At 42.0% G+C, this 72,089-nt stretch overlaps 1 protein-coding gene across 2 annotated transcripts; it reads left to right on the top strand.

The window, feature by feature from the left end:
• The first annotated feature begins 40,111 nt into the window (after nt 1-40,111).
• LOC110529973 (polycomb complex protein BMI-1-B) lies at nt 40,112-57,012 on the top strand. 2 transcript variants are annotated; one of them, XM_021612672.2, is made up of 10 exons: nt 40,112-40,409; nt 54,239-54,370; nt 54,507-54,603; nt 54,809-54,864; nt 54,960-55,010; nt 55,139-55,247; nt 55,363-55,405; nt 55,529-55,627; nt 55,881-55,961; nt 56,298-57,012. In XM_021612672.2, the coding sequence occupies exons 1-10, from the start codon at nt 40,400-40,402 to the stop codon at nt 56,622-56,624; spliced, it is 1,005 nt and encodes a 334-aa protein (XP_021468347.1). In that variant the 5' UTR covers nt 40,112-40,399; the 3' UTR covers nt 56,625-57,012. The 2 variants fall into 2 exon arrangements, with proteins under 2 accessions (XP_021468347.1, XP_021468348.1); XM_021612673.2 differs by lacking the exon at nt 40,112-40,409 and adding an exon at nt 50,378-50,725.
• The last annotated feature ends 15,077 nt before the right edge of the window (nt 57,013-72,089 follow it).

The raw sequence follows: 72,089 nt of genomic DNA, 5'->3' as shown, positions 1-72,089 counted from the left end.
GCCCCCCTTTCGGAAAAGCTGACCACGACTCCATTTTGTTGATCCCTGCCTACAGACAGAAACTAAAACAAGAGGCTCCCACGCTGAGGTCTGTCCAACGCTGGTCCGACCAAGCTGACTCCACACTCCAAGACTGCTTCCATCACGTGGACTGGGAGATGTTTCGTATTGCGTCAGATAACAACATTGACGAATACGCTGATTCGGTGTGCGAGTTCATTAGAACGTGCGTTGAAGATGTCGTTCCCATAGCAACGATTAAAACATTCCCTAACCAGAAACCGTGGATTGATGGCAGCATTCGTGTGAAACTGAAAGCGCGAACCACTGCTTTTAATCAGGGCAAGGTGTCTGGTAACATGACCGAATACAAACAGTGCAGCTATTCCCTCCGCAAGGCTATCAAACAAGCTAAGCGCCAGTACAGAGACAAAGTAGAATCTCAATTCAACGGCTCAGACACAAGAGGCATGTGGCAGGGTCTACAGTCAATCACGGACTACAGGAAGAAACCCAGCCCAGTCACGGACCAGGATGTCTTGCTCCCAGGCAGACTAAATAACTTTTTTGCCCGCTTTGAGGACAATACAGTGCCACTGACACGGCCTGCAACGAAAACATGCGGTCTCTCCTTCACTGCAGCCGAGGTGAGTAAGACATTTAAACGTGTTAACCCTCGCAAGGCTGCAGGCCCAGATGGCATCCCCAGCCGCGCCCTCAGAGCATGCGCAGACCAGCTGGCCGGTGTGTTTACGGACATATTCAATCAATCCCTATACCAGTCTGCTGTTCCCACATGCTTCAAGAGGGCCACCATTGTTCCTGTTCCCAAGAAAGCTAAGGTAACTGAGCTAAATGACTACCGCCCCGTAGCACTCACATCCGTCATCATGAAGTGCTTTGAGAGACTAGTCAAGGACCATATCACCTCCACCCTACCTGACACCCTAGACCCACTCCAATTTGCTTACCGCCCAAATAGGTCCACAGACGATGCAATCTCAACCACACTGCACACTGCCCTAACCCATCTGGACAAGAGGAATACCTATGTGAGAATGCTGTTCATCGACTACAGCTCGGCATTCAACACCATAGTACCCTCCAAGCTCGTCATCAAGCTCGAGACCCTGGGTCTCGACCCCGCCCTGTGCAACTGGGTACTGGACTTCCTGACGGGCCGCCCCCAGGTGGTGAGGGTAGGCAACAACATCTCCTCCCCGCTGATCCTCAACACTGGGGCCCCACAAGGTTGCGTTCTGAGCCCTCTCCTGTACTCCCTGTTCACCCACGACTGCGTGGCCACGCACGCCTCCAACTCAATCATCAAGTTTGCGGACGACACAACAGTGGTAGGCTTGATTACCAACAACGATGAGACGGCCTACAGGGAGGAGGTGAGGGCCCTCGGAGTGTGGTGTCAGGAAAACAACCTCACACTCAACGTCAACAAAACTAAGGAGATGATTGTGGACTTCAGGAAACAGCAGAGGGAACACCCCCCTATCCACATCGATGGAACAGTAGTGGAGAGGGTAGCAAGTTTTAAGTTCCTCGGCATACACATCACAGACAAACTGAATTGGTCCACTCACACAGACAGCATCGTGAAGAAGGCGCAGCAGCGCCTCTTCAACCTCAGGAGGCTGAAGAAATTCGGCTTGTCACCAAAAGCACTCACAAACTTCTACAGATGCACAATCGAGAGCATCCTGGCGGGCTGTATCACCGCCTGGTATGGCAACTGCACCGCCCTCAACCGTAAGGCTCTCCAGAGGGTAGTGAGGTCTGCACAACGCATCACCGGGGGCAAACTACCTGCCCTCCAGGACACCTACACCACCCGATGTCACAGGAAGGCCATAAAGATCATCAAGGACATCAACCACCCGAGCCACTGCCTGTTCACCCCGCTATCATCCAGAAGGCGAGGTCAGTACAGGTGCATCAAAGCTGGGACCGAGAGACTGAAAAACAGCTTCTATCTCAAGGCCATCAGACTGTTAAACAGCCACCACTAACACTGAGTGGCTGCTGCCAACACACTGACACTGACTCAACTCCAGCCACTTTAATAATGGGAATTGATGGGAAATGATGTAAATATATCACTAGCCACTTTAAACAATGCTACCTTATATAAATGTTACTTACCCTACATTATTCATCTCATATGCATACGTATATACTGTACTCTATATCATCGACGGTATCCTTATGTAATACATGTATCACTAGCCACTTTATACTATACTATGCCACTTTGTTTACATACTCATCTCATTTGTACATACTGTACCCGATACCATCTACTGTATCTTGCCTATGCTGCTCTGTACCATCACTCATTCATATATCCTTATGTACATATTCTTTATCCCCTTACACTGTGTACAAGACAGTAGTTTTGGAATTGTTAGTTAGATTACTTGTTATTACTGCATTGTCGGAACTAGAAGCACAAGCATTTCGCTACACTCGCATTAACATCTGCTAACCATGTGTATGTGACAAATAAAATTTGATTTGATTTGAATTTGATTTGATTTGATATTGCAGCATAGATACTGGAGACTGAGACAGGGGGAGGTCGGGGGACACTGTGGCCCCGTCCGACGATACCCCGGACAGGGCCGACCAGGCAGGATATAAGCTCACCCACTTTGCCAAAGCACAGCCGCCACACCACTAGAGGGATATCACGAGCCCGAGGGGGCATAAAACTGGACAGGAAGATCACGTCTGTGACTCAAACCACTCAAGTGACGCACCCCTCTTAGGGTCGGCATGGAAGAGCACTAGTAAGCCAGTGACTCAGCCCCTGTAATAGGGTCAGAGGCAGAGAATCCCAGTGGAGAGAGGGGAGCCGCCCAGGCAGAGACAGCAGGGGCAGTTCGTCGCTCCAGTGCCTTGCCCTTCAATTTCGCACCCCTAGGCCAATATATAGCGAAAACAATGGACAATCCACAGAGACTAACAGATATATGTCCAACAGATAAATCTAAACTAGGTAATAACTTGTCCGTGTAGAGCAATTAGGGTTTCTAATCTCTCCAAAAGAATGCCGTGATCGATGCTGTCAAAAACAACACTAAGGTCTAGGAGCACGAGGACAGATGCAGAGCCTTGGTCTGACGCCATTAAAATGTAATTTACCACATTCACGAGTGCAGTCTCAGATTTAAAAACTTGAGTGTCTCCATTGATCCTAGGTCCTGGCAGTTCTGAGTAGACCCAGAACAACTGAGCTTTGGAGAAATACGCAGATTCAAAGTCGTAATTTGCTTTCTAATGATCATGATCTTTTCATCGAAGAAGTTCATGAATTTATCACTGCTGTAATGAAAGCTATCCTCTCTTGTTGAATGCTGCTTTTTAGTTAGCTTTGCGACAGTATAAAAAAAAAATATTCTCCTCAATTAAGTTGGAAAAATAGGGTGATCGAACAGCAGTGAGGGCTCTTCGATATTGCACGGCACTGTCTTTCCAAAAGGGAGTCTGGAAGGGCATCTAGGAATATTTGGGTTGTTCGAGAATTTATAGCACGGCTTTTGATGATCATTGGTTGGGGTCTGAGCAGATTATTTGTTGCGTTTGCAACGTAATAAAATGGTGGCCCGATAGTCCAGGATTATGAGAAAAAATATTTAGATCTACAATATTTATTCCACGGGACAAAACTAGATCTAGGGTATGACTGTGGCAATGAATAGGTCCAGAGACATGTTGGACAAAACCCACTGAGTCGATGATGGCTCAGAAAGCCTTTTGGAGTGGACTTTTCCATGTGAATATTAAAGTCACCAAAAATTTGAATATTATCTGCCATGACTACAAGGTCCGATAGGAATTCAGGGAACTCAGTGAGGAACGCTGTATACGGCCCAGGAGGTCTGTAAATAGTAGTTTTATGAAGTGGGTAGCCAACATGAGAAGATCACAAGTAGCCTGCATAGATTTCATGACTAGAAGCTCAAAAGACAACTGCAGTCTTTGTTTTGTTTAAATTGAAATTTGCTGTCATAAATGTTAGCAACACCTCCGACTTTGCGGGATGTGCAGAGGATATGGTCACTAGTGTAACTAGAATGAGAGGCCTCATTTAACACAATAAATTCATCAGGCTTGAGCCATGTTTCAGTCAGGCCAATCACATCAAGATTATGATCAGAGATCAGTTAATTGACTATGACTGCCTTGGAAGTAAGGGATCTAACATTAAGTAATCGTATTTTGAGATGTGCGATATCACAATCTCTTTCAATAATGTCAGGAATGGAGGAGGTCTTTATTCCAGTGAGAGGCGAACACCGTTTGCTAATGCGAAACCATGTTTTGTTTTACTCAACCTAGATCGAGGCACAGACACAGTCTCAATGTGGATAGCTGGGCGGACTACACTGACTGTACTAGTGGCATACTCCACTAAGCTGGCAGGTTGGCTAACAGCCTGTTGCCTGGCCTGCACCCTATCTCATTGTGGAGCTAAAGCCCTGTGTATGTTGATAGATAAGATGAGAGCACCCCTCCAGCTAGGGTGGAGTCTGTCACTCCTCAGCAGGCCAGATGTGGTCCTGTTTGTGGGTGAGTCCGAGAAAGAGGGCAAATTATCAACAAATTATATATTTTGGGAGGGGCGGAAAACAGTTGTCAACCAGTGATTGAGTTATGAGAGTCTAACTGGGAGGGGGCCAGGGACAGTTACACGATGCCGGCATATCTTTCTAGCTGATTTACATGCTGAAGCTATGTTGTGCTTGGTGGCCTTTGACTGTAGGTGCCGACGTTGATAACAATATCACTATACCCTCTACACTCGCCAATTTTAGCCTTAGCCAGCACCATCTTCAGATTAGCCTTTACGTCGGTAGCCCTGCCCCCTGGTAAACAGTGTATGATTGCTGGATGATTATTTTTAAGTCTAATATTGCGGGTAATGGAGTGGCCAATGACTAGGGTTTTCAATTTGTTAGAGCTAATGGTGGGAGGCTTCGGTGGCTTAGAACCTGTAACAGGTGGTGTAGAACATAACAAGATTCAACAAGTGAGACATAAACTGAACAAGTTCCACAGACATGTGACTAACAGAAATGAAATAATGTGTCCCTGAACAAAGGGGTGGGGGTCTAAATCAAAAGTAACAGTCAGTATCTGGTATGGCCACCTGCTGCACGAAGTACTGCAGTGCATCTCCTCATAGACTGCACCAATGGCATTGAGGAGTAAACCACATCAGTCATTGGCTTCATCAATAGGTGCATCGATGACGTCGTCCCCACAGTGACCGTACGTCCATGCCCCAACCAGAAACCATGGATTACAGGCAGCATACGCACTGAGCTAAAGGCTAGAGCTACCGTTTTCAACGAGTAGGACTCTAACCCGGATGCTTATAAGAAATTCCGCTATGCCCTCCAATGAACCACCAAACAGGCAAAGCATCAATACAGGACTAAGATCAAATCGTACTACACCGGCTCTGACACTCTTCGGATGTGGCAGGGCTTGCAAACCATTACAGACTACAAAGGGAAGCACAGCCAACAGCTGCCCAGAGACACAAGCCTTCCAGACGAGCTAAACTACTTCTATGCTCGCTTCGAGGCAAATAACACTGAAACATGCATGAGAGCACCAGCTGTTCTGGAATACTGTGATCACGCTTTCCAGAGCCGATGTGAGCAAGACCTTTAAACAGGTCAACATTCATAAGGCTGCGGGCCAGACGGACAACCAGGATGTGTACTGCGAGCATGCGCTGACCAACTGGCAAGTGTCTTCACTGACATTTTCAACCTCTCCCTTTCCGAGTCTGTAATACCAACATGTTTTAAGCAGACCACCATAGTCCCTGTGCCCAAGAACACGACTACCGCCCCGTAGCACTCCCGTCTGTAGCCCTTAAGTGCTTTTATAGGCTGGTCTTGGCTCACATCAACACCATCATCCCAGAAACCCTAGACCCACTCCAATTTGCATACCATCCCAACAGATCCACAGATGATGCAATGTCCATTGCACTCGACACTGCCCTATCCCACCTGGACAACAGGAACACCTATGTGAGAATGCTATTCATTGACTACAGCTCAGCGTTCAACACCATGGTGCCCTCAAAGCTCATCAATATGCTAAGGACCCTGGGACTAAACACCCCCCTCTGCAACCTTACAGTGAAACATGACAACATGATAAGATCACAAGAGACTCACCCCTAAATATTTATTTGCATTTTCTTCCACATGCATGCCTGAACTGGATCAATCGTTGTTCGGACAAAGTTGTGTACTTTTTACAAAATTGAAAGAAAAGTGTAGATACATGTGTTCTCCTATGAGAGTTGTGTACGTTTCTCTGATTAGAGATCTGTACCCTATGAATCTCTGTTAAGGCTGTTGATTTTAGTTAGGCAGATCCCACTAATATCTGAGAGGTTCTCCTGTTGCCATTCACTAATGCACAGGACTGTTTAAAGTTGAAGAGGGCAACTACACTGTTCAAAAAAATAAAGGGAACACTTAAACAACACAATGTAACTCCAAGTCAATCAAACTTCTGTGAAATCAAACTGTCCACTTAGGAAGCAACACTAATTGACACATGCTGTTGTGTAAATGGAATAGACAACAGGTGGAAATTATAGGCAATTAGCAAGACACCCCCAATTAAGGAGTGGTTCTGCGGGTGATAACCACAGACCACTTCTCAGTTCCTATGCTTCCTGGCTAATGTTTTGGTCACTTTTGAATGCTGGCAGTGCTTTCACTCTAGTGGTAGCATGAGACGGAGTCTACAACCCACACAAGTGGCTCAGGTAGTGCAGCTCATCCAGGATGGCACATTAATTCGAGCTGTGGCAAGAAGGTTTGCTGTGTCTGTCAGCGTAGTGTCCAGAGCATGGAGGCGCTACCAGTAGACAGGCCAGTACATCAGGAGACGTGGAGGAGGCCGTAGGAGGGCAACAACCCAGCAGCAGGACCGCTACCTGCGCCTTTGTGCAAGGAGGAGCACTGCCAGAGCCCTGCAAAATGACCTCCAGCAGGCCACAAATGTGCATGTGTCTGCTCAAACGTTCAGAAAGACTCCATGAGGGTGGTATGAGGGCCCGACGTCCACAGGTGGGGGTTGTGCTTACAGCCCAACACCGTGCAGGACGTTTGGCATTTGCCAGAGAACACCAAGATTGGCAAATTTGCCACTGGCGCCCTGTGCTCTTCACAGATGAAAGCAGGTTCACACTGAGCACATGTGACAGACGTGACGTTCTGCTGCCTGCAACATCCTCCAGCATGACCGGTTTGGCGGTGGGTCAGTCATGGTGTGGGGTGGCATTTCTTTGGGGGGCCGCACAGCCCTCCATGTGCTCGCCAGAGGTAGCCTGACTGCCATTAGGTACCGAGATGAGATCCTCAGACCCCTTGTGAGACCATATGCTGGTGCGGTTGGCCCTGGGTTCCTCCTAATGCAAGACAATGCTAGACCTCATGTGGCTGGAGTGCGTCAGCAGTTCCTGCAAGAGGAAGGCATTGATGCTATGGACTGGCCCACCCGTTCCCCAGACCTGAATCCAATTGAGCACATCTGGGACATCATGTCTCGCTCCATCCACCAACGCCACGTTGCACCACAGACTGTCCAGGAGTTGGCGAATGCTTTAGTCCAGGTCTGGGAGGAGATCCCTCAGGAGACCATCCGCCACCTCATCAGGAACATGCCCAGGCGTTGTAGGGAGGTCATACAGGCACGTGGAGACCACACACACTACTGAGCCTCCTTTTGACTTGTTTTAAGGACATTACATCAAAGTTGGATCAGCCTGTAGTGTGGTTTTACACTTTAATTTTGACTGTGACTCCAAATCCAGACCTCCATGGGTTGATAAATTTGATTTCCATTGATAATTTTTGTGTGATTTTGTTGTCAGAACATTCAACTATGTAAAGAAAAAAGTATTTAATAAGAATATTTCATTCATTCAGATCTAGGATGTGTTATTTTAGTGTTCCCTTTATTTTTTTGAGCAGTGTATATAAACGGTGGGTTCGGAATGTATGTGTACATATGCATGTGTAACTGTGTCTGTGAGTGAGAAAGAAAGCAAGAGCGTAGGATTAATTGGTAAGATTTTAACTCCCAAGGGAAGACTCAATAGCACAAGGGGAGAAAGAAGAACACAACCATTATTATCCATACGTGGTCATACTGTCATACTAATTTAATAAAACACCTGGAAATAAACTTGAGGTAAAAAGTTATTATTCCCAATTCTGTGAGATCCTGCTGTGTTGAGTTATATGACTCCTGTGGGAAATGATTTGTCTTGTCAAGTCCTACCAGTGTGTTCTCTGTGCTCTAGTTTTTGCTTTTTCTAGTCTTCCAAGTTCTGACCTTTCTGCCTGTCCTGACCCTGATCCTGCCTGCCTGACTGATTTGGATTACGACTCTTTGCCTGCCTTGACCTACCGATTGCCTGCCCCTTGTACTGTAATAATCTCTGAGACTCGTACTATCCGCCTCGTGTCTGCATCTGGGTCTTAGCCTGAGCCGTGATAAAAATTAAAAAAATGATGGAGGGTGTAGGAGGACAGGACAATGGAAACTAGGTTTATCAAGTATTGGCTGTTATTGGGACAGGTCTCTCACAGGTATAAAATAACCCTCCAGTTCCTGGGTTGGTGTGCTTTCTTTGTTTTAACGGTGTCCCATTACACTGTTTTAAACAACTTAATTTTAATTTACATGAGGCATTACACTTTCCAAGGTACATTTTTGAGTTAACATTTATTCTACACCACTAATAACATTATAACATTGATAAAGTAAGATCCCTTTACTAATAGAATAAACGTGCAGGGTAAAGTGTGAAGTAAAGTAACCTTTAGAAGGTGCAATATGCAGAAATCGCTCTGCCATTTCTTGGTTGCAAAAATTCTATTAGTTTGCCTAATTTCAGATTATGTGACAAAACAAGCAATGTACAGTATAGTGTAGAGCCCTCAAGATCATCTCTGGACCTCAAAGCCAGTTCCACTGCATATTTCCATTTTTCCCCTCTAATGAGGGACTGATTTAGACCTGGGATATCAGGTGGGTGCAATTAATTATCAGGTAGAACAGAAAAACAGCCGTTTCTGGACCTCGTAGAGCAAGTGTTCAATACCGTTGGAGTAGAGAATCACTGTACCATCTAAACCGCTGTGAAATATATTTTCAATATTCCCAAAAATATTGCATGTTTAACTCTTCTTATACTTGCTTTCAATGACAGCTCTATAACTCACATTTCTATGTGAATTTGGTCGGGTCGCCCAAATAGTTACATATTGCCGCTTTATCTTCTCATAGTTGGTTTGAATAACTTGATAATGTCATCGGAAAATACTTCTCTTCCATCTACAAAACATAGAAACCCGATGCTTGCACATGGTGCGGTGGTGCTGGAGATGATGATGTTAAAAAACACTGATGTTGAAAAAAGGTGTAGTGCCCCTTTAACACAGCTTTTGCTGACTTGTAAATAATATCACCCCAGTAATGGCATGATAATACTGAAGCACCAATGTTCACTACCAATTAGCCAACATGATAACTAACAGTGCTTGGCAAAGTTGATTTAATTTCACCTTGAATTATCTTCAGCGTGGTCTTGAGTGCCCCTCTGCTATTTCACTGATGTAAACATGGCAACATTTATATGGTGAACACATTGATATCAATCAGTCATGAAGGTCTTGTTCACAGATCTGAACTGAATGTTCATGAATTCTTTTAGGCTACTTAATGTCAGCACTTGATTGCATTTTCATGGAAATAACGACATACTCTGTGAGATGTCAAATGTCTTAAAAGCTATGGTTATATGCATGCCATCAGAGTTGTACAATGTTTTTTCCAAAGTTTAATGTCAGGAGTGCACTCCCATTTCAAAAGGGGGATGTGGTAACCACACTAGAACAAACACTTACCAAAGCCATGGCTTATGGGGAAACTCTCAAAAATCTTTGTTTGCCTTCCCATACAAGAACCAGCAATCACAACCTGGTCAAAGGATGTGTACGTTTAGTGGCATTAGTCATTTATACTTTTTTCATAGTTTGTATTGCTTCAAGAGTCTTGGGGAAATACTACACTGACAGTGGGTTATTGTGAGAGTGTTTAGCTAACATCAACAATGCCCAACATGGGTTTTACCCAGCTCGTTGTATATCTTCCTGTGCATTTTATGCTCTAAAATGCACATCCTGTTATGTGAGCTGTTATGTGGACCCTAAAATGCAATTTGTCACACCAACTAAACCATTCCACTTATTCATAAGGCTGCACAGAGATATACTAGGGAATGAAATTACAGGTAGTTAAAGTCTGTGTCTAAGTGTTAGAGTATACATGTTGGCTGAGTTCATTGGGGGTCATGGATTCAGTACATAAAATCCTGTATTATACTAAATCAAATATAAGGCTTGGTTCGTGACAACTACTATATTATGAGCTTTGCTGTTGTCTTGAGCTGGAGCTTTCAGCTCTCATCCCACTGAAGGGCAAAGCAAGGACCAAAACCTGAAGCAAATACAATACTAAACCCTCCAACTCTCATGACATGTAGTAATGGCAACATCATTCTAAATACATAAGCAGTAACTACATGTTTTTGTATGTGTCTCTTTTTTGTTTTGTTTCGTAGCCCCAGAGATGGTGAGACATGTAAATTGCATGCATTCTGCCTCAGCCGGGACCCAGCTTTCTTCTTTAGGACACCTGGTTCCTCATACAGTGCCATCAGAAAGTATTCACATCTGTTGACTTTTTCCACATTTTGTTGTGTTACAGCCTGAACTTAAAATTGATTACATTTACTTATTTCTTTCACTGGCCTACACACAATACCCCATAATGTCAAAGTGGGATGATGTTTTAGACATTTTTACAAATGAATTAGAAATGAAAAGTTTAAATGCCTTGAGTCAATAAGTATTCAACCCCCTTGTTATACAGTGCCTTGCGAAAGTATTCGGCCCCCTTGAACTTTGCGACCTTTTGACACATTTCAGGCTTCAAACATAAAGATATAAAACTGTATTTATTTGTGGAGAATCAACAACAAGTGGGACACAATCATGAAGTGGAACGACATTTATTGGATATTTCAAACTTTTTTAACAAATCAAAAACTGAAAAATTGGGCGTGCAAAATTATTCAGCCCCTTTACTTTCAGTGCAGCAAACTCTCTCCAGAAGTTCAGTGAGGATCTCTGAATGATCCAATGTTGACCTAAATGACTAATGATGATAAATACAATCCACCTGTGTGTAATCAAGTCTCCGTATAAATGCACCTGCACTGTGATAGTCTCAGAGGTCCGTCAAAAGCGCAGAGAGCATCATGAAGAACAAGGAACACACCAGGCAGGTCCGAGATACTGTTGTGAAGAAGTTTAAAGCCGGATTTGGATACAAAAAGATTTCCCAAGCTTTAAACATCCCAAGGAGCACTGTGCAAGCGATAATATTGAAATGGAAGGAGTATCAGACCACTGCAAATCTACCAAGACCTGGCCGTCCCTCTAAACTTTCAGCTCATACAAGGAGAAGACTGATCAGAGATGCAGCCAAGAGGCCCATGATCACTCTGGATGAACTGCAGAGATCTACAGCTGAGGTGGGAGACTCTGTCCATAGGACAACAATCAGTCGTATATTGCACAAATCTGGTCTTTATGGAAGAGTGGCAAGAAGAAAGCCATTTCTTAAAGATATCCATAAAAAGTGTCGTTTAAAGTTTGCCACAAGCCACCTGGGAGACACACCAAACATGTGGAATAAGGTGCTCTGGTCAGATGAAACCAAAATTGAACTTTTTGGCAACAATGCAAAACGTTATGTTTGGCGTAAAAGCAACACAGCTGAACACACCATCCCCACTGTCAAACATGGTGGTGGCAGCATCATGGTTTGGGCCTGCTTTTCTTCAGCAGGGACAGGGAAGATGGTTAAAATTGATGGGAAGATGGATGGAGCCAAATACAGGACCATTCTGGAAGAAAACCTGATGGAGTCTGCAAAAGACCTGAGACTGGTACGGAGATTTGTCTTCCAACAAGACAATGATCCAAAACATTAAGCAAAATCTACAATGGAATGGTTCAAAAATAAACATATCCAGGTGTTAGAATGGCCAAGTCAAAGTCCAGACCTGAATCCAATCGAGAATCTGTGGAAAGAACTGAAAACTGCTGTTCACAAATGCTCTCCATCCAACCTCACTGAGCTCGAGCTGTTTTGCAAGGAGGAATGGGAAAAAAATTCAGTCTCTCGATGTGCAAAACTGATAGAGACATACCCCAAGTGACTTACAGCTGTAGTCGCAGCAAAAGGTGGCGCTACAAAGTATTAACTTAAGGGGGCTGAATAATTTTGCACGCCCAATTTTTCCGTTTTTGATTTATTAAAAAAGTTTGAAATATCCAATAAATGTCGTTCCACTTCATGATTGTGTCCCACTTGTTGTTGATTCTTCACAAAAAAATACAGTTTTATATCTTTATGTTTGAAGCCTGAAATGTGGCAAAAGGTCGCAAAGTTCAAGGGGGTCGAATACTTTCGCAAGGCACTGTATTTTTTAACAATCATGGTACCAATAATTGCTTCAAATACACCACATGTATTAGTAATACATCTTTGAATCAAATATAAAAATAAAATAAATCGCACACAGAAGAAGTTATGAGGGAAATTTAGTTGCTAATGGCAGCCTGCAGTGCCCCGGTCTGCCTTTTTAAAAATATTTTTTTATTTTTTATTTAACCTTTATTTCACTAGGCAAGTTAGTTAAAGAATAAATTCTTACTTACAATGACGGCCTACCAAAAGGCTTCCTGCAGGGACGGGGGCTGGGATTAAAAAAAAAAAATGAAACAAAAAACATAGGAAAGAACACACATCACTCCAAGAGAGACAACACTACATAAAGAGAGACCTAAGACAATAACATAGTATGGCAGCAACACATGACAACACAGCATGGTAGCAACACAACATGACAACAACATGGTAGCAACACAACATGGCAACAGCACAACATGGTAGCAGCACAAAACAAAGGGCAAGAAGGTAAAGACAACAATACATCACGCAAAGCAGCCACAACTGTCAGTAAGAATGTCCATGTTTGAGTCTTTGAATGAAGAGATTGAGATAAAACTGTCCAGTTTGAGTGATTGTTGCAGCTCGGTCCAGTTGCTAGCTGCAGCGAACTGAAAAGACGAGCGACCCAGGGATGTGTGTGCTTTGGGGACCTTTTAACAGAATGTGAAAGGCAGAGCGGGTGTTGTGTGTGGAGGATGAGGGCTGCAGTAAATATCTCAGATAGGGGGGAGTGAGGCCTAAGAGGGTTTTATAAATAAGCAACAACCAGTGGGTCTTGCGATGGGTATACAGAGATGGCTAGTTTACAGAGTAGTATAGAGTGCAGTGAGGTGTCCTATAAGGAGCATTGGTGGCAAATCTGATGGCTGAATGGTAAAGAACATCTAGCCGCTTGAGAGCACCCTTACCTTCCAATCTATAAATTACGTCTCCATAATCTAGCATGGGTAGGATGGTAATCTGAATCAAATCAAACTTTTATTTGTCACATGCACCGAATACAAGTATAGACCTTACCATGAAATGCTTACTTACAAGCCCATAACTAACAGTGAAATTCAAGAAGAGTTTACCAAATATTTACCAAATAAACTAGTCAAAGTCAAAAATGTTTTTACAAAAGTATCACAATAACGAGGCTATATACAGGGGGTACCGGTACCGAGTCAATGTGGCGGGAGTATAGGTTATTCGGAATTTCGACATGTAGGTAGGGGTGAAGGGACTATTCACAGAATCAGGGTTAGTTTGGCAGCTGGGTTGAAAAAGGAGCGATTATGATAGAGGACACAAAGTCTAGATTTAACTTTAGCCTACAGCTTTGATATGTGCTGAGAGAAAGACAGTGTACTGTCTAGCCATACTCCCAAGTACTTGTATGAGGTGACTACCTCCAGCTCTAAACCCTCAGAGGTAGTAATCACACCTGTGGGGAGTGGGGTATTCTTCTTACTAAACCACATTACCTTTGTTTTAGAGGTGTTCAGAACAAGGTTAAGGGAAGAGAAAGCTTGTTGGACAGTAAGAAAGCTTTGTTGTAGAGCGTTTAACACAAAATCCGTTTAACACAAAAACAAAAAAAATGCGTTATTTTGTCCCCTGTCCAGATGCTGTTCCTGTCCTGTTTCATGTCCGTTGTCTATAAATTTTTTACATTTATTTTTAATTTCACTTTTATTTAACCAGGTAGGCTAGTTGAGAACAAGTCTCATTTGCAACTGCGACCTGGCCAAGATAAAGCCTAGCAATTCGACACATACAACAACACAGAGTTACACATGGAATAAACAAAACATACAGTCAATGATACAGTAGAACAAAAGAAAACAAAAAGTCTATATACAGTGAGTGCAAATAAGGTAAGTTAAGGAAATAAATAGGCCATGGAGGCAAAGTAATTACAATATAGCAATTAAACACTGGAATGGTAGATTGAAAGAAGATGAATGTGCAGGTAGAGATACTGGGGTGCAAAGGAACAAAATAAATAAATACCAGTATGGGGATGAGGTAGGTAGATAGATGGGCTGTTTACAGATGGGCTATGCACAGGTGCAGTGATCTGTAAGCTGCTCTGACAGCTGGTGATTAAAGCTAGTGAGGGAGATTTGAGTCCCCAGCTTCAGAGATTTTTGCAATTCGTTCCAGTCATGGGCCGCAGAGAACTGGAAGGAAAGACGACCAAAGGAGGAATTGGCTTTGGGGGTGACCAGTGAGATATATCTGCTTGAGCGCGTACTACGAGTGGGTGCTTCTATGGTGACCAGTGAGCTGAGAGAAGGCGGGGCTTTACCTAGCAGAGACTTGTAGATAACCTGTAGCTAGTGGATTTGGCGATGAGTATGAAGCGAGGGCCAACCAACGAGAGCGTACAGGTCGCCATGGTGGGTAGTGTATGGGGCTTTGGTGACAAAACAGATGGCACTGTGATAGAGTGTTGGAGGCTATTTTATAGATGACATCGCCGAAGTCGAGGATCGGTAGGATGGTCAGTTTTACGAGGGTATGTTTGGCAGCATGAGTGATGGATGCTTTGTTGCGATATAGGAAGCCGATTCTAGATTTAATTTTGGATTGGAGATGCTTAATGTGAGTCTGGAAGGAGAGTTTACAGTCTAACCAGACACCTGGGTATTTGTAGTTGTCCATGTATTCTAAGTCAGAGCCGTCCAGAGTAGTGATGCTGGACGGGCGGGCAGGTGCGGGCAGTGATCGATTGAATAGCATGCATTTAGTTTTATTTGCGTTTAAGAGCAGTTGGAGGCCACGGAAGGAGAGTTGTATGGCATTGAAGCTCATCTGAAGGTTAGTTAACACAGTGTCCAAGGAGGGGCCAGAAGTATACAGAATGGTGTCGTCTGCGTAGAGGTGGATCAGACAATCACCAGCAGCAAGAGCAACATCATTGATGTACACAGAAAAGAGAGTCGGCCCGAGAATTGAACCCTGTGGCACACCCATAGAGACTGTCAGAGGACCGGACAACAGTCCCTCCGATTAGACACACTGAACTCTATCAGAGAAGTAGTTGGTAAACCAGGCGAGGCAATCATTTGAGAAACCAAGGCTGTCGAGTCTGCCAATAAGAATATTGTGATTGACAGATTCGAAAGCTTTGGCCAGGTCGATGAATATGGCTGCACAGTAATGTCTCTTATCGATGGCGGTTATGATGTCGTTTAGAACCTTGAATGTGGCTGAGGTGCACCCAGGGAGAACAGAATTCATCCTATTTCTTTAGACTTGAGAAATTTCACTCTAAAAATAACACTATCCATAAGTTAAACATTGATGGTGTTATTACAGATGACCAAAAATTAATCGCTAAATACTGCAGCAATTTTTACAGAAAATTGTATAGCTCTACGTACTGTCAGGAATCCACAGATATGTTTTTTAACTCACTGAATAATGTTCACTCTACCAGTGATATAGAATCTAAACAGTGTGATGAACCCATCAAAGTTGAAGAGATTATAGAGTCTATCAAACATCTAAAGAACAATAAATCACCAGGTGTTGATGGAATTACATCAGAATTTTACAAATTATTTTCTGAACAAGTAGCTCCCTTCCTATTTGGAGTCTTTTTAGAGAGTATTAAAAACAATGTTCTCCCTCCTACAATGAGTCAGGGGTTAATAACACTGATACCTAAACCCCAAAAATAAGTGCTGCTCATCGATAACTGGCGTCCAATTTGTCTTCTTAATAATGACTATAAGATATTAGCCTCACTACTTGCAAAAATAATTAAAGAAGTCCTGGATGCAATCATTGAAACACAGTCTGGCTTCATGAGGAACAGACATATTTCTAACAATGTCAGACTAGTATTAGACGTACTTGACTACTCAGACCTAATAACTGAGGATAGCTTCATATTATTTTTAGATTTTTATAAAGCATTTGACACAGTAGAGCATCAGTTTCTCTTCCACTCCCTTGAGAGACTTGGCTTTGGGGATTTTTTCTGTAAGGCTATTAAGACTCTCTATGCAAATGGTAACAGCTCTATCAAATTGAAATATGGCACCTCACCCAGATTTGAATTAAAGAGAGGAATTAGGCAAGGTTGTCCTATCTCTCCGTACCTGTTTTTATTAATCACCCAACTTCTTGCAAATTCTTTAAATATTAGTCCTGTACAAGGTATTTCCATAGCTGGTAAAGAAATTATTATAAGCCAGCTGGCTGACGATACTACACTTTTTCTGAAAGAAGTTAACCAAATTCCCATATCGATCAATGTGATACAATCCTTTTCCAAAGCGTCTGGTCTATATCTTAACATTAAGAAATGTGAACTCATGGCTGTCAAAGATTGTGTGACACCTTCATATTATGGTATTCCAGTAAAATAAGAACTTACATATTTAGGCATAACCATTACAAAGGATCAGAAGTCTAGAGGCTTACTAAATTTTAACCCTCTTATTAAAAAAACCCAGAAGAAACTAAATCAATGGCTACAGAGGGACCTATCTTTAAAAGGTAGAGTCCTAATAACCAAGGCTGAAGGTATCTCTAGACTAACATATGGTGCGCTATCTTTATATCTTGACCGTAAAATAAGCAAGGAGATAGACCAGATGCTTTTCAACTTTCTTTGGAGAAACCGTACCCATTACATTAGGAAAACTGTTGTAATGAACACTTATGAGAATGGAGGACTGAATTTTCTGGATTTTACTACTTTAAATAATACTTTTAAGATCAATTGGATAAAACAATTCCTAAGAAGACCCACTTCTATCTGGAATTTTATTCCTCATCATGTCTTCTCTACTTTTGGTGGCCTTAACTTCATGTTGTTTTGCAATTATAATATTGACAAAGTTCCAGTGAAACTTTCTGCTTTTCATCGGCAGGTTTTCTTGTCATGGTCCTTAATTTAGAAACACAATTTTTCTCCACACAGATATTATATATGGAATAATATTGTATAAAAATACCTCTCTGTTTTTAGAATATTGGTTCCGAAATAATATCCTATTGGTGAGCCAACTGGTAAATGCAGAGGGTCTTTTACTCAGTTATAAAAAATTATTATCACTTTACAAGGTCCCTATAACACCTAAAGATGTTGCAATTGTTTAGATGCCATTCCCTCAGGTGTTGCTATGTTATTCAGGAACGTGTCAAGACCTGACCCTCAGAGCCTAACTTCTGTTGACACTGTTGACTCATCAGTAGGAAAGATTTGTTTCTCTTTTGGTCCATTCAACAACAGAGCGATACGATCCTTGTTTCAGCAGGATGTTGTATCTATACCTTATGTCATGCCTTATTGGAATGGATTTATTGATAATATCTGTTGGAAAAAAGTTTGGATGTTGCCACACACATACCTACTTGTTAACAAAATGAAGGAAGTTTCCTTTAAAATTATTCATAAATATTATCCTGCCAACCACTATATGAAGAAGTTTAAGGAAAACATCAACTCAAATTGCTCCTTTTGTAATGACCACCCAGAAACAGTTGTGCATCTTTTTTGGCATTGTATGCATGTAAGAAAACTGTGGAAAGACATCAGTAGGTTTATAATTGAACACATTTATGAAGATTTTACACTATTGTGGAGAGATGTACTGTTTGGATTCTTTACATACAATAGAAATAAGCGGAATTATTTTAATGTAATTAATTTCATTATTGTTTTGGCCAAATTTCATATACACAAATGTAAATTTACAAACAGAAACCACATTTTCGTACCCTACAAAAAGAAATTGAACTGTATTTTAAGACAGTTAAATGCTCTACTAACAAAAAAGCTGTTAGAATTGTAAGTATATGCATGTCCCTTAAGGTCCTTGTGTAATTGTAATGTGATATTGAACCCCCTCGCTCGATTGTCTATTGTTTGTAATCTATGTATGCTTGTGTTCCCTCATGTGCTTTATGTATTGATTTGAAATTAATAAGAAATAAAAAATTTTAAAAAAAGGTGCACCCATGACCAGCTCTGAAACCAGATTGCATAGCAGAGAAGGTATGGTGGGATTCGAAATGGTCAGTAATCTGTTTGTTAAACTGGCTTTCGAAGACCTTAGAAAGACAGGGTAGGATAGATATAGGTCTGTAGCAGTTTGGGTCTAGAGTGTCACCCCCTTTGAAGAGGGGGATGACCGCGGCAGCTTTCCAATCTTTGGGAATCTCAGACAATACGAAAGAGAGGTTGAACAGGCTAGTAATAGGGGTTGCAACAATTTCGGCAGATATTTTTAGAAAGAGAGGGTCCAGATTGTCTAGCCCGGCTGATTTGTAGGGGTCCAGATTTTGCAGCTCTTTCAGAACATCAGCTATCTGGATTTGGGTAAAGGAGAAATGGTGGGGGCTTTGGCGGGTTGCTGTGGAGGGTGCCGGGCAGTTGACCGGGGTAGGGGTAGCCAAGTGGAAAGCATGGCCAGCCGTAGAGAAATGCTTATTGAAATTCTCAATTATAGTGGATTTATCGGTGGTGACAGTGTTTCCTACCCTCAGAGCAGTGGGCAGCTGGGATGAGGTGCTCTTATTCTTCATGGACTTTACAGTGTCCCAGAACTTTTTTGAGTTAGTACTACAGGAAGCAAATTTTTGTTTGAAAAAGCTTGCCTTAGCTTTTTTAACTGCCTGTGTATATTTGTTCCTAACTTCCCTGAAAGTTGCATATCACGGGGGATATTCGATGCTAATGCAGAACGCCACAGGATGTTTTTGTGCTGGTCAAGGGAAGACAGGTCTGGAGTGAACCAAGGACTATATCTGTTCCTAGTTCTACATTTTTTGAGAGGGGCATGCTTATTTAAGATGGTGAGGAAGGCACTTTTAAAGAATAGCCAGGAATCATCTACTGACGGGATGAGGTCAATGTCATTCCAGGATACCCCGGCCAGGTCGATTAGAAAGGCCTGCTCGCAGAAGTGTTTTAGGGAGCGTTTAATAGTGATGAGGGGTGGGCGTTTGACTGCAGACCCATTACGGATGCAGGCAATGAGGCAGTGATCGCTGAGATTTTGATTTGAAATAGCAAATGTGCTCCCTGTACATGCTTCCTGTCTCCAGCGTTGATCCTCACAGAATGCTGACACCAATTTGAAGCATCAGGGAGGCCTGGTTTTTTGTTGGTGACTTCGGGTCCGGGTGCCGTTGTCGATAGAACCGGGGGTGCCTCAGCTAGCTTGTCAGGTTTCCACACTCTAGCTTGTCCAGTGCCCATGCCTCGGGCCGGCCCGTCAGGCTCACCCAGGTGGGATGCCGGGTACTGTCAAGCCTGCTCCCGCTCTCCCTCTCTGGCACCAGACTGCCTATCATTACGCACACCTGTCCCCTTCATTACGTGCACCTGCGCCTCATTGAACCCACCTGAACTCCATCACATTGGTGATGATAGGGGCAGCAACTTTAAAGAAGAAAGGGTCTAAACCATCTGACCCAGATGTTTTTTAGGGGGCAAGTTTAAGGAGCTCCTGTAGCACCTCGGACTCAGTGACCGTCTGCAGGGATAAACTTTGTAGCGGGGCAGGGGAAAAAGAAGGAGGAGCATCAGGACTTGTCGCATTAGAAGGTGTGGGAGATAAGCAAATATTGGATGGGCAAGGAGGCATGGCTGAGTCAAATAGGAATCCTGACTTAATGAAGTGGTGATTAAAGAGCTCAGTCATGTGCTTCTTGTCAGTAACAACCACATCATCAACATTAAGTGACATGGGCAGCTGTGAGGAGGAGGGTTTATTCTCCAGGTCTTTAACCGTTTTCCAGAACTTGGGGTTAGAGAGAGAGAGAGAGAACTGCTCCTTAAAGTAACTAACTGTGGCCTTCCGGATAGCCTGAGTGCACTTATTTCTCATTTGCCTGAACGAGAGCCAGTCAGCCTGAGTATGTGTGCACCGAGCCTTTTGCAAAATGCAATTCTTGAGGTGTAGTAACTCTGCAAGATCACAGTCGAACCAGGGGCTGAACCTGTTTTTAATTCTCATTTTCTTTATGGAGGAGTGTTTGTTAACAATAAAAAAGGTCCAAGTGTCTTCAACAGAGGGGATCAAGCTGATTCTATACCAATTTACCGAGGCCAGGTCATGAAGGAACGCTTGCCCATTAAAGTTTTTTAGCAAGCGTCTGTGACAAATCAGAACAGGTGGTTTCACTGAGCAGCCATTATGAACACAGGCTGTATAACAGTGATCACTAAGGTCGTTACAGAAAACACCAGACTGATACCTATCAGGATTATTTGTGAGGATAACACAAGAGAGTAGCCTTTTCTGGGTGTTTGGAGTCATACCTTGTGGGATTGGTAATAATCTGAGAAAGATTTAGGGAGTCCCATTGCTTTAGGACTTGGTTAGGTGGTTTAAGCATGTCTCAGTTTAGGTCACCTAGCAGGACAAATTCAGACTTAGTGTAAGGGGCCAGGAGAGAGCTTAGGGCAGGTAGGGTACAGGCCAGTGCTGATGGAGGACGATAACACCCAGCAACAGTCAACAAAGAGCTATTTGAAAGTTTAATGCTTAAAACCAGCAAATCAAATTGTTTGGGGACATACTTGGTGGAGACAACCGATCACTGAAGGTGATCCTTAAGAAAGATTGCCACTCCCCCACCTTTGGAAGATCTGTCTTGCCTAAAAAGGTTATAACCAGAAAGGTTAACATCCGTATTCGAAACACTCTTCCTTAACCACGTCCTGGAGTAGCTGAAACTGCACATGTTATGTCTCCATGAGACGCCATCTTAACTGACTTAATTTGGCTTTAATGCGCTGTTGAGTCTTCATATAGGAATTAATGATGTCACCTGATCAATGACTTTGTCCATTCATACATACTGTACAGTCATTGGTCTGACTCCAAACCCCCACTACTGAATAGGACAAGAGCCCGTGGAGGCTGCTGAAGGGAGGACGGCTCATAATAATGGCTGGAACGGAGCAAATGGAATACCATTCCACCCCTTTCGCTCCAGCCATTACCACAAGCCCGTTCTCCCCAATAAAGGTGACATCAAACTCCTGGGATAGGAGCATTAATCGTGAGTGCGCCGCTTACAAAAAAGAGCCACCCAACTAAATCCAGCAAAGTGGACTCTCTTATCACCAGAAACTCCCATCAAACCACACAATCATTAGAAAAATTGCTCAACAGACCACAACACAACACTTTTGTGACATAGTACTTCTGTATATTTTTTTTCCAGTAGTTCTGAAAGTAGTCACTATGTCACATATGTGCAGATATGTGTACCACGTTATTGCACTCTCTCTCTCTCTTGCTCTGGTTTGTGTGAATCTTGCTAGCTGTCACTCAAATGACGAGGGGTTGAAGCTCATTGGTTGAAACTCAAATTGCTAGGGGGCTGGCCCATGTGGGGGAACATTTTGGGAAAATGGCGCAGCACAGCTTCCAGAAAACAGTCGCTTTCAAACTAGGGATTTCGTGGCTAATTGAGGTAAATCAGCAATTCTGCTCATAGATTATGCATGTATGAACCACACATTGACACATCAAACCCAAAGGTTTAAAAAATACTGACTAGTCGCCAAAGTTCCGGATTATTTATTTAACTTTGCAATAATATTACATTTTGTAACACAGCTAACATCCAATGAATACAAACCCAAAATGCATTGAATAAAGAATATTAACTCCATGGCGGCAGCTTATTAACAATTGGTGCCTCGTACTGCAGGGCCAGGTGCACCGGCAGTCATAAAACACCAAAAGTGGGTTTGCGCTCTGGAGTGATGCTGATTAAGGCCCTCATTGGGACATGTAAATCTAATGTGTTCAGAATTTCACAGTGAAGGGTCAGGTCTGTCAGCCTTTTCTGGCTCCAAGTCTTTAGATGGTGAAAGGTGTAGAACGTCCTCTCTGAGGACATGACAGAGGCACAGTTTGATTAGGGTTTCTACTTCTCGGAAGAGACCTCTCGTTTGTGGGTGTTCTGTCTCTAACTCAACCCATTGGTTTCTGGGACCAATCAGAATGGTTAGAATGTATTTGCGTTCTAGAAATCACCTGGGAGGTACTCAGATCCAGACTCATTGCAGAGAAACTAATGTTTGTGGGTGTTTGGCCAGAGCAAGGAGTTTGGGTAGCCAGGCAAGAGAGCGCACTGAGGTTCTGCTCACGCTGAGGCGCGTTGTCTGTGGGCATCTTGAGGTCGATTTGGGTAGCACATGCTTTCACCTTGGTCATAACTGGAATCATTGTTAATTAATATTTTAATTAAGTCATTTTTTATTGTTACTTATTTTATCATCTTTGTTTTATCGATGTTACATGTAACTGCTAAAATAATGGAAACACTTGATTAAATGAGGGATAGAAAGTATATTGAAAGCACGTGATTCCTGCAGGTGTGGTTCCTGAGTTAATTAAGCAATGAACATCCCATCATGCTTAGGGTCATTTATAAACAAAGAAATGCTGGGCAGGACATTATTTTGGCTACCATGGCTATTCCCACAAAGGATGACATTGCCCCCATCCACAGGGCACTAGTGGTCATGGAATTTATTGTGGAAGAATGGTGTCACATCCCTCCAATAGAGTTCCAGACACTTGTAGAAACTATGCCAAGGTGCATTGAAGCTGTTCTGGATCCTGGTGGACCAACACCTTATTAAAGGCATGCTCCGGCGACTACTAGGTATTTTGATTGTGCCCATATTTGTCGAAAGTGGTGGACAATCAAAAGACGCATTGCAATCGGATTGTGATTAGATGTTCCTAACCACCTCTGGAGGTAGTCGAAGATGCAACATGTATGGATATCCTTGAAGTGTAAACGAATCCTGACAACGAAAATGTATACATTAGGCCAACAACGCAGTTGTCCCACCATCTCAAAAAAATCACACTGGCTCGTTGAGGTAGTACTAATGCACAAGGATACCTCTACAATTCCTCCAGAATGAAGATCATGGTCTTAATTAGAAACCAAGTGCCTACTGGCACTGTGGTGTGATGCCACAGTCCAATCAAAATTAGATCACGCATTTAGAAATAAATGTATTTTTGAAGAGCTATCGTCTCGAATGAGAGAAAACGTCCAAAGCCAGCACAAAATCAAATGTTACGAGTGTACTGATATATGTAGGACATGTGACACCCTGGAAACTTTGAGGGAAAAAAACACTTTATATCGTTGTTGTCTCGATGGCTATGCATATTCATGACATGAGGCTAGTATAGCATCTCTCTCCATTGAATACAGGTGGTTAACAACAACAGGAGGATATATTAAATAATATTAATTTGTACGGCTGTGGACAGGTCGAGGATATTGGGACAGTTGCCTATTACGCCCAGCCTTAAATCGTTGGATAACAAATACAGTGTCACGATCGTCGTATTGAGTAGACCAAAGCGCAGCATGGTGTGAATACATGATTTAATGACAAGACGGAAAAAACACAAAGTACACTAAAACAAACCAGACGACCGTGACTGCTAAAGAAACACTGTGCTAACAAGCAACATAACATAGACAATAACCCACAAACCCAAACTGGAAAATGGCAACCTAAATAGGTTCCCCAATCAGAGACAACGATAAACAGCTGCCTCTGATTGGGAACCAATCCAGGCCACCATAGACCTACAACATGCCTAGACTAGACCCACACACCTAGACATACAAAACCATAGATGAGACAAAACACACATACCACCCTCGTCACACCCTGACCTAACCAAAATATATAAAGAAAACAAAGAATAGTCAGGTCAGGGCGTGACATATAGGCTGTAATCAAATCAAATTGATTTATAAAGCCCTTCTTACATCAGCTGATATCTCAAAGTGCTGTACAGAAACCCAGCCTAAAACCCCCAAACAGCAAGAAATGCAGGTGCAGAAGCACAGTAATGATGTGTAACACCATTGACTACAAAAGTGTGCTGTTTTCTGTCGATTTATACAGCTTGTGTCGTAAGTAAGGTCCAAGGCAGGTTGAATTATTTTGCCTACAGGGAGGGACCAGGGAATCTGTTCACAATACGGACACCTTGAGCAGATAAAAGACACATTTTATTACCATGTGTAGACGCAAAAAATCTCGATCCGATAGTGATCGAATCATGTTGATCGGATGACGACAAGGTGTAACCACGGCTTATGAGCAGAAATCCCTAGTTTGAAAGCGACAGTTTTTCTGGAAGATGTGCTGCGCCATTTCCCCTACATTTTCACCCCATGTGGGCTAGCCCCCTAGCAATTCCAGTTTTAGCCCCTAGACAGTTGAGTGACAGCTAGCAAGGTGTACACACAGCAGAGTGAATGAGAGAGCAATGGCAAGTTGCACATACCTGCACATATGTGACTTAGTCCACACATTTTTGAGGACCACTTTTGGCTTGTGAGCTCTACTTTTATAACTACTGGCTAAAAAGTATAAAAATGCTGGAGAATTCCTTTATTTTGGCAGTTACCTGTATGTCTTGCATGTGGTTTGCCTTTGAGTTGTCTATGTGTGTCATTAATTTAATTTAATTGTATTTTAATACAAACCTTAGCTCTCATCTCCTCCTTGACGCGACCATCTCTCAGTGCCCTGATCCATTCCCTCAGAACATTGGCATATTCGAGTGCTAGATGCAGCAGGCCCAGAGTTTTCATCCATTGGGACTTCTGTGATGGCAGGTTTTTTTGGTTGGCTAGTACCAAACTTTAAGAAATCCTAAATGATTTTCTGTGACATTTAGATTTAGATTGACCTTGATCTATTAAATGCTAACAGCTAGCCTACAGGAACGAATGAACTGGAAACGTTCAGTCTTGCGGTAGTGCATTGTCAAAGATTGGTTGTAGCCTACAGTTTGAAGATAAAACATTTTTTGTAACAGTATTTTTATTGGAATTTCACAATTTTCACCCAGATTAAGAGATACAACAACAGAGACAAAGCACACCAAAAAAACAATACCTACGTATATATATATATATATATATATATATATATATATATATATATATATATATATATATATATATATGCGTAGGTATGTGTAAGTGAGTGTACATACATACATACATACATACATACATACACACACATACATACACACATGCACATACACATATATACGCGTACACACATACATACGCACACATACATACATACCACCCACACCCATACATACGTACACCATTTCCCTCTTTCCGCTTGGTGCTTCTCTCACCCCATCCCCATCATTGCGTCTCTCAATACATACACTTTAAACAAACATTTTAAACAAACAGAAATTAAACAAAAGAGCTCAGTTTAAACCAAGAAGTTAGGTTCCACACATGGAACGTACAGTGTAGTTCTGAAATACATAGATCCCCGCCATTCTAAGAGAATCCTTGCAGCATAATAGCTGATGCCTCAGGTTCTAGGTAATTTAGATAAGGTACCCATACTTTGTAGAACTGGTCTGTTTTAGAATGCAATGTACATGTCAGATATTCCAGAGGCACCCATTCAAATAGTATCTTATGCCAATCTTTAATAGAAGGAACCTTATCACTAATCCACTGTAAAAGGATGTTTTTCCTCGCTGCGAAGGTAAGGATGTTGTAAAGCCTCCGTTTACCCACAGAAGTAACATGCCTACTAGGGAGACCTAACAGTAAAGAAACTGGGTCCAATTCTAGATCAACCCCTAGGATCTTTTCAATTTCTTGCAGAACACCAGACCAGTATCTTTGTATGTTGGTGCATGACCATAAACAATGTGTTAGGGTGCCTGTATCAGTTTTGCATTTAAGACACTGAGGGGAAGACGAAGTGGGGCTAAAAGCATGTCTGCGATTTGGGGGTATATACAATCTGTGTATTATTCTTAATTGGATTGCTCTAGTACGATTACATATAGATATTGTTTTTGCATATCTCCAAATGTCCTCCCACATCTCTTCGTCAATAGTAACAGACAATTCTTTCTCCCACACTTGTTTCACCCTCTGTGTGTTGACAGCAGAAAAGGACCTTAAAGTATCATAAAACAGACTTACAGACATTTTCCTTTGTGGGAAAAAAAAGCATTATTTCGATGACAGACACATCAGGGTTACCAATTAAGGTGGTGCTCTTCAGAATATAATGTCTTACTTGTAGGAAGCGGAAAAAGTCCTGCTTTGGGAATCGATATTTCTTGACCATCTGCTCAAATGACAATAAAATCTTATCAGCAAATAAGTCATTTAGCCTGCGTATGCCCTTATTAAACCAAAAGTTAAAGCCAGCATCCATCAATCCTGGACTGAAATGTGGGTTGTTAAGAATTGGGGTAAGAGCAGAGGTTAGTTTGGACCTTCCCAGGAAGCGTTGAACTGACCTCCATACTTTGAGTGTGTTAAGTGTAACGGGAATATTGCAGTGATCTTCTACAGACTTGAAACTTCTGAAAAATAAAAGATCCTGTAAAGGGTATTTTGAAAGAGAAGTCTCAATGTCTAACCAAATAGAGGAGTCATCATTTGTGATCCAGTCAGAAATATAACAAAGGTGGGCACACCATTGATAGAACCTGATATTGGGCAGGTCCAAGCCGCCCATAGAACTTGGCAGCTGCAATATTGCCATCTTAAGTCTTGGCTTGCGTTTACTCCATATAAAGGAACTTAGCCATCCATTTACATCCTTTATTACCTTATTGGAGAGTAATACTGGGATCATTTGGATTGGGTAAAGTAGTCTAGGTAAAATGTTCATTTTCAAGAGGGATATTCTACCCAACCAATAAATCTGGAGAGAGTTCCAACGCTCCAGATCCTGTCTTATTGTATCAAACAAGGGAACAAAATTGGCTTTGTACATTTGCTGGAATTTAGGAGTTACAAATATATCCATATACATGAAACCTGAGGGAGACCATTTAAAAGGGAAGGGGGAGATGTATTAGGTACAGAGTGTAGGCTACCAAGTGTCATAGCCTCTGACTTAGTTAGGTTAATCTTGTAGCCTGAGAATTTGCTGAATAATTCAATAATATTAATAAGAGATGTAATTGAAGTCTCAGGACTAGAGATGAATATCAGGACATCATCAGCATACAAGCTTATTTTATGGTGAACATCACCAATAAGCAGCCCCTGTATAGCAGGCGTTACCCTGATGGCCTCGGCCAGTGGTTCCGTAACGAGTGCAAAGAGGAGAGGGGATAAAGGACAGCCCTGTCTGGTACCTCTGTGTATAGAGAAGCTATTTGACCGTAGCCCATTAGTAAGGACAGCAGCCTGAGGATCATCATATAAAACTTTCACCCATTTTATAAAGTTGTCCCCTAGACCAAATTTATTTAGAGCAAATAATAGGTAAGACCACTCCACACGATCAAATGCTTTCTCAGCATCTAGGGAGAGCACAAGACCATCCATAGCACTTTGTTGGTAGGCTTGAATTACATTAAGAAGCCGCCTGACATTGTTGCATGACTTACGGCCCTTAATGAAGCCAGTTTGATCTCCTTTCACAATAAGTGGCAGTGAGTCCTCTAATCTTGTGGCTAGAATTTTAGAAAGCAATTTTCTATCCACATTCAGAAGGGAAATTGGTCTGTACTAGGAACAAGACTCTGGACATTTTCCCTTTTTGAGAATAAGTGAAATGTTGGCTTCTCTCAGTGTTTGAGGGAGCTGGTCATTTGAAAATGAGTGGTTAAACATATCACGCAATGGCTCAAGGATCAGGCCATGGAACTCTTTATAGAACTCACTACAAAACCCGTCTGGTCCTGGGGCCTTACCATTTTGCAGATTCTTAATTGCGAACATGATCTCTTCCTTGGTAATAGGATCATTAAGGAGAGACCTCTGTTCTTCGGAGATAGTAGGGAGCTCAATCTTACAAAAGAAGTTCTCCATTAATTTGGGTGCATCCTTTGGCAGTTCTGAGGCATAAAGGTTTGTATAAAATTTCTTAAATTAGTCACTTATCAATTTATTTTCATATAAATGATTACCATCAGAATCATTAATAGTAGCAATTGACTGAGAGTCAGCTCTCTTTTTAGCTAGGTATGCCAAGTACTTTCCTGGCTTATCGCCATGTTCATATAGCTTTTGCCTGACAAATCTAATTTTCTTTTCAGCGTCCTGTGTTAGGAGAGTCTAACGTTGATCTAATGACTGATATTTCCTTTAATAGGGCAGGAGTGGGAGTTTTAATGTAGTCCTTCTCTTTAGTTCCTAATTCACCCTCTAACATTTTTTGCTTTTTTTTCCGTCTCTTAGTAGCTGTGTATGTCATGTCTTGTCATGTTATGTCTTGTTCCTGTTCTTTCTCTTCACTCTGTCTCCCTCTGCTGGTCGTATTAGGTTACCTTCTCTTTCTCTCCTCCTCCAGCTGTTCCTCATCTCCTCTAACTACCTCGTTCACCCTCATCCCACCTGTTCCCTTTTTCCCTCTGATTAGGTCTCTATTTCTCTCTCTGTTCCTGCTTCTTTCTTTGTCAGATTCTCGTTTGAGCTTCTCATGCCAGAAACAAACTATCGTCTCGTTTGCTTCACCCTTGTCCTGTCCCGTCCTGTCGGAATCCACCTGGCAAGTGCATCCTGTACTCAGCTAACTGTCTTGTCGTTTGTACTGTGTCCAGTTCATCTGATGCTACGTGAGATCAGGTACCACTGTTCCTCTACGACCTGCGCCTACCCAGAGAGACCTGCAGCCTGTCGCCGCTAACCCAGCTATTCTCCTCTGCTGCTAAGAAGGGGGCTCTTTTGTAATTATCAGAAGGACTTTTTGTTTCATTTGTCGCCCTCTCCGCGGGTTGTCTATTTTTCCATTATCTACATCTGAAGAGGATCTATGTCTTCCCTGTGTTTACATTAAAATACTATTTTTGTTAAACCGCTTTTGGGTCCTCACTCACCTGCACAACAGAAGAATCTGACCACGATGGACCCAGCGACTCCGGATCCTTTCCACTCAGCCGTCGAGATCCAGGGAGCGATGCTAGGCAGACACGAGGAGGAATTGTCTGCTGCTCGACATGCCGTTGAGACCCTGGCCGCCCAAGTCTCCGACCTCACAAGACAGATTCACCATCTCCGCCTCGATCCACCGGCCACTTCCAGGGCTTCCGAATCTCCGGAGCCCAGAATCAATAACCCGCCGTGTTACTCTGGGGAGCCCACTGAATGCCGCTCGTTCCTCACTCAGTGTGATGTTGTGTTTTCTCTCCAGCCCAACACTTACTCCAGGAGCACAGCTCGTATCGCCTACGTCATATCTCTCCTTACTGGACGGGCTCGTGAGTGGGGCACGGCAATCTGGGAGGCGAAGGCTGAGTGTACTAACCAGTATCAGGACTTTAAGGAGGAGATGATACGGGTTTTTGACCGTTCTGTTTTTGGGGAGGAAGCTTCCAGGGCCCTGTCTTCCCTATGTCAAGGTAATCGATCCATAACAGATTACTCTATTGAGTTTCGCACTCTTGCTGCCTCCAGTGACTGGAACGAGCCGGCTTTGCTCGCCCGTTTTCTGGCGGGTCTCCGCGCGGAGGTTAAGGATAAGATTCTCTCCCGGGAGGTTCCTTCCAGCGTGGATTCCTTGATTGAACTCGCTATTCGCATAGAGCGACGGTTTGATCTTCGTCGCCGAGCTCGTGGAAAGGAGCTCGCGTTCTCCGTTGCCCCCCTCTCCGCATCACTACCATCTTCCTCCGCCGGCTCGGGTTCTGAGCCTATGCAGCTGGGGGGTATCCGCATCTCGGCTAAGGAGAAGGAACGGAGAATCACCAACCGCCTCTGTCTCTATTGCGGTTCCGCTGGTCATTTTGTCACTTCATGCCCAGTAAAAGCCAGAGCTCATCAGTAAGAGGAGGGCTACTGGTGAGCGCTACTACTCTGGTCTCTCCTTCAAGATCCTGCACTACCTTTTTGGTCCATCTCCGCTGGACCGGTTCGTCAGCTTCCTGCAGTGCCTTGATAGACTCTGGGGCGGAGGGCTGTTTTATGGACGAGACCTGGGCTCGGGAACATGACATTCCTCTCAGACAGTTAAGGGATCCCACAGCCTTGTTCGCTTTGGATGGTAGTTCTCTCCCCAGGATTCAGCGTGAAACGCTACCTTTAACCCTCACTGTCTCTGGTAATCATAGCGAAACCATTTATTTTTTAATTTTTCGTTCACCTTTTACACCTGTTGTTTTGGGCCATCCCTGGCTAGTTCGTCATAATTCTTCTATTAATTGGTCTAGTAATTCTATCCTCTCCTGGAACGTCTCTTGTCATGTGAAATGTTTAATGTCTGCTATCCCTCCTGTTTCCTCTGTCTCTTCTTCACAGGAGGAGCCTGGTGATTTGACGGGGTGCCGGAGGAATATCACGATCTGCGCACGGTGTTCAGTCGGTCCAGGGCCACCTCTCTTCCTCCGCACCGGTCGTATGATTGTAGTATTGATCTCCTTCCGGGAACCACTCCCCCCCGGGGTAGACTATACTCTCTGTCGGCTCCCGAACGTAAGGCCCTCGAAGATTATTTGTCTGTAGCTCTCGACGCCGGTACCATAGTCCCCTCCTCCTCTCCCGCCGGAGCAGGGTTTTTTTTTGTTCAGAAGAAAGACGGGTCCCTGCGCCCTTGCATAGATTATCGAGGGCTGAATGACATAACAGTTAAGAATCGTTATCCGCTCCCTCTTATGTCTTCAGCCTTCGAGATCCTGCAGGGAGCCAGGTTTTTCACTAAGTTGGACCTTCGTAACGCTTACCATCTCGTGCGCATCAGGGAGGGGGACGAGTGGAAAACGGCGTTTAACACTCCGTTAGGGCACTTTGAATACCGGGTTCTTCCTTTCGGCCTCGTAAACGCTCCAGCTGTCTTTCAGGCATTAGTAAATGACGTCCTGAGAGACATGCTGAACATCTTTGTTTTCGTTTACATTGACGATATCCTGATTTTTTCACCGTCACTCCAGATTCATGTTCAGCACGTTCGACGCGTCCTCCAGCGCCTTTTAGAGAATTGTCTTTATGTGAAGGCTGAGAAGTGCACTTTTCATGCCTCCTCCGTCACATTTCTCGGTTCTGTTATTTCCGCTGAAGGCATTAAGATGGATCCCGCTAAGGTCCAAGCTGTCATTAATTGGCCCGTTCCTGAATCACGCGTCGAGCTGCAGCGCTTTCTCGGCTTTGCGAATTTCTATCGTCGTTTCATCCGTAATTTCGGTCAGGTGGCAGCTCCCCTCACAGCCCTTACTTCTGTCAAGACGTGCTTTAAGTGGTCCGTTTCCGCCCAGGGAGCTTTTGATCTTCTCAAGAACCGTTTTACATCCGCACCTATCCTTGTTACACCTGACATCTCTAGACAGTTCGTTGTCGAGGTTGACGCATCAGAGGTGGGCGTGGGAGCCATTCTTTCTCAGCGCTCCCTCTCTGACAACAAGGTCCACCCTTGCGCGTATTTTTCTCATCGCCTGTCGCCGTCGGAACGTAACTATGATGTGGGAAACCGCGAACTGCTCGCCATCCGCTTAGCCCTAGGCGAATGGCGACAGTGGTTGGAAGGGGCGACCGTTCCTTTTGTCGTTTGGACTGACCATAGGAACCTTGAGTACATCCGTTCTGCCAAACGACTTAATGCGCGTCAGGCTCGTTGGGCTCTGTTTTTCGCTCGTTTCGAGTTCGTAATTTCTTATCGTCCGGGCTCTAAGAACACCAAGCCTGATGCTTTATCTCGTCTCTTCAGTTCTTCAGTAGTCTCCACCGACCCCGAGGGGACTCTCCCTGAGGGGCGTGTTGTCGGGTTGACTGTCTGGGGAATTGAGAGGCAGGTAAAGCGAGCACTCACTCACACTCCGTCGCCGCGCGCTTGCCCTAGGAACCTTCTTTTCGTTCCCGTTCCTACTCGTGTGGCCGTTCTTCAGTGGGCTCACTCTGCCAAGTTAGCCGGCCACCCCGGCGTTCGGGGTACGCTTGCTTCCATTCGTCAGCGTTTTTGGTGGCCCACTCGGGAACGTGACACGCGTCGTTTCGTGGCTGCTTGTTCGGTCTGCGTGCAGACTAAGTCCGGGAACTCCCCTCCTGCCGGCTGTCTCAGACCGCTTCCCATTCCCTCTCGACCGTGGTCTCACATCGCCTTAGATTTTATCACCGGACTGCCTTCGTCAGCGAAGAAAAAAAGTTATTCTTACGGTTGTCGATAGGTTCTCTAAGGCGGCTCATTTTATTCCCCTCGCTAAGCTACCTTCTGCTAAAGACACGGCACAAATCATCATCGAGAATGTTTTCAGAATTCATGGCCTTCCGTCAGACGTCGTTTCGGACAGGGGCCCGCAGTTCACGTCTCAATTTTGGAGGGAGTTTTGCCGTTTGATTGGGGCTTCCGTCAGTCTCTCGTCCGGCTTCCGCCCTCAGTCTAACGGTCAAGCCGAACGGGCCAATCAGACTGTTGGTCGCATCTTACGCAGCCTTTCTTTTCGTAACCCTGCGTCTTGGTCAGAACAGCTCCCCTGGGCAGAATACGCCCACAACTCGCTTCCTTCGTCTGCGACCGGTCTATCTCCTTTTCAGAGTAGCCTCGGGTACCAACCTCCGCTGTTCTCGTCTCAGCTCGCCGAGTCCTGCGTCCCCTCCGCTCAGGCTTTTGTCCAACGTTGTGAGCGCACCTGGAAGGGGGTCAGGTCTGCACTTTGCCGTTATAGGGCGCAGACTGTGAGAGCCGCTAATAAGCGCAGAACTAAGAGTCCTAGATATTGTCGCGGTCAGAGAGTATGGCTCTCCACTCAAAACCTTCCCCTTAAGACAGCTTCTCGCAAGTTGACCCCGCGGTTCATTGGTCCGTTCCGTATTTCTCAGATCATTAATCCTGTCGCGGTGCGACTTCTTCTCCCGCGATATCTTCGTCGCGTCCACCCGGTCTTCCATGTCTCTTGTGTTAAACCCGTTCTTCGCGCCCCCGCTCGTCCTCCCCCCCCCCCCCCATCCTTGTCGAAGGCGCACCTATCTACAGGGTCCGTAAGATTTTGGACATGCGTCCTCGGGGCCGTGGTCATCAGTTCCTAGTGGATTGGGAGGGGTACGGTCCTGAGGAAAGGAGTTGGGTTCCCTCTCGGGACGTGCTGGACCGTTCGCTGATCGATGATTTCCTCCGTTGCCGCCAGGTTTCCTCCTCGAGTGCGCCAGGGGGCGCTCGTTGAGTGGGGGGTACTGTCATGTCTTGTCATGTTATGTCTTGTTCCTGTTCTTTCTCTTCACTCTGTCTCCCTCTGCTGGTCGTATTAGGTTACCTTCTCTTTCTCTCCTCCTCCAGCTGTTCCTCATCTCCTCTAACTACCTCGTTCACCCTCTTCCCACCTGTTCCCTTTTTCCCTCTGATTAGGTCTCTATTTCTCTCTCTGTTCCTGCTTCTTTCTTTGTCAGATTCTCGTTTGAGCTTCTCATGCCAGAAACAAACTATCGTCTCGTTTGCTTCACCCTTGTCCTGTCCCGTCCTGTCGGAATCCGCCTGGCAAGTGCATCCTGTACTCAGCTAACTGTCTTGTCGTTTGTACTGTGTCCAGTTCATCTGATGCTACGTGAGATCAGGTACCACTGTTCCTCTACGACCCGCACCTACCCAGAGAGACCTGCAGCCTGTCGCCGCTAACCCAGCTATTCTCCTCTGCTGCTAAGAAGGGGGATCTTTTGTAATTATCAGAAGGACTTTTTGTTTCATTTGTCGCCCTCTCCGCGGGTTGTCTATTTTTCCATTATCTACATCTGAAGAGGATCTATGTCTTCCCTGTGTTTACATTAAAAGACTCTGTTTTTGTTAAACCGCTTTTGGGTCCTCACTCACCTGCACAACAGTGTATGACATAATCAGACCCCTGGCATACGCTTTACAGGTCTCCCAAAGGAGCGAGGGGTTATCTGTTGATTGAGAGTTAATAGAGAAAAATGCTTTAAACTCTGTAATAAAATATGATGTGAATGTATGGTCTTTAAGGATGGTTCTATTCAACCTCCAATGTCTTGACCGATTTAATGCCCCGTTGAGTTTTATGTCCAGGATCACCTCAGCATGATCAGATATGACTATGCTTCCTATCCTAGTGGATAAAACAGAATGCCGTCCTGGGCATAAAAAAGTAATCTATTCTAGTCTGACATCCATGAGGTGCAGAGACAAAAGTGAACTCTCTGTTGGAGGGATGAAAAGCTCTCCAGACAACCGCACACCCCAGATCATCACAAATAGCTTTAAGTGACTTAGCTTGAGGAGAGAGTGAAGCTATACCGCTGGGAAACTTATCAATAAGGGGGTTCAACAAGCAGTTAAAATCTCCTCCAACCACTGCAGTGTCCGATTTTAATTCTGAAAAGTTTAGAAATACCTTAGTGAGGAAATCAGGGGGGTGGGCAGGGGGGGGGGAAGTAAATATTCATTATGGAAATGTTCTGCCCTTGTAAAGTACCATTAATTATAACAAAGCGACCAAATTTATCTTTCACACAATTCAAGACCTTAAGTGGTAAGTTCTTTTTCACCAGAATTGCTACACCTCTACTTCTGGATGTAAATTATGAGAAATACACTTGACCATACCCCCCTTGTTGTAATTTCAGGTGCTCCTTATCATCCAAATGAGTTTCTTGCAACAGGGCAATATCAATATTTTATTTTTTCAAAAAAGACAGTACCTTCTTCCTTTTAATGGGGTTATGGCTCCCTCTAATGTTCCATGTACATACACGCAGTCTGTTACCTGCCATTGTGTCTTGACCATTCAATATCCAGACTGGATCCTACTGTAAAAGTGGGGTGGTACCTTTTTCCATGTGTTGTACTCTCCTCTATCTCACCGAGCATAAACAAACGAACTATACTAAACCCAAAAATTAAACATGTAAAGATCCAAAAGGGGGTTTTCCCACTAGCTAACATGCAGGGGATTTCAACTCTCCAATGTAGACTCTTAAGTCCGCATTGCCGCTCAATAGCCTCATCCTTTATATGTATGGAAAAGAAAATCAATAGAAGAAGATTGAGGCTCTTCCACCTAAAACCAAGCCTGGGCAACAATATGGATTCACACATATCTCAGCCTGAGCTATAGTGGCTATTACTTTAGCAGGAAAATAATAAAGATACAAATATTACTGAGCCGGAGTACGTGAGGACTCACACCACTGTTTCATGATCAGATTCAACCAAAAATAAACAAAGTTATCCAATGCTGCGAAGGTGCAGCTTAAAGTTATTTACCCGAGAGAGTCAATAAACGCAGCAGCCTCTTCAGGTGTGTAGAGCTTTTTAGGCGATCCGTTGACCATAATCTTCAATGTGGCCGGGTACAACAGTGCGTAGTCCATCTTCATTCTCCTGAGTCGAGCCTTCGCCTCATCAAACACTTTGCGTCTTCGTACAACCGCAGTGGAATAATCATTGAAGAATGAGACCTTGGGACTTTTACGTTGACTACCATCAGAGCCGATGTTTCTAGCCGCGTCCATGACGCGCTGCTTGTCGGTGGGGTTGTGGAACTTTATAACCACCGGCCGTGGGCGTTGGTTGGGACCGGGTATCGGTGCTTGAGAGCGATGGGCTCTGTCCAGCTTCACACGACCAGCCTTAGTGTCCATTTGTAGGTAGCCAGGGATCCATTCCTCAAAGAATTTTACTGAACGTGTCCCTTCAGAATTTTCTGGGAGTCCCACAACACGAATATTGCATTTGCGTCCTCGATTTTCCAAGTCGTCAACGTGCTCCGCCATTTTGCGCACCTGTTTCTCAAGTGCTTTTATCTTAGCGTCCATAGATGTAGTTGAAGTTTCCACTGCAGCAATTATTCCTTCCGCCTCAACAACACGTTTCACAACCCTCTGTAGTTCAGCTGAATGGCCTGCTATTGCTTCCAAGACCGTTCTTATCTTAACATCGATCACTTTAGTAATGTTATCAGTCATCTTTTGAATCACCAGATCCATTGTGCCTGGATCCGCAATGGTGTAAGCTAGCTCCTCATTCACATCTACAGGGGTGGTGGTTTTGGTTTAGTTCTTAGTAGTTCTGTTGGGCATGTTGTCGGAGATTTTTGCGAAATAGCCGTCAAGACTGATTGTAGGATAACTTATTTAGCCAATTCTACCACTTTTTCAAGCTAGGAGATTAATGTAAAAATATAAATTTACGAATGCCACGGGAGCTCGCTGAAACACAGTGTCCTCTCTACGGCGCCATTTTGTCCCCTGAAGATAATTTTTGATATATATCCCTTGTTTTTTGTCTCTCCCCTACTCAGATTCCATTAGTATTTATATACATAATGCAACAAATTGTTTTAAATATTGTTTTACATTCTTACACCTTATGCAAGGGGTGCTGCCATATGGCCATTTCACCACAGGGGGTAATTCCGCACCCACAGCACCCCTACTTCCCCCAGCTATACCTCTGATTGGCTAAGCTCCAACTTCAAATGTTTGAGTCAAAAACCACAATGTGACAACTAGAAGCCTCTTTTTGCATATTTCAAAGTAGTTTTTCATATCAGCGTACTTTGACCTCAAATTGCATGCATGGTACCCAAAATGCATGCAGGTTGACAGTCCTTCAAATGTGAATTAAGCTAGAGTTGGATATTTGAAGTTAGCAATTGTAGCTGCTAGCCAAAGTTTAGCTAGCTACATTTCTGGCCTTCCACAAAAAAAGGTGCAATTTGTCCGCACAGGGTTTGAGTTGTGTTGGCCCGAATCTGGCAGGTGGTATGTGGCCAGTGGTGGCTTCTCAGAGGAGGACGGGGATGACCCTCCTAATCAGTGAATTTCAGAGAAGTACAAAAATAATGAAACATTAAAGTTATCCTTTTTAGATAAAACTATATTAAATATATTCACGTCACCAAATAACTGATTAAGACAAACTGTGGTCTATAGTACTCTATGTTAGGCCCTGATCTGATTTTGCCATTTTACAGAGCTCTCAGAAAGTATTCAGAGCCCTTGACTTTTTCCACATTTTGTTAAGTTACAGCCTTATTCTAAAATGGATTCAATTGTTTTTACCCTCATCAATCTACACATAATACCCCATGATGACAAAGCAAAAGCAGGTTTCTAGAAATAGTGCAAATGTATTAAAAATACAAAACTGAAATATCACATTTTTTTTATTTTTTTATTTTACCTTTATTTAACTAGGCAAGTCAGTTAAGAACAAATTCTTATTTTCAATGATGGCCTAGGAACAGTGGGTTAACTGCCTTGTTCAGGGGCAGAACAACAGATTTGTACCTTGTCAGCTCGGGGGTTTTAACTTGCAACCTTCCAGTTACTAGTCCAACACTCTAACCACTAGGCTACATAAGTACAGTGGTGTAAAGTACTTAAGTAAAAATACTTTAAAGTACTACTTAAGTAGTTTTTTTTAGGTATCTGTACTTTACTTCACTATTAATATTTTTGCTTTTACTTCACTACTTTCCTAAAGAAAATAATGTACTTTTTACTCCATACATTTTCCCTGACACCCAAAAGTACTTACATTTTGACAGCAAAATGGTCCAATTCACACACTTATCAAGAGAACATCCCTCTGATCTGGCAGACTCACTTTTGATACTTACTGTAAGTAACTTTGAAACCAAATACTTTTAGACTTTTACTCAAGTAGTATTTTATTGGGTGATTTTCATTTTTACTTTATGTTATCTTTACTTTTATTCAAGTATGACAGTTGAGTACTTTTTCCACCACTGCATAAGTATTCAGACCCTTTACTCACTACTTTATTGAAGCACCTTTGGCAGTGATTACATCCTTGAGTCTTCTTGGGTATGACGCTACAAGCTTACAAGCTTACAAGCTAACAAGCTAACACCTGTATTTGGGGAGATTTTCCCATTATTTTCTGCAGATCCTCTCAAGCTTTGTCAGGTTGGATGGGGTGCATCGCTGCATAGCTATTTTCAGGTCTCTGCAGAGATTTATGATTGAGTTCAAGTCCAGTCTCCGGCTGGGCCACTCAAGGACATTCAGAGACTTATCCTGAAGCCACCCCTGTGTTGTCTTGACTGTGTGTTTAGGGTCGTTATCCTGTTGGAAGGTGAACCTTTGCCCAAGTCTGAGGTCCTGAGCACTCTGGAGCAGGTTTCCATCAATGATCTCTTTGTGCTTTGCGCCATTTATCTTTCCCTGTATCTTGACTAGTCTCCCAGTCCCTGCCACTGAAAAACATCCACACAACATGATAATGCCACCCCGGGGATGTACCAAGTTTCCTCCAGAAGGGGTGCTTGGGATTCAGGCCAAAATAGTTCAATCTTGGTTTCATCAGACCAGAGAATCTTGTTTCTCATGATCTGAGAGTTTTAGGTGCTTTTTGGAAAACTCCAAGCGGGCTGCCATGTGCCTTTTACTGAGGAGTAGCTTCCGTCTGGCCACTACCATAAAGTCCTGATTGGTGGAGTGCTGGAGAGATGGTTGACCTTCTGTAAGGTTCTCCCATGTCCACAGAGGAACTCTGGAGCTCTGTCAGAGTGACCATCGGGTTCTTGGTCATCTCCCTGACCAAGAACCTTCTCCCTCGGTTGCTCAGTTTGGTCGAGTGGCCAGCTCTAGGAAGAGTCTTGGTGGTTCCAAACTTCTCCCATTTAAGAATGATGGAGGTCACTGTGTTCTTGGGGACCTTCAATGCTCGGGGGTCTACGGACAATTCCTTTGACATGGCTTGGTTTTTCATTCACATCTACAGGGGTGGTGGTTTTGGTTTAGTTCTTAGTAGTTCTGTTGGGCATGTTGTCGGAGATTTTTGCAAAATAGCCGTCAAGACTCATTGTAGGATAACTTATAGAAACATCTCAGGGATGATCAACGGAAACAGGATGCACCAGACCTCAATTTCGAGTCTCATAGCATAGGGTCTGAATACTAAATAATGTGTTTTACATTTTTTACACATTTGCAAACATTTCTAAAAACCTGTTTTCGGTTTGCCATTATTGGGTATTGTGTGTACAGGAAAACACTTCATTGAAATAATTTTAGAATAAGGCTGTAACGTAACAAAATGTGGAAAAAGTATTTTGAATGCACTGTATGTACATCCACGTATAATTACATGTTTTATTAATTTAACTGTTATTTAAATAGGCAAGTCAGTTATTAAGAACACATTCTTATTTACAATGATAGCCTACCCCGGCCAAACCCTAATCCGGACAGCGCTATGGGACTCCCAATCACAGCCGGTTGTGACACAGTTTGGAATCGAACCAGGGTCTGTAGTGATGCCTCTAGCACTGAGATGCTGTGCCTTAGACTGCTGCACCACTTTGGAGACCCATATGGAAGAGACTATATGGCTAAATTCATGCAAAAAAATATATCTTATCTTCTCCGTGTGTTTGGTAGTGGCAGGGTGCAGTAATAACCACAAACACAGGGTATGACTCATTTGTGGCCCAAAAACAAGAAACTATCTTTGAAGTGGGACCGGTTTGTCCAGTTGAAGCGGATTTGTGTAACATTAAGGAAACCATGGGCATGTCTACTGTATGTGGTGCTCATTTCACTCTGGAGGACTTCGATAGTTATAACCAGTGGAAGGTAAGATTCTGAAACCAGGTGCTGTGCCGAGCGTGAATGTGAAGCCTGCAACCTCTATTTCCTACCGACCTACCGGTACATCATGAGTTTCAGCAGTGATGGAGATGAACTGGGTAAATTCAATGTGGATTTACATCACTATATCGATATTGGATTAGCTGATATTGGATTAGCTGACTCTCCTTCGGCCGGTGAAACTGCCTCTCCCTCTGAAGGCCAATCCTTGGCTCTTCTTTAACTTTGGTAGCTAACTTAGATGTCTATCGGTAAGTCTCTGCTCTACCTACTTTACATCTGCTGGTAGGGTTGCCATGTTGGCGGTTTACCTGTAAAATTGGGCTACTGAGTGAGTGAGTGGGTGGGGAGGGTCGGCAGTTGAGGCAGTTGAGTCCACTATTATTCATGTGAGTGAAAGGAGACAGGAGACAGCAGCAGGCATGCATGTTGTGAAAACTTGTACCAATTGAAGGTGGGCTATTTAGATTGTCATTATGGAGACACCTTTTTTTCTTTCCAACCCTTTTTCCTTGACACATTAACAAGCCGGAACTGATGCGCATAAAAAAATACTGGTGAAAACTGAAAAATGGCTTTGGGCGCACTAGAGCACATTAGATACATTTGACTGGAGGTGGTTTAAACTCCATTTTAATGTCGACTTTGCATTTTGGAAAACTGTATCAAGCTGAGTGTTTTACGCATGCTCAGTTTTTGGGTATCGAAGGAAGGGCAAGTGGACATTTTTCTATGGAAGTTATGGAACTCCCTCTAGTGCTTTTGTTATGGGGAAAAGTCCTCAATGAAACTGCCAGTAAATGTGGAGAATGATACATTTGCATATGTTGGCCATCAAGTAGCCTATTAATTTATCTGCCATTGTAGCCTACCATTTGATACAATAAATATGTTAAACTACTGTCACCAGTACTTGAAAAGGTGAATCAAACAGTAAATACATTTTGCTCCATACATACTGTACATACGGTGTGCTACAGTAGAACGACAACACGATATACAGACACTATAATGATAACGTAAAAAGGCACTTACTTTGATAGGAACGCACACATGTCCAAAGTTATTATTAGTAAGGAAAAAACAACAATGAAGGCAATGCAGGCACCAGCCGTAAAATGTTCCAGGAGGAAAACGTGTGCAAATGTCTGCGTACTTGATCTGGGGAAACACTGGGTAAGTGTTTGTGCTCTCATCTAAAAGAGAGAAGTTTGCCCAGCTCAGTAAAGCTTCAAACATAAATTGTCCACAACATTGAAATGGGCTACTTCTATGTGAATTAATGAAGAGGTGTCACACACCTCGATTCAAACTCATAGACAATACAACTTGCTAGAAAATAATTTGAAATTGATAAGTCTATAGCCTATAGAAAATTAGCAGACAGCATGCCTTGGTTTGAGGGTAGCTCCAATTAATTGTCCTGTTCCGTAATAATCACATTTTGGAACAGTGAGTGCATTCTGACATCAGGTACATAAAAATAAAAAAAACTCACACTGGGGCGAAAGTTAGAGATATTTGGAACTCACTTGTAAAAAGGTTAATACAAAGATTCGTACATTTCCCTCGATTCGGCAGTCTCGTCCAGACCATCATGGTATTTGTAGGTCTTTATGATAGCCACATCAGCAGCTAATTATGTCATTTTGTTGGGGGTAAATACAGGTGACTAGATTGATAAGTCACCTTGTCTGAGAGAGATTTACATGGTTGTAAAAACATTACGCCAAGGTAAGCCTACCCGAAATACAACCCTTATTTTAATTGTTTCTAATATACCCTATGAGAAAAATGAATGGTGGAAAAACGATTGGAACCATTTCCCCTGTTTGACCACTAGGTTTTATGATTTTTTTTACTTATACTGTGGTACTCTATAGTTATGCACATGCGCAAAATTTATTATTTACTATTATAAATTGTGTTCGAGCCCTTGATGCTGATTGGCTGAAAGCCGTGGTATATCAGACTGTATAACACGAGTATGACAAAAAAGTTTTACTATATTGGTAACCAGTTTTATAATAGCAATAAGGCACCTCGGGGGTTGTGGTATATGGCCAATATACCCCGGCTAACGACTATATCCAGGCATTCTTGCGACATATTCAAATGTCTTTATTACATCACATCATACCTCGCAATTGTCACAAACCGGCTCAAAGCCCGTAACAAAAGGGAGACAACGTGGAGATAAGGAGTAACAAAATATATATATTTATTAAATAAGTAACTAAGTATAATATACAATGGTGTGTGTAATCAATAATCAGTAGTGTAAGTGAGTGTTTTGCAGGCATGAAGGTGATAATGCAGGGTGTTGAAAGATGCTAAAGCAAACAACCAAAAAAAACACCAAGAAACACAACAAAATCTATAAAGGTGTCTGCATGGAGAGAGTCTCCTCCATGAATGGGAAAGTGGTGTATTTATCCTGGGAGACACCGGGCCCAGGTGTTTCCCATGTAGCTGACGACCCTCCCAACTCCGCCCACCAGCATCCTAATAAGGAAACAACAAAGAGAGAATACGGCAGACAGAGTGGGAGGGTCGTCACACAATAATTATTATTTTGTTGAAAAACAAATTTACGTTACGTCGCTATTCTTTCTGAATTGACTCGACATAACATTATGAAGAAGGGTTTATTGGATAAATGTGGCAAATATCTTGCTGCAAAAAATAAATGTAGTTTTCAGGTCTTTTGGATGGGTTTGAGTGGTAATTGGGATATAATTATTAGCTAGACCTGGCAGCCCTGTTTGCTGGCGGCTTTGTTGTTGTGTTCTGTAGGTTCCTGCCTGTGCTAGACTAGTTGTTCTCTGGCTTACTACTTAACAATGTCGACAGTGGTGGGTGTCTAGCTAGGCTAGTTAGCTGGCTAGGCTAGGCTAGCTAGCAGGCTAAAATAACTAACTTTAGCTGGTTGGCTTGCTTGCTGGCTAAGATAACATGATTTGATAACTGGTTAGAAGTCGTTATGTATTTCCAAAACGTTGGGTTACTTTAATGTAGCTGTAAGCTAGGTGTTGATATCCACTGGCTGACTCACGCAGTGCTAAGGTAACGTTAACAGGTTGGTAGGGCTAATGTTAGCAGGCTAGTAGGGCTAACATTAGCAGGCTAGTTAGCTCAGCAGCGGTGCATGGATAAAATCACTGGGGATAGCCAAGCCTGGGGATTAAAAGCATATTACAACCTATGGGTTATGAGAATTGTGTTGTTTGCTGTATAACCTGTTTGTTTATATGCGTTGCCACAGTGATATATAGGCCTAAGGTCGAGACAGTAAGAAGACACAGTGGCAGAATAAATTCAACGCTTTGTTTCATCACAAAACCTGAGAGCAACAAATGTCTTGAAGTTTACAAAGCATATTGCATGTAACAAACAGTTACATGACCTACAGCATGGTCAAGCAAGTTAACGTTTCTGTCATTTCTGGTCTACTAAACAACCATTGATTTAGATCCAAGAGCGGGGAGTTACTGCAATTCGAAAAGAAAACAGGAGATGCCTCCATTATTCCAGCACCATTTCAACTTCAACATGTCAAAATCAAATCACTTATGCTTAGTCTATTCCAGTGACAACTAAAGATACTAAAAAATATTTAGTCCAATCAACGTAAGCTAAATATCACATTCGTGGGTACGTGCGTGCGTGTGCACATGCAGGTACAAAAAAACATGGCATCCTCTCATCTTGCCGAAACGGTCAATGACTCTGTCATAGATTATATGTTTTTAGTTTTTGTTGTCTTTGGCATCCTGGCTAAAATGCTTGCTCGCTAGCCTAACTTCCTTTCATGGAAAACTAGTTAACATTAGCCTTTCAGACCAGGGGCACAATGTATGAATTTATGGTTGGATCAGAATCACCGTTATAATCATTGGCCAGTACAGAGACTTAAGTTAAAACCACAAGTCCAAATCTCTATCTCCATCCATGTTTAATTTAGGAAAGGGACGATTTTAGTTAGCTAGCTAGCCCCCGGTGGAAAACAACACAAGATGCAACACATTTTTAGTAACTTATGTTTTGCTTTTGTTTGAATTGGTGTGAAGCCAAATCCAAACTGGCACCCCTTGACATGTTTTTTTTGGTGTGCCAGGACCATTCATAGTTGAGCTCACTCCGTTTAGCTCAACGCTGATTGGCTATATGTATTTTAATTTTTTCATCAAGGGAGCCCAAATGCTTGCTGGCTTCCCTTGCAGTCAATGCTACTGGTGTCAACAATGTCATACTGTTTTTGACCAGACACAATCTGACAGATGTTTCGCTCGCTCTGAATCTTTCTCCGTTGAAGTATATTCAGCCTCTTGCGAATTGAAGGAAAAATATGAAACGCAGAGACGAAAGATTACTATTTATTTTTATTTTTTATTGGTCATGAGTACACATCACTGAATTAGCTAGTAACCTTGCAAGCTGATTTGTAACAATAAATTGTAAGTTGGCTGAAAATGTAAATGAAACCAGTAGACTTTGGAATTCTGAATAATAGAAAAGTGAGGTGTAACTTTGCATTGGGACTTTTGATGTGTATACTAATGCAAATCCATATGTTACATTTCGTTACGTTTATGCTACCTATACTTTAATTTAGAGTTATTTATGCAACTTTAGTTTTGATAAACCTTAGGCAATATGTTTTGATTTCTAATACATTCTAAGGCTGCATGATGCGACTGAAAAAAGTTACATGAAAGGCATGAACTCTGCTCTGCTTCTTGTGCAAACTGTACTCTCATTCCCAATTTGACAACCGCTTGATAATATTCTCATCTATCAGACTATTCGTAATTGAATCTGGTCTTTACATATAGCCTACTAATATACACTGAGTGTACAAAACATTAGGGGAAGAGGTTAAAGAAGGATTTTTAAGCCGTCAGACAAGTGTGACATGGATTGTGTACAGCTGAAGTCAGAGGTTTACATACACTTAGGTTGGAGTCAATAAAACTCATTTTTCAACCACTCCACAATTTTCTTGTTTTAACAAACTATAGTTTTGGCAAGTCGGTTAGGACATCAACTTTGTGTATGACACAAGTAATTTTTCCAACAATGGTTTACAGACAGATTTTTTCACTCATAATTCACTATATCACAATTACAGTGGGTCAGAAGTTTACATACACTAAGTTGACTGTGCCTTTAAACAGATTGAATATTCCGGAAAATTATGTCATGGCTTTAGAAGCTTCTGATAGGCGAATTGACATCATTTGAGTCAATTGGACTGTGGGTGTATTTCAAGGCATAGTGCCTCTTTGCTTAACATCATAGGAAAATCAAAAGAAATCAGACCTCAGAAAAATAGTTGTAGACCTCCACAAATCTGGTTCTGTCACGACTCCTCACCGGTCTAGAGCTCTGGTGGAGCTCGTCACCGGTCTACTAGCTGCCCCCGATCCCTTTTCCCTTTTCTGTTGGTTTTGTCTTATTGGTTTCACCTGTTTCTTGTTTAGTTGGGCTATTTTTTATATATTTTTTTATTTTACCTTTATTTAACTAGGCAAGTCAGTTAAGAACAAATTCTTATTTTCAATGACGGCCTAGGAACAGTGGGTAGTACGCAAGTATAAAAACCATGGGACCACGCAGCCGTCATACCGCTCAGGAGAGAAACGCGTTCTGTCTCCTAGAGATGAACGTACTTTGGTGCAAAAGGTGCTAAGGAAACAGGTACAAAAGTATCTATATCCACAGTAAAACGAGTCCTATATCGACATAACCTGAAAAGACACTCAGCAAGGAAGAAGCCACTGCTCCAAAACCGGCATAAAAAATACAGACTACCGTTTGCAACTGCACATGGGGACAGAGATCGTACTTTTTGGAGAAATGCTCCTCTGGTCTGATGAAACAAAAATATAACTGTTTGGCCATAATGACCATTGTTATGCTTGGAGGAAAAAGGTTGAGCCTTGCAAGCCCAAGAACACCATCCCAACCGTGAAGTACGGTGGTGGCAGCATCATGTTGTGGGGGTGCTTTGCTGCAGGAGGGACTTGTGCAGCTCACAAAATAGATGGCATATTGGGGCAGGAAAATTATGTGGATATATTGAAACAACATCTCAAGACATCAGTCAGGAAGTTAAAGCTTGGTCACAAATGGGTCTTCCAAATGGACAATGATACTTCCAAAGTTGTGGCAAAATGGCTTAAGGACAACGAAGTCAAGTTATTGGAGTTGTCACGTTCGTCGTATGAGTGAGACCAAGGCGCACCGTGAATAGAGTTCCACATATTTTTAATGAACTGAAACTCAAAACAACAAACAACCAAACGAAACGTGAAGCTACTAGTGTGCACATAGGCACCTAACTGTAGACAAGATCCCACACTGGAAAGTGGGAAAAAGGGCTGCCTAAATATGATCCCCAATCAGAGACAACGATAAACAGCTGTCTCTGATCGGGAACCATATCAGGCCAACATAGACATACAAAACCCCTAGACATACAAAAACCCTAGACATACAAAACCTAGAATACCCACCCTAGTCACACCCTGACCTAACCAAAATATATAGAAAACAGAGATATCTAAGGTCAGGGCGTGAAAGGAGTTGCCGTCACAAAGCCCTTACCTCAATCCAATAGAAAATTTGTGGGCAGAACTGAAACTGAACTGAAAAAGTGTGCGCGAGCAAGGAGGCCTACAAACCTGACTCAGTTACACCAGCTCTGTCAAGAGCAATGGGACTAAATTCACCCAACTTATTGTGGGAAGCTTGTGGAAGGCTACCCAAACTGTTTGACCCAAGTTAAACAATTTAAAGGCAACGCTACCAAATAGTAATGGAGTGTATGTAAACTTCTGACCCACTGGGAATGTGATGAATGAAATAAAAGCTGAAATAAATCATTATCTCAACTATTATTCTGACATTTCACATTCTTAAAATGATGTGGGGATCCTAACTGACCTAAGACAGGGAATTTTTACTAGGATTAAAGGTCCGGAATTGTGAAAAACTGAGTTTAAATGTATTTGGCTAAGGTGTATGTAAACTTCCAACTTCAACTGTATGTGTGCCATTCAGAGGGATAGACCAAAGGTTTAAGTGCCTTTGAACAGGCTCTCGTATGGTAGTAGGTGCCAAGCACACCGGTTTGAGTGTGTTAACAGTTTCCCATGTGTATAAAGAATGGTCCACCACCCAAAGGACATCAATCCAACTTAACACAACTGTGGGAAGCTTTGGAGTCAACATGGGCCAGCAACCCTGTGGAACGCTGTCGACACATTGTAGTCCATGCCCAGACAAATTGAGGCTGTTCTGAGGGCAAAAGGGGGTGAAACTCAATATTAGGAATGTTTTCCTAATGGTTGTACACTCAGCGATATTACAGCATCTCTGCTGTAAAACACAATTACAGTATTAAACTTTCAACCCTCTATTTAGGGTTCTTCATAGAACCTCCTATAAAGGGAGAACCATTGCAGAACCTCATTATCCTCTCAAGGTTCTTCCTGGAACCCTCTAGTTTTGCTTTAGAGCAGAGATGCTGTAATCTACCGAGAACCTTTTTATCTTTGAAGGGTTCTTCCTAGAACCCCAAGTAACAGTTGTACCAAGAACCCTTTTATCTTTGAAGGGTTCTTCCTAGAACCGTCCATGAACGGTTTCACCAGCCATATTAGTCTTTCAAATTAAACTCTTTATGAAAATACATATATTATAAGGCCTTTCTTTGAGGGCCTAGTTATAACCTAACACAGTGGTGTTAGAAAACTCCTGGTTTACAGGCCACATCAAGCCTGCAAGTCACATTATGCTGGCTTGCAAAGTGATGTGTAATTCCTATTGGAATCCAGCCAGAGTGAGGAAATCCAACAATTTGAATTTTTAATCACACACAACCTGCATTCAGAATGACTGCCTGGGTAGAGAAGATTGAGTAATGGGACTACCTAAATAATCTAAACTGGAACAACCCTCTCGGTAACGAGTGCAATAAATCCAACTACTAACAGATTGGATTAATAAAAATAAAAAAGTATGTTATTTATCTTTGTGTAGTGTAATATTAATCAATCAATGTACATGCAAAAACACATATTGAAACAAACAATTCAGAAAATCAACTTGCAATAGCCACGGCATGTTGGGAAATATGATAATGATGGGTGTGGTTCTGAGTGTTTTACTAAACACAGAGTAAATATTACACAATCATACCCTGAACTCTGGTTATTAACACTGGGGATATTTTACACCACTTGGTGTTATGTTAGTTAAACTCCTGAATGAACACTAGAAATGTTAAATCTATATTAGGTCAAACTGGCCAATTTGCTGTGTACCATACAATACACTTCTGGTTCACTCATACTCCCTTCTATTTTCCTACTTTGCTCAATAAAATCACAGAAAATACTAATTTGAAAAACAGAAATCAGGGCAAAGAAATCAACGATGTCAGTATTGTATATGTAAAATGATTAAGGTTATACCCGATACATGCATAAATATTACGATATAGGTACACACCTATCTTTATAAATGTTTATCAGATTACTCAAACTTCTAATGTTAAAGTTTAAACACTGAGGAAAAAAACTAATGCTACGGCACTATTTAAAAGAAAGAAAGAAAAAAAAGAAAAATGTTATTTAGATTCATAAGAGTTCTATGTAAAACCCTTCTTGCCTTCCAAATAATCCTTCTTTCTTTCCAAACAATCATCAAAGAACCCTTCGTTCCAAAAACGGTTCATAGGATGAAAAAGGTTCTATGAAGAACTCTTTGCCATACAAAGAACCCTTGTCTTCCAAAGGGGGTTCTTCGGATGAAAACGGATCTTGGTAGATTACTATCACACTGCAAAGAACTCCCTTTTTGTTGTGTGTAGCCTGTACCAGCTGGCAAAGATGCACCTATTTGTATGCGCTAATCATAGCCTACTGGTAAATTAATTAGCACATAGGATACAATTTAAACAATTTAAATATGATTTATGATTGATTGGCTGTAATGATTGTTTCTGTTTTTTGTTGAGATGGCATGAAAGCAGTATTGATTCAATCAGTGTGTCCCCATTTCCACATCAAAAGGACAGAATGTTGAAACCGTTTTTTTTTTTTTACCCACGAGTTTAGGGGACTTCCTCGTTACCCATTTAATATATTTTTCTGTAGGTTTTTAAGAATGCATATAATGCCGTAGGCTACAATTAATACATTGATTTAATTATGTTGTAAAACGGTTACAGACACACTGCAACGTCTTGAGTGGTTATAAACGTTGTGGGCTATGTTAATAAGCACTATGACATTTGTAATTATTCATAGTATACATGCACCATCGGAAGTCTCATCGTCATCCAAAGGCTATGCAACTCAGTTGTAGAACCATTTAAATGGTTGGCATAGTGGACCGATAATCCCTCAACAATCACATGCATTATGAAAATGAACAATGAGTCTGAAAGAATGTTGTGTTTATTTCCATAATGGGGGATGCAGAAAAAGGCGCGCTTCCCAGGCTGTTCTCATAAATAGGTCTATAGGCTATATAGGCTACCATCATTAAACGAGTGAGTACTAGAATGTATTGGCGATGCAACATTATGCTATAGCTTTTCCACTATAGGCGAAGTTCATCAAACACTAATCATGAGTGGGCCAAAATGATTCAGTAGAATCAGGAATCGGCGTATTCAATGTATTAAGCAAAAGTATTTGGGCCCTCCTATGCCTAAATGGTCCTCACGAATGTTTAACGGCATACACATTTAACATGGTAACAATTTTAACCGGTGCCCTTCAGTGTAATCGCCTGTATCATCATGGAAAGACTCCCAAAATCAGAGCAGTAGCCATGGGGAGACACGTTTTTCCTTAGCCTACACTCTTATGGTGTTAAATGGCTCTATAATTAGAGATGTAGGGAAAAGGCCCAAAGAGTTGTGTTAGAATTCAAATGAAGTGGGCCTAGGCCGGTTAAAATACGATAATAATAGCAATATTAATAACTTAATTCTAAATAACTTTGTAGCATAAATCATATTTTATTTTATTACAAATCTTAAACCATCACCTAAATATGTTTGAGTGAGAGAGAAACAATCTAAACCATGTAGACCACGAGTTGTGGACTAAAGACCCAGCCAGTGCATGAAATGTGTGTGACCACATATCAATATATCAAAGTTAGCTTACTTTTGTCACTTGTACCATCAATACAACGCTTGAGGAATGAGACCACGTGATATAGCGGGGCGGTCGAACTAGCCTGCAAGCCATTTTGGGAACAGTGTCAGTTTCTACTGCTATCAAGTGCCGCTCTATGCATAGCCTACTGCTTCATAGTGGTCGAGCACGGAGCAAACCGATAACCTATTTGGACCGGCACTGTTCAGAATCTGTGTAAAGTTTCTGACTCTCCGCGCGTTGATCTTTTTCTATTTGTTGAGAATTTCGCCACTGCCATTGAACAGCATTTGTAGCTCGTTCCAAGATGGCCGCTTGGGTTGCATTCATTTTTTTCTGATCGACTTGTAACTTTCATTGTCCATCACATACGGGATATAACCCGTTAGGTATGTATTTACAGAACTTCTAGTTTTAACTTGCAAAAATACAAGTTTATATTAAATGTTATAGCATTGCAAATGCAAGACCACAGCAGGCTATCGGATTAATAGTGAATATCGGCAGTGGACCACACGGGCATATGGACACTCAAAGCACACACGATTGTAGAATGTTATATTATTTCAATGGTTATGTTTGTGTTCTTTCTGGAGCGCGTAACTTACAAAATTGAAACATGGTCGCAGATCTGTTCATAGCAGCCAATGTTAACAGATCTGCAGAGAAGCATCCACATTCGTATGTATTCTACCAAGCTGATTTCAAACAGTTGTCCTCAACAGGCTCATTAGGCTGTTGTTTTCATGAAAGTGGTATCAAATATGATTTGTCGTTGTAGCAAAATTGCCACGTTTGTTTCCAATATAGATACGTTTATTCTGTCTTTCATTAAAAATAAATGGGCTTCGTTGTAGATAAGTAATTAAGTTGACAGGATTTCGCTGTTGTGAAGTTTTAGGCTATTGCGAATATACTACTTTGTTTAGGCAGTAAATAGTTAATGGGCTGGTTATAGCCTATTAAATGTATTTAATTCCGTTATGTTGAACAGAGATGGCTTTCTCACACACTGATTTTATGTCTTATCGCAAGAATAGACCTAGACTATGTTTTGATATGTTATTCAGTCACTTGAAAAGTGTTGAAAAGTTTAAAGATTGATGGTTTATTGCTGTGGATCATTTGATGATAAATAGATTTGATGAAATGACCTCATGGGATCATTTACAATGCTGTTAACATAATTAACAATGCGATGGGTACCATTCAAGATTGTTCAGATCAATGCAATGTTTGTCTTTCTCTGATCAATAATGAGTAGGCTACTAGAGATCCATTCTCGACCTTTTGCGCAATTGATGTGTGGTCCTCGACGTTCACTAGGCGATGTCAATATAATTTTCAAATGTATCTTCGTCGCAGTATGGTTTAATGCAATTTAGCCTGGCCTACACAAGATCAATAGATTGTCTCGATCACCAATTGGCCAAATGTTGTCTCAAAATTCAGAGCACCACTCGAATCTCATTTGAAATCAAGATAAATGCCTTAGCCTACTGGGGTGTTGCTCATCATCTAGTTCTGAAATAATAGTCAGCTAATTATATTTGTTTGGATTAGGACCTGATCATATTTTAATGCTCATTCGGCTTTGGACATTGGAATATAGGCCGGCTCGAGGCTACTATTATTAGGCCTGCCTATATAAACTATGTAAACACAATCAATAATGTAGGCCTATTCTTGTGATGACATTATAGTTTGACACAATAGGCTGAGTCAAAAACTCACATGTAGGCCAAAAACATATAAATAACAAAATGTTTCACATTTTATTAAATCTTTAAATTATACCTATTTCTCCCCACCCACAATAAGGTCAGTCGCGTTTCTTGTTGGTCAACTTTCATAAATGCATTAAAAACAGACTATAATTTTCTGCTATGTGAAATGTTCTGCACTAGATCAGTCATGTCTATAGGCCTAACAATGGGATTGACCCATAATAATATTTGAAAATCGATACATTCGAGAAAGAAAGTTAACTTTTGCGTAATTTGGGGCTTGGTGGATTATTTCTTTCGTTTTATGGCTACAATTTCGTTGTTTGCAATGATAAACTCTAATCAGACAATGGGATGCGTAGTTCAACAGCACAGGACAAGCATTGCTTTAAACGTTTTCACATCACAATGAACTAACTAGCTATTGTCTTGAGGCGCGTGATAGTGGGTACATTCGGAGATTACGTGCCTAATGTGAGCTCCCCGTTTATTGACAGGTATGACGGGTCAGAGATTTGTCCAACTAAATGTTCAAATATTTTAGGAATTAATTTATTTTAGAGTTAGAGGGCTGAGCCATTGCGCGCTGTTTAGTTAACACACATAGCTGAATAGAATGAAACGTGCGATTTTTGTAGGTCTGGAGTTCACACTGCCATGTTTGCGTGAACATGCGCCAACATAGTGTGACACATGCGTCTTAATTCTTGCTTGGTCATATAGTTAAAATAATCACAATTTTCGAGTGTGCTGCATATTCTGTCGAGTCTACTCTGTTGCACAACCATTCGACATCGCTGTATCCATCCGAAGCATTGATCCATTGACATTTGTGATGAATAGGCTAGGTTTTTTAAATAAATCAACATTATTGATTATCAGCTGCCAATGCTGTACAGCCAAGGAGGTCATTGCAATAGCCTACATTTCGTACATACGTATGTAAGCCTATGATTTAACAATTATGATTGGTTAGTCCAACATTTAATTTGACAAATAGCCTACAGTGAGTTATTGTCTTGGAACGCATGTGGAGATGCATAATGCGCGCTCCCAGTTTCTCGACAGGTGTAGGAATGTATACAGTTAACTCAATTTTCCAACACAAGTTGTGCGCTTGTCAGATACGCTATGGTGTGCTTCTTTTAGAATGGCCATGCATAAGAGGGATGAAAGAGCTTATTGCGTCTTGTATCAGGTCAAGCTTGCAGTCGCAGGACACCCTTTACTTACAATCTTATACAGCCCACATTGACGTCGCATGATCGCATAATACTGAAATTAATCGAAAGTCCTTCTCTCGGGCAATTAGGTAATTATCAATGCAATGTGAAATGTATCCTACATAGGCTACCTACGAAGATATTGATAATAAGCATATTAATCCATTATAAAATGAGCACAAGATATTAACATTTAGTTGGAAACGTTCCTCTAAATCCGTCAAGAAACCGGGCGCGGGATTGCACGCTTAGTCTACACTTAAAAAATGTGGGTAATTGGGGTTCTATCCAGATCCTATTTTTCTATGACTGTAGGTTATACTCCGAATTTAGGCTGCATAATGTATGCCAATAATAGGGCAAATAATGGTTGTTTACTGTGTTTTAAGTCAATTAAATATATTGCCACTTTGCGTTATAGACCTAGCAATGTTTTTAATGAATTGAGCTTTGGAAAAAGTTGATCATCATTCATCGGCCAAATCGCCCTATAACAAATAAACTCGCACACATTCCGGACATGAAAAAGTAGCCTTATGCATGTGCTGTCAGTTTGCATTTTTTTTTAACCTCGCATCGAAATCAACATTTCTGTCACGTGCTTCTGGAATTGTTAGGCTATTCTAGATAAATCAAACGCTTGGCTTGAAGTGAAGACTTCTAAAAATCGAAATGGAAGCTGGAAACAAAATTCATGGTAGCAATTACAAAAGGGTAAATTGTTATTGGGCTACATAAAATTCTATAATAAATAGGCCTACGAGATAAATATTGGTTTAACCTATTTAAATTCACCAAAAATAATCTCCAGGTTCGTTTTTCGCAGGGTAGACATTAAAACAGTAACATAAATGCTTTACATTCTCAAGGCACATCGCCGCCCGTTTGTGTTCTGAACAGATTGCGAAACTACGCTGTATCCATTAATTAATTTGTTTATCCTTTCTTATAGGATTTTACAATTTTAGGACAATGCACAGAACAACAAAAATCAAGATTACTGAGCTGAATCCACATTTGATGTGTGTCTTGTGCGGTGGATATTTTATCGACGCAACCACCATTGTGGAGTGTTTACACTCATGTAAGTTGTCGTCAGTTGGATTTAATTCAAAATACCACACAATGCAAGTTGCTGTCTATGCCCACAGTTTTGACTGATTCGTTTGGCTTAAAGTATGCGGTGTTGTCAAATTGTTTTGATCATTTTGTCTTTTCAGTCTGTAAAATGTGCATTGTTTGTTATCTGGAGACCAGCAAATTCTGTCCAATTTGTGATGTCCAGATTCACAAAACGAAACCCCTTTTGAATATTAGGTGAGTAGCCTATATATGTCATTTTGTAAGGCAATAAATTAAAGTTCTATAATATTTTTTTTACTCGAATATGAGTGTGGAGACTTAGGGCTCAAATAAATTGAAACCACATTACAATATTGGCATCTCTTTTCCAAGTAAACCCTGGCTCAGAAATGAATCATACAATTTGCTGAAATAATAAAAAAATATATATATATTTCAGGTCTGACAAGACCCTTCAAGACATTGTTTACAGGTTGGTACCTGGGCTTTTCAAAGGTCAGTACATTTTCCCGTTCATCCCCTCAAGTTGGTTTGTAAAAATGTCAAGTGCATCATAATACATGAACAATTATTTATTATTTTGCTTGCAGATGAAATGAAACGAAGGAGGGATTTCTATGTTGCACATCCTTCTCTTGATGGTAAACAAGTTGAATCAATGGCGAAGCACCTCAAGCATATCATTGCAACTTCAATGTTCATGTTGCTTTATCATTAGAAAGAGGAGGATTGGCACACTTGAATACTAGGTTGGTTTCTTATTTTGTAGCTGGAAATGGATCAAATGAAGAGCGAGGGGAGGTGGCAGATGAAGAAAAGAGAATAATAGCCGACAATGAGATTATAAGCCTGTCCATTGAATTTTTTCATCAGAGCAAGTAAGGCTGCTTTCAAACCGCCAAAAAGTATGCTTAAAAAATGCAGCCAACCCCCATGCTTGTCAATTATTTCTTTGCTCTTTTTTTCCAATTGTAAATTTTGCTTTTCTCTTAGGCTGGGAAATGAGGATGGTGAAGTCAAGGATACGAAGACAGAGGTGATTGTTTTAACCCTAAGAAAATCGTATTGGTGTCTTTTAAATACAGGGTCAATCCAGATGGCTGTAAAGTAACGCAGTGTTTATCAAGTCTCAACTCAACTTACCTTTTTTTGTCTGAAGATGATTGACAAGCGATACTTGCAATGTCCAGCAGCCATGACCATAATGCATCTGAGGAAATTCCTTCGAAGTAAAATGGATATTCCATGCACCTATCAGGTGACTACGGATATTTAATCAATGATTATTAATGTCATTATTTGAAATTCAGTGAACAATGGACCTATCTGAAATGTTGTGCATTTGTATAGACATTGTGTAGATTTGTTAAACTTAGAATCGACTTTGTTTCTTAAAAAAAAATACAGTGTACAACTGATTGATTATGGCTAGATTTTTACTAAAGTTTCACACTGTTTATATAAATGATTAATCACACCTAATCTTTTCTCTCAAAATGTGTTGTTCACAGATAGAAGTTATGTATGAAGATGAACCATTGACGGATTACTACACATTAATGGACATTGCACACATCTACACCTGGAGAAGGGTAAGCATTTACCCTTGCACTTCAACACATGAAATGTCATTTTTTTCTAATAAGACCTTGAAATTATATGCTTTGTTGTTTTACTTATTTATAAGGGGAAAGTATAAGGTTGTGAAGTGGTGCATCCATTCAAGAATTCATTCTCTACCAAGCAATATGTTCACATGTATTTTGGAGAGCTTACACATTTATTAAAAAAAATCTCTCTATTGCTTGTTTAAAGCTCATGTCATTCTTAAAATACATGCTCAGAGGAGGCTCATCTGAGAATATGGTTATACGTCACAGAAAAGTCCCCTGTACACATACATTTAAGAAAATCTTCACTTGTTTTAGAATGGTCCCTTGCCATTGAAATACCGGGTACGAACAGGCTGCAAGAAGATGAAGATGAGCAGCCCAAGAAACGGGGCCAAAACCACACAACATGCTGGAGGAGTATGCTATGACTCTGGGACTGGGGGTGACAAGCATCTGAACAATGACCCCGAAGCTCCCTCCACCTCATCCTCCTCTCTGCCCAGTCCGAGCCACAGAATTGTCCACTCATCATCATCATCGCTTACCCACTTCCCCCACCTCTCCAGCATTGGCACCTCAACAAACGGTATCTTAACAAAAGCGGGTCCAAATCAACTTTCCCGGACATTCACGCCAACATAGACTGTAGATACTTTTATTATTGTTTCAAACATTTGCCGTTTTTATATAATCCTATGTGGACAATATATTTGTTCATTTGTCTAAGAAAGACTGTGGAAAGACTTATTGAATTTGCTCAATGGCATCTGCAGATCGGATTTGAAATGGCTAGCCTAGTAATGTGCCATGTGGTTTGGAATGTGAAAAAAATATCACGTTTACTTCAAACCTGGACATTCCAATGATTCCTATAACTGAATTGCCAAATACTGTAGTTGATGGAAATGGAAATGTGGTTTTGGCTTCGTCAACTTCATTTGTCAACACACAACAATAGTTGACAAAAATAGTTGACTATTGCCCTCTGCATACATGTAATGGGGAATTTAATAAACACAACCTGATTGTTTTGGCTTTAAGGGTGCAATCTGCAGTAGGTACTGCTGTTAAATGGTCACTTCAATTAACGATATACACTATTCAAAAGTATGTTGACACCCGTTCAAATGAGTGGATTCGGCTATTTCAGCCACACCCATTGTATAAAATCGACCACACAGCCATGCAATCTCCATAGACAAACAATGGCCGTAGAATGGCCTTACTGAAGAGCTCAGTGACTTAACCTGGCACCGTCATAAGATGCCACCTTTCCAACAAGTCAGTTCGTCAAATTTCTTCCCTGCTAGTGCTTTCCCTGTCAACTGTAAGTGCTGTTATTATGAAGTGGAAATGTCTAGGATCAACAACGGCTCAGCTGTGAAGTGGTAGGCCACACAAGGTCATCGAATGGGACCACTGAAGCACGTAGCATGTAAAAAATCTAATGTCCTCGGTTGAAAAAATCTAATGTCCTCGGTTGCAATACTCACTCCCGAGTTCCAAACGGCCCCTGAAAGCAACGTCAGCACAATAACTGTTTGTTGGGAGCTTCATGAAATGGGTTTTAATGGCCGAGGAGTCGCACACAAGCCTAAAATCACCATGCTCAATCCCAAGCGTCGGCTGGAGTGGTGTAAAACTCGCCGCCATTGGACTCTGAAGCAATGGAAACGCGTTCTCAGGAGTGATTAGTGAAGCTTCACCATCTGGCAGTCCGACGGATGAATCTGGGTTTGGCAGATGCCAGGAGAACACTACCTGCCCCATTGCATAGTGCCATCTGTAAAGTTTGGTGGAGGAAGAATAATGGTCTGGGGCTGTTTTTCATGGTTCGGGCTAGGCTCCTTAGTTCTTCTGAAGGTAAATCTTAACGCTACAGCATACAATGACAGTCTAGACGATTCTGTGCGTCCGACTTTGTATTAGCATGGCCCTCCTGTTTCAGCATGGCAATGCCCCCGTGCACAAAGCGAGATCCATATAGAAATTGTTTGTCGAGATCGGTGTGGAAGAACTTGACTGGCCTGCACAGAGCCCTGACCTCAATCCCATCGAACACCTTTGGGATGAATTGGAATGCTGACTGCGAGCCAGGCCTAATCACCCAACATCAGTGCCCAACCAACTAATGCTCTTGTGGCTGAATGGAAGCAAGTCCCTGCAACAATGTTCCAACATCTAGTGGAATGCCTTCCCAGAAGACTGGAGGCTGTTATAGCAGCAAAAGGAGACCAACTCCGTATTAATGCCCATGATTTTGGAATGAGATGTCCAACGACCAGGTGTCTACATACTTTTGGTCATGTAGTGTATGTATATAGGCTACCCAATACCCGATTCTTGAATATTTAACGGGATAGTTTGAGATTTTGGCAATTTAGCCCTTTTCTACTTATCCAGAGTCAGATGAATTCATGGATACCATTTTTATGTTTCTGCGTGCAGTTTGAAGGAAGTTGAAGCTAGTTTGCGAGCCTAACTAGCCTTAGTGCAATAACTGGAAGTCTAACGCTAGTTAGCAACTTCCTTCAAACTGTACGCAGAGACATAAAAATGGTATCCATGAATTCTGGGTAAGTAGAAAAAGGGCTTAATTGCTATTCCTTTAATCTTAGTAGGCCTACAACTGCTCCATCATAACCCAAAAGGTTGTGTCTTATAGAGGCCTATGTCTAAAAATGATCATGTTGAGCTCATTCACTGTCAGTACTTTTGGAGCTCCATCTATGAATTTGAGAGTGGTTACGTATTCCTTCCCAACCCAATCCCTCAGTGTAATAGCAAAAAAGTGATGGAGTTTGGCTTATTATAGCATTGCTTCAGTATAAAAAAAAACATACACGAAATGTGCACTCGTAGGCCTACATACAGTATTATTAGAATATATTCTTATTTTAGCACAAGGCATTGCTGCAAATTTAAAAGTTGAAAGGCCTACAATATCAGTGGAGAGAGACGTAGGCTATTGATGGGACATCAATTCAATTGACATGGTTTAGAAATGCCTACAAAAAGTTCTCTAAAACCAAATGAAGTTAAGCTAAATTAAGATAATGGATTAAAATAGGCTTAATTTTCTAAAGACATCTCCACGTGTTCGGGAAAAACATGCCTGTTTCACAATTCACTGTTGCAAAAAAAAACACCTTCGAACATGAATGCAACTGCAAGTCCTTATAACATTTTAGACTAATGAATTAGAATGGTCAAAGATTAGCCTACATTTATAGTGCATTAATGAATTAGGCTAATTAATGAATTATGGGAGAAAAATTACTTCATAATGATCATGATTTGGATTAGGATTTTGAAAGCTTTTTTTTGAAAACACAAGGCCAGACTAGACTGCTTTGAGAGCAGTGTGCACATTAATTCCTGCAATTACACATAATTTCACTTTGAAATAAAGGCTGCATGAATAGGCATCATAGCCGTAGGAAGTAGGGGTTGGCCCCCCCCCCCCCACACACACACACACACACACTACTTCCTGCGGCTATGATTTGCGTAGTTCACATTGGCTATGATGCCTATTCATGCAGTCATTGTTTCAAAGTGAATTACCCAAAATTGACTGTTTAACTAGGCTATAGAATAGATCATAGTAGGCAACAATGCATCTAATATCCTGTATACTTTGATATGTGTCCCATAGTGTGGCATCTTATTTATTTCATTCATTAACAAGCCGATGTGAATCAAGATTTCAACCCAGGGCTTTTTTTCAGTTAGGCCTTAGTGCATTTCAAGCTAAAAATATACCTCAAAGCCGACAAGGAGCTTTTAAAACATCTCAAATATCCCAGGGATACATTTGTAAACAGGTAGGCTACAATCCAGATTAGAGCACCATTAAAACTGTGGATAGTGTATTTGCACATTATACACACATTTTCATTTGAAAACTATTCTTCACTGATGTTGAATATATTTTTTGAATAAGAGGTTAATGAATGGTACTGCAACACTCAGTCTCATGAATAAGGTGTTACTGTTATGAAGAGAGGAAGGCTACACACCACTCTCTCACTCTCACATTTTACCTAGTTATTTTCAGATGATCTCGTTTGGCTCTTTTGCCGCTTTGGCAACTGTGTGTTTTCTATCCTAGTTCGCTCCTCTCCCTTTAGGCTTTACAGACGCTCCTCACCCCTTGGCTGAAACCCTTCTAATTTAGTGTGCCCTGCATGTACAACCCATGTGGTATTCCTGGTCTGTCAGCCTTTGGAACTGCCAATCTGCGGTCAAGAAAGCTGAGTTCATCTCAAACTATGCTGCCCTTCAGTCTCTTGACTTTTTAGCCGTGACGGAGACATGGGTCACCCCAGAGAATACTGCTACTCCAGCTGGTCTCGCTTAATCTGAGTATGTTTTCTCTCATAGTTTGTTAGCATCTGGTCGCCTCGGTGGTGGTAAAGGGCTACTCATTTCTCCTAAATGGAGATTTTCTCTTTTCTCCCTCTCACCTGTCCATCTCATTTGAATTCCATGCTGTCACCTTCATTTGTCCACTCAAGCTTAACATTGTTGTCATCTATCGCCCACCAGGTGCCTTTTAGAGCAGGGTTTACCAAACACGGTCCTCGGGACCCCAAGGGGTGCACGTTTTGGTTTATGCCCTAGTACTACACAGCTGATTAAAATAATCAACTAATCATCAAGCATTGGTCATTTGAATCAGCTGTGTAGTGTTAGGGCATAAACCACATTTTGGAAACGCTGCCTTAGAGAGTTCCTCAATGAGCTTGACACACTGATAAGCTAATTTCCTGTCGATGGCTCACCGATCTTTGTACTTGGCGACTTCAACCTTCTGACATCTGCCTTCGATTAATTTCTTTCCAACTCTCTCTTTCTCCTCCTTGCCTCCTTTGACCTCAGTCCCCTCCCACTCACAAGGAAGGCTCACGCTTGACCTCCTCTTTACTGGAGGCTGTTCCTTTTCTGTTTCCCCGTCCTCCAACCCTAGCCACGCAGTTCCTACCCAGATTGTCAACTGCCATCGCAATCTTCGCACTCTTTCCTACTACTCTCTCGTCCTATCATATATCCATTCTGCTAAATCCTTGTCCCTCCTGTCTCCTGATTATGCCTCTTCAACCCTACTCTCCTCCCTTTCCACATCCTATGACTTGCACAGAACAGGGCCGTGGGCAGCTGAGCGAAAATGGAGGAAAACTAAACTTCCGGAGGACCTATCATCCTTCCACTCCCTCCTCTATAACCTCCCCTTTCTCTGTATCTGCTGCCAAACTACTTTCTATCACTACATTTCAAGCTTTTCTGCCTCTAACCCCAGGAAACTCTTTCCCACCTTCTCCTCCCTTCTTAATCCTCCACCCCCACCCCCTTCCGTGTCCCTCCTCCCTTTCTGCGGATGACTTCGTCAACCACTTTGAAAATAAGGTTGAAAACATCCGCTCCTCATTCACTCAGCCTGTTGAGTCCACTTGTCCCACTCACACAGAACTACCCTACGCCTTGACCTCTTTCGCCCCTCTCTTTCTAGATGAAATCATGCAACTAGTAAGGTCTGGCCGCCTGACAATCTGCCCGCTCGAACCCATCCCATCCTCCCTTCTCCAGACCAACTCTGGAGTCTTTCTCACTTCCCTCATCAACTCATCCCTGACCCCTCTAACTCCAAAATGGACCGAGTTGCTCCCTCACTCAAGAAACCAACACTCCACTCCTCTGACGTCAAACACAACAGACCGGTATCCCTTTCCAAAACACTTGGGTGTGCTGTCTGACCAACTCTCTCACTATCTCTCTCAGAATGATCTTCTTGACCCTAACCAGTCAGGCTTGAAGATTGCTCTTCTCTGTGTCATGTAGGCTCTCCGCACTGCCAAAGCTGACTCTCTCCTCTGTTCTCATCCAAATCCTCCGCTGCTTTTGACACGGTGAATTGCATTCTAAATTGAAGATCACGATTAGGTGATTATTGGAGTCAGGTGTATTAGCTGGGGCTGGGGCAAAACTGTGACATCAATCAGGCCCTTGAGGACTTGAATTGCCCACCCCTGCTCTACAACATCTGTAGAGTACAACTCTACCTTACACAGGAAGCGCCACAGGTCCTAATCCAGGAACTTATCATCTCCTGTCTTGACTACTGCAACTCGCTGTTGGCTTGGCTCCATGCCAGTGTCATCAAACACCTGCAATTTGTCCAGAACATTGCAGCCCGCCTGGTGTTCAGCTTTTCCAAGTTCTCCCATGTCAACTCCTCCGCACACTCCACTGGCTTCCAGTCAAAGCTTGCATCCACTACAAGACCATGGTACTTGCCTATGGAGCAGCAAGAGGATCTGCCTCTCCCTACCTTCAGGCTATGCTCAATCCCTACACCCCAACCAGAGCAATCCGTTCTGCCACCTCTGGTCTCTTGGCAGCTACCACTCATCCTAGTCCAAGCTCTTCTCTGCCCTGGCACCCCAATGGTAGAACCAGCTTCGCCTTCAAGCTAGGACAGAAGAGTCCCAGCCAAGACCCTAACACTGGGATAGAGTTTCACATTTCAGCAAGACAAATGGCCTAAAATGCAAGACCAAAGCTACACTGGAATGGCTTACCAAAAAAGATGTTGAATGTCCCTGGGTTGCCTTGTCTAAATTAGGAAATTCCACCAATTTTGAAATAGCAACCAAAGATTTGTATAACTAAACCAAGATAGTTCATCTGGGTTGTTTACCCAGATGAAAATGAAGCATAGTGGGCAGTACAAAAAAGGTGGGCAAAGCCAAGCGCGAGATCCAATTGTATCATATATTTGCATATTTTCATTAGGGAACGCCTCCTCTGTGAAGTGCGCATGTGCACAAACTGAAGTCGACCTTGCACTCTTTCTAAACAACGCAATTTTGGGAAACTTTGGCCAAGCCTACAAAACGTAGTGCACTGTGTAACAGATTTTCGTTTTTGGAACAAACATTTATTGAGATCAGGTGTTTCATCAATATATTTTTTTTGCAGAATGTCGGTCTAGTTTCCATCCTCTCCCACTACCCACGTCTCGACTTCCCCTCACTACCATATTTGATGGTGAGAAAACGTTCTAAAAAGATGCTTCAACTTTATGCCACTGTCTGGGGTTCCCCTTATGTCTGTGTAGCAACTTTGATGAAAAATGCCCCCAATTTATTCTACAAAATCAATGTCACCCCCCACAAAATGTTGTGACATGTAATATAGAAGCAATTTTATAAAGATTGACAACATTTGTATCTGTTCGACAGGGGTTTATTGCGACAAACGATGATGGAAACTGTGTTTTTCGAATAAATGATGATTGCCGAATACAGGTCCACTCTACATTTGAATTCTAAATGCCCACTGCTTGCAAAATAAAACATTTCAACTATAAAAATGTTTCTTTGCAGGCTCCTTGTCCTGACATTCCATAATGCCTGAATTGCCTCGCTTTGCTTTTCCGTTAGGCTAACAAGTTTCACCATCCAATTATTTCAGATCTACAGGAGTGCAAGTTTCATCATAGTACTGAGTAGCCTAAGCATTCGATAGTGCATGCCCATGTGCGCTAGATCCGTGGCGGTGCATTAGCACATGATAATTATTAGAATATGGCAAATATTAGTAAATTATTGTATTCTATCCATGGTGGCTTTCACGTGCTGCCTGACACATGGTCATACAGATTATCGCCAATTTTTATTAATGCGCAACCACTACATTTTTATTAGGCTCTGCGTTCTTCTATGATGATATCATGGAGGTCCGCAAACTATCGTTTAAGAGCTTGCCGCCACCTACTGTGCTGGAATGTACAATCAATCATGATCTGCCCAATTCTGTACCACCATGGTAATAAAACTCTAAACCAAATAAATCCGAACTTCTACCACACCCTCCTCCAAAAACCCCTCCCCAACCCCATTAAACTTGATCTATATCATGCTGAAACACTCCGCCCTTAGGATTGTTCAACATGCCAACAACCATTTCAACAGTAACATCTGTTACCCCCAATATTTATTTTGCCGTCTCCACAATAACCTTCAATCTGGCATTTCTGCTTTCCACAACCTGAGTCGTATTGATAACCTTACCAATAAAAGCTATGAAGTCAACTTTATTCATTATCAAAGTGTCCTTTGACACAACACATTCATGAGCACAAGATTTCTGAACAGGCCTCGAAACCATGCCAGGACTATCAGAAGCACCAGCCCCGACAGTAGGTCCACTTACTACAGGCACATCAATGTAAGCTCCATCAGTCCATGCTGTAGTTCTACCAATCTATTTTACGGCCTCTGCATACGATACATCATGACTGATCCTATATCTCTTAGCCACTCTCTGTACCTGGCATCCACCAAATGCTGCACTGTGTTCTCCCCCACAATTACAACACTTAACCTTCACATTGCTTCCACATTCACCGTAATCATGTGCCCCTCCACACTTGGCACATCTTTTATTTCCTTTACACTGAGCAGCTACATGTCCCTTTTAAAACACTGCAGAGGATATGGGACAAATTCTCTTAACATTGAAACTAAGGAATTCTATCTGTACTTTTCCCGGAAAGACGTTCTCAAACCTCAGCATCACTGATAAGCTTTCACTTCTTTGTCCTTCTTTCCTACTGATGAAACCTTTTGGCCTCAATCACTCTGCCTCCCTTCACATTTTCTTTAATATCTAGTGGACATAGATATTGGGACCCCAGTGATGACTCCTCAATCTAGCATAAGCACCAGGGACCTGCCTTTTTAATCTTCTTCCCATCAAGTGTTTTCCATTTTCAGAATCTTCTCTTGCTGAGCCTGGCTACCACACAATATTAACAACCTACCATGTCCAATGAACCAAGCTAATATCACTTCACCTACCTCTTTATCTACAGCCTTAGTTAGTCGGATAGGGTGTAAAGTGAGGCCCTGTGGTCTCATCAAACACTATCACCACTTTCCACTCCGACACATCATTACTCTTGCTTCCTACCTTGGCCCTCTTTATGCTTTCTTTACTTTATCCTGATCTTTCCACTACCGACCATTCCGGTCCTTCACCCTCATCCTCCCGCTTCATACCATTACAACTGACTCACATATTGTTCTCATTCCAGCACAGCAGTTGGTTGCTTCACCAACTTTTTCTCCATTTCCTCCACGCTACTCGCCGGTGTTTGGGAAAGGGTTATGTCATTTCAGCCAGCTGTTTTTGACAAAAAAATAGTTACATGGAAATGCGCCCTAGCAAGCAAGCAATTGTCACATCTATTTTCCATGCAAACTTTCTAAATGTCGAAAAAAAACAAAAAAATCACTAGACAAGTTAATGGAAACATAGCTACTGACACCTGCTATTAAAAGCAGTTCTTTCAATAATTTGGTCAGAGGGACCAAACCTTTGTTCAAAAAGCCATTCAATTTACCAGCCAATCAGGATTCAGAGCCAATCGGTGCAATTAACATTGTAGCTATGGTATTGCCTGGATGATGAATGGTTAAAATTAACTTGGTTTATTCAATAAATAAGAAATAAAGACTCCAGCCACCCAAGTCAATGACTCCAGCCACCCAAGTGTTATGTTATTATGGCGACTAGAGAGACTGGGTGTAGTAGGGATATTCTGCTTGGTCCAAGACGACTTGGGAGTGGGTGGGAATGAAAAAGTAGACCAGGTAGCCAAAAGGGCTTGAAAAAAAAGAGACACTACCTGACCAAAAGTATGTGGACACCTGCTTTATGCATGGACCTCGCTTTGTGCACAGGGGCATTGTCATGCTGAAACAGGAAACGGCCTTCCCCAAACTGTTGCCACAAAGTTGGAAACACAGAATCGTCTAGAATGTCATTGAACAACGTAGCATTACAATTTCCCGTCACTGGAACTAAGGGGCAGCTCCAGACCATTATTCCTCTTCCACCAAACTTTACAGTTGGCACTAGCATTCAGGCAGGTAGCGTTCTCCTGCCATCCACCAAACCCAGATTCGTCCATCGGACTGCCAGATGGTGAAGCGTGATTCATCACCAGAGAACGCATTTCCACTGCTCCAGAATCCAATAGCGGCTTGCTTTACACCACTCTAGCTAATGCTTGGCATTGTGCATGGTGATCTTAGACTTGTATGGCTGCTCAGCCATGGAAACCCATTTCATGAAGCTCCCGACAAACAGTTATTGTGCTGACATTGCTTCCAGAGGCAATTTGTAACTCGGTAGTGAGTGTTGCAACCAAGGACAGGCGATTTTTACACGCTACGCACTTCAGCAATCAGTGGGTCTGAACACTTATGTAAATGTAATATTTCTGTTTTTTACAAAATGCCTAACAACCTGATTTTACTTTTCTTGATAGGGATGTGTGTATAGATTGATGAAAAAAGCAACAATTTAATAAATTTTAGAATAAGGCTGTAACGTAACAAAATGTAGAAAAGGTCTAGGGGTCTGAATAGTTTCCAAATGCACTGTAAAGGAACAAGATCATCCACATGTATTGATTACACTTTTACTAATACTGTAGATCTTTGTTCTAAAGCTGTATTCGTATCCATTCGATGGAGTGATCACAATGAAGTGGCTATATCAAAAGTTCCAAAAGCTGGGCTAAAATAGTGTATAGGTGTGCTGTGACACTTATTTGGATGATGTTACAAATATTTGTTGGTCTGATGTGATTAAAAAGGAGCATACAGACGCTGCACTGATGAATTTATAAAATTAATTCTTCACATTTTTGATAAACTTGCACCTGTTAAGAAACTGACTGTTGGAACTGTTAAGGCTCCATGGATTGATGTGGAATTGAAAAACTGTATGGTTTAAAGAGATGGGGCAAAAGGAGTGGCTAATAAGTCCGGCTGCACATCTGACTGTCTGACTTACTGCAAATTGAGAAATGATGTGACTAAACTCAACAAAAAGAAGAAGAAACTGTATTATGAAGCCAAGATCGATGATATAAAGACTGATGGAAAAACAACTTTGGATTACTTTAAATTAAATTATGGGCAGAAAGACAAATTAAACTCACAAAGCCATTTGATGTTGCCAAATATTTGAATGATTACTTTATTGGCAAAATGGGCAAACTTACGCAGGAAATGACAACAACTCATGCACAAACAAACTAATAATGAAAGAAAAGCATTGCAAGTTAGAATTTTGTAAAGTTAGTGCGGGAGAGGTGGAAAATGTATTGTTATTGATCAATAATGACGAACCTGGCATTGACCCCGGAGATGGAAAGATACTGAGGACGATAGCTGACTCAATAGCAACTCGTATCTGTCATATCTTTAATCTGAGCCTAGAGGAAAGTCTTCGTCCTTAGGCCTGGAGGGAAGCAAAAGTCATTCCGCTGCCCAAGAGTGGTAAAGCAGCCTTTACGGGTTCTAACAGCAGACCTACTGCCAGCTCTCAGCAAACTGTTGGGAAAAAATTGTGTTTGACCAAATACAATACTATTTCTTTGTAAACAAATTAACAACAGACTTTGAGCATGCTTGTTGAGAAGGGCACTCAACATGTACTGTACTGACACAAATGACTGATGATTTGTTGAAAGAAAATGATAAGAAGAAGATTAGATTTCAGTGCAGCATTTTACAAAATTGACCATAGCCTGTTGTTTAGAAAACAAAAGTGTTATGGCCTTTCAGAGCTATCTATCTAATAGAACTCGAATAGAACTTTCTTTAATGGAAGCTTCTCTAATGTCAAACATGGAAAGTGGGGAGTACCGCAGAGCTGCTCCTTACTCTTTTCTATTTTTACCAATGACCTGCCTGCCACTGGCATTAAACAAAGCACGTGTGTCCATGTATGCTGATGATTCAACCATATACGCATTAGCAACCACAGCTAATGGAGTCATTTAAACCCTTAACAAAGAGTTGCAGTCTGTTTTGGCATTCAGGTCAAATAATTCAATATTGGTTTCATCAGACCAGAGAATCTTGTAATAAACTGGTCCTGAACATCTCTAAAACTAATAGCATTGTATTTGGTAAAAATCATTCCCTAAGAATCTGGTAATGAATGGTGTGGCTGTTGAACAAGTTGAGGAGACACAATGACTTGGTGTTACCTTAGATTGTAACCTGTCATGGTCAAAACACATAGATTCAATGGTTGTAAATATGGGGAGAGGTCTGTCCGTAATAAAGAGATGCTCTGCTTTTTTGACACCACACTCCAAAAAAGCAAGTCCTGCAGGTTCTAGTTTTGTTTTATCTTGATTATTTGTCCAGTCATGCCTAGTTAAGCTGCTGCTGGCCCAGAACAGAGCGACACTGATTACAATGAAAAGCAAGCAAGAGGGCTAATACAAATACTATGCATGCCAGTCTCCCTTGGCGAAGAGTTGAGGAGAGACTGAGTGCATCCCTTTTTTTAAGAAACGTGTTGAAAATTCAGAATTTTTGTATAATCAACTTACACACAGCTCTGACGCACACATTTACCCCACCAGACATGCCACCAGAGTTTTTTTCACAATCCCCAAATCCAGAGCAAATTCAAGAAAGCGTACAGTATTATATAGAGCCATTATTGCATGGAACTCCCTTCCCTCTCATATTTCTCAAATGAACAGCAAATCTGGTTTCAAAAAAACACATAAAGCAACACCTCGCCGCACAACACCTCTCCCCTATTTGATTGAGATTTATGTGTATTAATATGTAAGCTACGTGTGCCTTTTAAAAATGTATGTAGAGTAGTTCTGTCCTTGAGATGTTCTTGTCTATTAATGTTCTGTGCGATGTTATGTTTCATGTTATGTTTCGAACCCAGGAAGAGTAACTGCTGCTTTCGCAAACAGCTAATGGGGATACAATACCAAATAGTTAGCGTCAATTAATGGGCTACTAGTTCATTAACTAGCTAGTTCTATTGAATCTTACAGCTAGCTGCAGACAGTGTGCTAGCAGTAGGCATGTTCTGGTTGAACTATCTCTGCAGGGCATAGGGAACTGTATGCTATACTTTTTTTTTAAACATTCAAATATGTCAAATATTTCTGGAGATATATTGCAATATTTCCTGTTTGTTTTATTTTCAGACCCCCAGCAACTCACTCTCCCTGTGTCTAAAAAGGATGTTCCCTCTGAGCAGCACGGGGAGCAGGAATGTAGTCTTAGTCTGAGGCAGGAGGACCCAGAGAGCACACAGATTAAAGAGGAATATGAGGAGTTCAGGACCAGTAAGGGGAAAGAGCAGCTTCAAGGGCTGGAGCCTGATACTTGAGACTCCACATTTACTCAAAGTGACTGCAATGATAAGGACCCACCTCATCTCTCACATCCTTACCACACACATACTGTGGAGAACAGAGAGTGGGACTGTCTACCCACAAACACAACTGAAGAGGTTAAAACAGAACATGATGGACAGGGCTATAGAGTAACAGAACAAACTAATGACTCGATTTCCCTATCTGCAGTAAATCTGTGCTGTTCTGCAGCTCAATGGGGTGGAAAGTGGAGTACTATTTCCAGAATCTACACTACTTAAATCAAAGTCATGGGGGGAAAAATAAAAACAAATCCCATACCAGGTGTTTGGAAAGACTTGTTTTTATGGGGCATTTTGTTTCATCCATCATGTGCAAGAAGTGTGGAGAAGACTTTGAGTCCACAGAACACATGATCAATCACCTGCAAAGTCACACTACAGAAATATATTATTGTAATGTTTGTAGTAAACACTTCTCCTTTGAGTCTCCTCTAAAACAACAGAGGTGATATCAATGCAAAAAAATGAGGCAAATCCTTCATCCATATGGGACACCTGAATACACATATGAAGATTCACACAAGGGAGAAATTGTATCAGTGCAAAGAATGCGAGAAATGTTTCCCCAGTAAGCATAACCTGTACAGACATATAGCGATTCAGACATATTCTAATTTGAAAATACATAAGACTCACACAGGGGAGAAACGATATCAATGAAAATAATTTGGGAAATGCTTCATTCATAAGGGACACCTGAATACGCATATGATGATTCACACAGGGGAGAAATCGTACCAGTGCAAAGAATGTGAGAAATGATTCAGCTGGAAGGAAAACCTAACCTCACATATGAGGGTTCACACAGGGGTGGAATCATACACGTACCCAGTATGTATAAAATGCTATAACACTGCACAGGTCCTAAAATTGCACACATTTCCCAGTCACCATAAGGAATGTTCACAATAGTAAGAAGTAGGCCTACACATAAAAATTTTAAAAAGTTATCCCATGAGAGCTTTTGTCCGGATCCATTATGGTGTTTTAGGTGCCAAGCTGATGGTCATGTTGCAGCAGTGTGTAGGAGGGATATTCCTAGATGAGAGAAGTGTGCAGGAAGACATGAGAGTATGTGTAGTATATGTGTAAAAAGCTGTGTGTGTTAACTGTAGGGGTACCCATGGTGTTGGAGATCAGAAGTGTCCGGTGAGAGAAAGGCAGTTCGAGGTTGCCAGGGTCAGAGTAGTACAGATGGTGTTGTCTGAGGCAGTGAAGACAGAGTACTGGAAGATGGGTCCAGGGCAAAGGATCCTAAGAGGCTCCCTTGTGAGTAGGCCAAGGCCAATAGAGAATGATAGGAATAACATGTGCTTCAGTAAGGGTTCGTTCAGAAGTGGAACATAAATCACAGAAAATAGATTGTGGTGGCAGCTGCAGAGAAGTACTTGGGTGTAAGATATTTTACTGCAGAAGAGTTACAAGTTGTGTTGAATGATAATGTCCCGCCCTCTCTGGCTTCCGGCTTGGTGTAGGATCAGATAGGGCCAAGTAGTGGACTAGTGGTGAGGTTTTAATAGGTGTAGCGCAGTGTTTCCCACACTTGGTCCTGGGGACCCCAAGGGGTGCACGTTTAGTTTTTTTTCCTAGCACTACATCGCTAATTCAAATCATCAAAGCATGATGAGGAGTTCATTCTTTGAATCAGCTGTGTAGTGGTAAGGCAAAAAACGAAACGTTCCGCAATTGGGGTCCCCAGAACTGAGTTTGTGAAACGCTGGTGTAGGATTAGTTGGTATAGGGCAATTTCTTTCACTTTTCCACATCCTTCTTTTATTGCTTTTTATTTTATTGAATATATAAAACATACAATCTACTTGCAGTGAAGCCGCTCAATATCTACATCACATTAGTCATCTAACAGATTCCCATCCAGAGCAACACTCAGAATCAACCAGGGTCATCACACCGCTCAAGGGCACGTTGACAGATCTCCCACAAGGTCAAAAACGGGTAATCAAACCAGCGACCCATCAGCCACCAGCCCCCAACCGCCAGGCCACCAGCCCTCTAAGACCCCCCCCCCCCCCCCCCCCCACACAGTTCCCCAAGAGCTGCCCCTCAACAGTCTGAGAACCCTCCCCCAAGAAAAATGTAATAATTACATTTAATCTGTAGCCTAATAAACTGCATGCTTTCCCTAGTCATAGTGGGAGGACCACACAGCATATTCTATTTAACTAGGCAAGTCAGTTAAGAACAAATTCGGATTTACAATGATGCCTACACCGGCCTAACCCGACGCTGGGCCAATTGTGCACCACCCTATGGGACTCCCGATCACAGCCGGTTGTGATACAGCCCGGGATCAAACCAGGGTCTGTAGTGACGCCTCAAGCACTGTGATGCAGTGCCTTAGCCAGAACCCAAACCGGCTGCGCGCGTGCGCCATCGTGCGCTAGAGTGCATACATTTATTTTGTCCCCCTTCACCAAACGCGATCACGACACGCAGGTTAACATATCAAAACAAACTCTGAACCAATGATATTAATTTGGGGACAGGTCGAAAAGCATTAAACATGTATGGCAATTTAGCTAGTTAGCTTGCACTTGCTAGCTAATTTGTCCTATTTAGCTAGCTTGCTGTTGCTAGCAAATTTGTCCTGGGATATAAACATTGAGTTGTTATTTTACCTGAAATGCACAAGCTCCTCTACTCTGACAAATTAATCCACACATAAAACGGCCAACCGAATCGTTTCTAGTCATCTCTCCTCCTTCCAGACTTTTTCATCTTTGAACTTATATGGTGATTGGCATCTAAACTTTCATAGTATTACCATGAAGACAGACAAAACAGTTCGTATTTCAATCACCCACGTGT

This window comes from Oncorhynchus mykiss, chromosome 8 (assembly GCF_013265735.2).
Source record: "Oncorhynchus mykiss isolate Arlee chromosome 8, USDA_OmykA_1.1, whole genome shotgun sequence".
Lineage (NCBI taxonomy): Eukaryota > Metazoa > Chordata > Actinopteri > Salmoniformes > Salmonidae > Oncorhynchus > Oncorhynchus mykiss.
The sequence above is the reverse complement of the archived record's forward strand: the minus strand, read 5'-3'. Positions and strand labels throughout refer to the sequence as shown.

What these genes read in the sequence shown, in the direction of transcription:
- LOC110529973 (XM_021612672.2), top strand. An exon ending in GGTACCTGGGCTTTTCAAAG is followed by an intron (nt 54,865 to 54,959) that starts GTCAGTACATTT and finishes TTTTGCTTGCAG; the next exon opens with ATGAAATGAAACGAAGGAGG. An exon ending in ATATTCCATGCACCTATCAG is followed by an intron (nt 55,628 to 55,880) that starts GTGACTACGGAT and finishes TGTTGTTCACAG; the next exon opens with ATAGAAGTTATGTATGAAGA.